Below are 70,723 nucleotides of genomic sequence, written 5' to 3'. Positions count from 1 at the left end.
CAAAAAGACTCTTCGACTGGGTTTACAGCCTGGCATGTGCCTTCAAAAGTCAAATTTTAGTCTCCTCAATGAAAAATTTTATCTTCCGAACAAATTATGACTGTGGGATCCATTTGGAAAATGGCAAGATTTTCAGCAGAACCTCCCCTTAAAGCCTGCCTGTTTTTGCCCTTTTGGGAGAAAGATTTCGGATTTTCCAGGGATTTCCATGGTTCCAGGGACACAGGATTCCTTGAGTGGTTGGTAATAGTAGGGTATTATCGAATCGTCAATTTTCGTCGGAGAGTTCCCAAATTCAGCCCTCTTTAAGATAAGATGAGAATTTCCATGATCCGAGCACTTTTAAAATTCACTAAAAGTAGGTTAGAAATACGGGTCGCGGCAGACGACAACATGGCTCTGACTGGGGGGGGGGGGGGGGGGGGGGCGGTGGTGCCATCTCTCGGCACCCACCGGTACTACGTCAACTGCGACCGGTGTACCGCGGGAGCCGGCTAGAACAGGTTGAATGGGCCAGATCGGGGAAGACACCAGAGAAACATGTTGCTTACTGAAATTCAGTCGATAAAAGACATCTATGCCATTTTTGCTCAGGGTGAGAAGGAGGTAGTGCTGGTCCTTCAGGCTGAGGCCTCTTACAAGCACTCAAGACATGTAAAGTTTGAACTTGCAAAAGGAAACAGGAGCTGATACGCAATAGCAGATACAAGGGGCATTATGCTGCATATTGTCCTTAGTGCAAGAAATATTCCAGCCTTACCACCGGGACTTTCTTTTAAGGTACCCATCTTTCATTTGATGATACTTTTGTGTGTGTGTGTGTGCTTCTGGGTATGCCACGTTTCTTCAAACGATACTCACAAGGTAGCTGGAGTTACGAGGGAGGCGGTTGTCCGTCCAGTACCACCGTTACTTCAGGTACATTCCTAAGCATTTTAATTAAAATGTCGTTATTATGACTGCTGTTACTATTACTTCTACCACTGTACAGGGACATAGCGTAGTGGAAAATTTTGGAAATGCCCAATGCTGAGTTAGGAGGCGAAGGGACAATAGTGCAAATCGATGAGAGTGTCATAACAAAGCGGAAATATAACAGAGGAAGAGGAGTCCGGAAGACTAGGAAAGAGAAGTGTGTTCTGGGAATGTACGACTCTCAAGAAAAAGTTGGTGTGGTGCTGCACGTAAAAAAAGAATTTGTTGTGACAACGAAAATGTATGTTGATTTTGGGATAGCAAAAAAAAAGTTGTTAGACGTACTATAAATTTGTTGTGAGAACGAACACTTTGCTCTCACGACAAATTATTCGTCAGGAGTACAAACATTCATTTTTATTGTGTTTAGTACTCCTGACGATATAGTTCGTTGTCAGAACGAAATGTTCGTTCTGACAACAAATTGGTAGTACGCCCAACAACTTTTTTTAGCTATCCCAAAATCAACATACATTTTCGTTGTCACAACAAATTCTTTTTATCCGCGTGTGTGTAGTTAAACGTGACGAAGCTATCCTTCTTCCCCACTGTGGCAAAAAGCTACGGAAAATTCTGTAAACGGCTTGTGGTAATTCTCCGTAGGCCCCTTATCAATATTCTCCGTAGGCTCTTACAGTATTTTCTGTAGGACCGCACAGTATTCTCCGTAGGACCGCACAGTGATCTCCGTAGGACTGTACAGTCTTCGAGGTCCTACGGAGAAGACTGTGCGGATTTACAGAGAATACTGTGCGGTCCTACGGAGAATACTGTAAGAGCCTACGGAGAATATTGATAAGAGGGCTACGGAGAATCCTGGCAAAAAAATTAACAGGATTTCCCGTACCTTTTTGCCACAGGGCCCTGATACGCCAATATGTGCGACCTGGTAGTATAATATGGACCGACGGATGGGCAGCCTACAAAGCGCTTGACAAGTTTAACTACACCCATAACATTGTCAATCATTCCAAGGAGTTCAAGAGCGCTGATGGAACATGTACGAATGGGGCAGAAGGCTACTGGCAGAGGTTGAAACAATTCTGTTGACATACCGAGGTCCTTAGGAGTAATTTATTGGCAGAACGTGTGGACAAGTTCATGTATCGGCAATAGAGGCCGTACACAAACCACGTTGACCGTTTTGGGGGAGGGGGGGGGGGGTTGTCCAAAAAATCCACGGAAATCCACGGTGGGGGAGGGGGGTGTTCATGTCCGATCCACGTTGACACTTCCGAGCACTAAAAACTGCCGCGCGGTATATTTTCGGCCGCGTCGTTTGTCACTACTCCACGCGCTGGCGGGCGGCCGCCCGCGTTCCCGCGTCCGTCCGTCTGCCGCCTTGCCATGCCGTGGCTGGCTGGCTGAAGCCATGCCATGGACGGAGCGGGAATGAGACTGTTTTTAATTCATTGTTAATTATTTTTTATTAAATTGACGTTTAAATCACCATTCCTTGCGTTTTTCTGATTTTCCTATTTTTTTCAGAAATGCACGTGGACAGAGGGAGGGGGGGGGAGTCAAAAATCGGCCAAAATCGGTCAACGTGGATTGTGTACGGCCCCATACTTGAGAGGGACTCCTGCTTATAGATTCCAAGCGTTTCTCGGCCATGTCAAGGTGAGGTACACTGTTTAATTTCCCTCTAGGCAGCTAGAAGGGTGATTCTGTGAATGAATCGCACTGTCAGAAATTTTGTCGTAAATTAGCGACAAAAACGTCGCTAATTTTGATAGCGACAAGAATCGTTCTGAAACTACTTAGTCGCAACTGAACGACAAAATAATCATTTCTCTACGACAATGTCGTAATCGCGATTACATATTTTGAAATCTGAAATCCCCGAAAAGTTGATGAAAAGTTGCAATTTCGCTCGCTTATTTACGATTTGTGTCGTTCATTTACGATTCTTTACACAAATTTACGACAAGATTCGTAAATGTACGACTGAAGTCATAACTGCACGACATACTCAATAGATAAATTACGATCGTTCGTAAACTAACGATTAAGTTGTAAATTTACGACGTAATTCGTTTCAAAACGGAACGTCTCGCTATCAAAATTAGCGACAAATATGTCGTAAATTTACGACTCAAGTAGTATATTTACGACTTGAGTCGTAAAAAAATATGTCGTTTTAAAACGACATAATTGTTCTGCAAAATGTCGTAAATTTACGACTATTTTTAACAGTGCGAATCAGTTTGTTTTTGTTTTTTAAAGTCTTTTTACAAAGTTTGTTTTTATACAGAGAGATATAAGCAATACCCAACAAAGTCTACCTTTAATACCGCTAAAAATCTTCCTTCTATTTAATGCACAACATACTGCGCTTGTCCTTGTCTTGGCTGTCTATTCAAATCAGCAAAACATCCTTGAAACATGTCCGTACATGTCCCAGCTCCAGTAACGGCTACGACGGTGAAAGCCATTCTCTTCATCGTTTCAGTACTGGAATAGATCCTTCATCTTGGTTATTTTCGCTTCGTCGCAGTTTAATCGCCTCAGAAACTCAATAGTGCTGTACATATTGTCTCCATTCTGGTAGCAGAAAGACGCAATTACCACTCGACTGTTGTATCTCAAATGGGGGTCCCAGAATGACCTTCGGTAGTGTTTTTTCATTGGTCCCCATTGTTCAGGTGGCCCCAAACTATCGAGGACGTTAAGCCACGCTAAATATACAGGGCACTTCATAATTCTAACGTTCTAGTTCACGGTCTAAACTACTAGTTCACGTGTTGACACTCACAGGTCGTAGTTGACGTAGCACCGATGGGTGCCGAGAGATGGCGCCACCGTCACCACACCACCCTCGCTAGTCGGAGCCATGTTGTCGTCCGTCGCGACCCGTATTTCTGACCTATTTTTAGTGAATTTTAAAAGTGCTCGGATCGCGGAAATTCTCACCTTATCTCAAAGAGCATCGAAAATGGTGCGTGCGCGCCGAATTTGGGAACTCTACGACGAAAATTGACGATTCGATAATACACTGAAAAAAAAGTCTAGTAACGATAACCAGAATTCTGGTACCAAATACCAGACTGTCTGATAGAATATAACTCAACTAGAATTCTGGTAAAAAATACCAAACTGTCTACTTAGCCTCAGTCTGGTAAACCGTACCAGATTTATAGTTACCCTTACAATGCCGCAGGGTCCCCTTCTGGCAGTTTTTACCAAACATCCTGGTTAGTTCATGTGCTTGCAAAGCTGAAGGAAGAAGTCCAAAATTTTAAAAAAAAATATTTTTGTAGCATTGAAACCTGATGTGATTACGACTTCCTTCACGAATCGCCTCTAAATCAATTCTCCCCTCCTTCTCTCCTCCGGATTCGAACCGGGATCTCACACTTGTGAGCTGAGCACGTTACCACTGTGCCACCACGTCACCTGCGGGTCGAGGGGATCCGCACCTGGTGACTCTCTTCGTGTCTGGCTCAGGGAAATACTCCCAGTGTTTCTTCCGGATTTAAGACTCCGAAAATAAACGAAACCGGTTGCAGTTAACTTTTTGACACGCTAACATTTCAATTGAACCAAATGTTTCGAAGTTTTACGTATGGCGCCAATTACTGAACAGTCTAGTAAAATTTACTAGGATTATTAACCAGACACCTGGTAAATGTCACAACACCCGATCTGGTTACTTCAACTGATCATCTGGTAAGAGTTACTAGGATTCTCGTATGCGTAACTAATACTCGTTTAACTAGGATTGGTCTAGTACTTATAACCAGACTTTTTTTTCAGTGTACCCTACTATTACCGAGTGGGGCCCCCCTCGCTTCGTAAGGTTTTGAGGGTGCGTGACTCATATGCTACACATGTACTACCGTATGTGTGTACTTGGCCACACTGCAAAAAAAAGTCCTGTCAATGCCGTTAATTTATTTCCAGTTTCCACTGTAGGTCAATTTACAGCGTTTATTGGGATCTGCTCACGCGATTCACTGTGATCTAGTTCGCGGTGTTTACTGCGATCTGCACGGTAAAAACGGATCCTGGTTTTCCCAGGAGCTCCCTGGAAATCGCCTATGTCTCCACCATAGGCTTCCTGAGAAAACCAGGTTCCGTTTTTACCGTGTGGTCCACAGTAAACACTGTGAGTTTGACGCCGCTGAGCACCGAAGTACTGCAAATCAGGCTCCAAATCACGGTGTTTACTGTGGCCAGATCACAGTGAACGCCGTGAACTAGTTCACAGCAAACGCCGTGAATTGCATAACAGCAAACATTGGTTAACGGCATTGACAGGACATTCGGTGCAAGTACGCGTCAGTAAGAGTGTACTTGTAGGCATGCGTATGTAAACGTGTACTTGTTAGAATGCTAGGTTTGTAGTGAGGCCACTCTGGTTGGCTGCGTTATAAAGCCTTGACGGGGGACCTGCTCCCGCGTAGCTCCGAACGAACTTCAAGTTGTGTTACAGGTCTAGGACGAAAGACGTCCCTTGCCACTTCTTCTTCGTTGGGATCACCCTCACTTTGGTCAGCATTGGTATTTCAGTGGTAAGGAACAGGTTTCAGCCAACTCCACGGTCAAAAATACTTAGTGAGTCCTACAAAAACTTTGTTAGCCCGACCGAATTGTCGGTTGGTTTAGGTTCAACTGAGTATGTTTCGTACCAGTACCGACAATGTCGTCAGAAGAGCAGTTTGTTGCCTCAATGAATCCATCTTTGCTGCAGCAAATTAGATCCTTATAGTAGCGAACTATAAATTCGGCTGTGCTATCGAACCAGTCCGTTGAAAAAACGATCGAATTCACTGCTGCAACGAACTTCCCGCTCTGCTAACAAAATTTTCGCTCTCCGAACGCAATGTTCGTTACTCGAACAGGACATCTTAGTGTAACCGTTGGACGGTTCCACATTGTAAGCGGGCCTGCGACCTACTCGGTGAAGGCGAGAGTGCGGTCTCGTACGGGTTGCACTGCGTTGCACTTACACTGAGAATGAAAAAGTCATGATCAATACCCAATTTTGGGCGAGGTAAGGGAAGGTGTGGTACCATGTGACGGTTTTTGTTCAAGTGCCCGTCAACCCAAAAATATCAATAACGTTACATCCATAAGTAGTCATGTGAACAAAATGATTCCTCACCTTAAAATTAATTACTGTTGAGATTTCTTATTTATCTGTTTTGGTTGCTGAGTTACCCCGAGTTGAATGGATGCATTCTTTCTGAAACCAAATCAACTTTCCGGGTCAATGTGGAGTTTTGGCCTACCAATTTTTTTTATCAAGAGGCCCTCACTAGGAGAGACTCCCTGTAAAATATTTTTGCAATCAGACCAATAGTTTGGGAGAAAATGTCAAAAAACCATTTTCACCTATTTTAGCTCAATTTAAGGTTGAAAAATTTCAAAGTGCCAAAATGTTGCTAAATTAAGGTCCCACTTCCCCAATGCTTTTCTTATATGAAAGAGCATATTTAAAAGTAATTTTGAGCCACTTTGGAGTCAGCTGACTTTACGCGTTACCCCAATCGTGTAACATCATAGGAAATTTACGCAATTTTCATTTCTCAAATATTCCGACTCAGAACTGGACCGAATCAGGCCCAAAGCATCCTTATATAGCCCTAACTAATAACCCAAGTAGTCATCAAAAATATATTTCATTTGTGGATTCTGGAGCCAACTTTATAATCTTAAGTCTTTGTAACTCGATGAATGACCTGTTTTGAACTCGGATGCATATTTTCTCCATCCGAACAACACAGATGGAGCTCAAAACAGATTCTTAACTTAAAGTAACTTTCTCTCTTGTAAATGAGCCCAAACCACCTGGAGGAAGGGGTCAAAATTGCCTCACAACAAATTCCACTGCTTTCCGGCAAAATTCCTATAATGTTACTCGATTAGGGTAACGCTTAAAGTCAGCTGCCTCTAATGTGGCTTTGACATAGCAAAATATGCATCAAAAACCTGTCTTTCGACAAAATCAATGAAATGACCACCAGAAAAACTAATGTTTATCTGACGAGACAGGCCCTTCACCTTATGCTGTTGTTTTCTTGAAATGAAATGACCACCAGAAGAAAACAACAGCATAAGGTAAAGGGTCTGTCTCATCAGATAAACATTATTTTTTCTGGTGGTCATTTCATTGCTTTTGTCTAAAGACAGGTTTTTGATGCTTTAGGAATTTTGCCGGAAAGCAGTGGAATTTGATGTGAGGCAATTTTGACCCCTTCCTCCAGGTGGTTTGGGCTCATTTACAAGAGAGAAAGTTACTTTAAGCTAAAAATCTGTTTTGAGCTCCATCTGAGTTGTTCGGATGGAGAAAATATGCATCCGAGTCCAAAACAGGTCATTCATCGAGTTACAAAGACTTAAGATTATAAAGTTGGCTCCAGAATCCACAAATGAAATATATTTTTGATGACTACTTGGGTTATTAGTTCACTGAGAATCCAAACGCTATGAGTATAGCGTCAATTGGTGCAATGCAAAAGCATTGCACATGAAGTGCAATGCCTCCCATTTCCCATGCATTAGCATGGGGCCTTTTCGGGAAGCATTGCACCAAAGGTGCAATATGGCTGTGGCATTGCACGTATGGTGCGATATCACAGCGCATTGCACCATACGTGCTATACTCATAGTGTTTGGAATCTCAGTGTTAGGGCTATAAGGATGCTTTGGGCCTGATTCGGTCCAGTTCTGAATCGGAGTATTTGAGAAATGAAAATTGCGTAAATTTCCTATAATGTTACACGATTGGGGTAACGCGTAAAGTCAGCTGACTCCAAAGTGGCTCAAAATTACTTTTAAATATGCTCTATCATATAAGAAAAGCATTGGGGAAGTGGGACCTTAAGGGGGGACATCACTCCAAAAACAGTGCTTTTGTAAAAACGTCATAAAAACCAAACGGAAAGAGAAAAATTGTTCATATTTTAACAGTTAAAGAATAAAACAACACCAAGTCAATCCGCCAGGGAAGTACAGCGCTTTCGTTAAAAACACATTTTTGAGTGTCAGGTTAGACCATTTCGCACTGTTGCAGCGCTGGACGCCAAACGGTTTGACCTAGAACATTGAAATTTGGTAACAGTCTTCCTGATATGTCTGGCTATGGTGGGTACCTCAATCACATTTAAAAATTCATTTTAAGTTGTATTTGTTACATACCAAAAAAATTGTTCAATTTTTTTGGTCAAAATTGTTCAATTTTAAACGTTAGAAATATAATAAAAATTAACAAATGCTAATTATTTTGCTTCCAACCATAGCGGCATGTCGTAGGAGATTCCATGCTAAATCTCCCCGTTGTAGCTCAAAAACTGCGCCCTAGAGGCCTGCAACCGTTTTCAATTTCATGTTCCGAGAAAAACGCAATCAAAGTTGGGGAAACTAGGCTTTTCCCCTATGCATGTTTGCGGCCCACAATCTACTAAAACTGCAATTTTTCGAATTCCGGAATGCGGTTTTCACCATTCGACGCAGAAAGGAATGGTCTATAATATAATTTAATTTAAAAAAGTTGCAATTTTTGATCATTTTGGAGTGATGTCCCCCCTTAATTTAGCTACATTTTGGCACTTTGAAATTTTTCAACCTTAAATTGCGCTAAAATGGGTGAAAATGGTTTTTTGACATTTTCTCCCAAACTATTGGTCTGATTGCAAAAATATTTTACAGGGAGTCTCTCCTAGTGAGGGCCTCTTGATAAAAAAATTGGTAGGCCAAAACTTCACATTGACCCGGAAAGTTGATTTGGTTTCAGAAAGAATGCATCAATGGGCCTAAGTCAAAGTGTCACCTCGTACCCCACGCAGTACACCATGTGACAGCCTTAGTACATCATGTGACAGTGGCCTTTTGTCAGGGTTTAAATCCTATTCAGCGCACCTACACGCAAAGAATGAATGATGGAGTCTTCCAGCTTTTCATTTTCGTTGAGTTTATCAATTTACAAGGTAGGTTTACGCCATACCGCGTCTTGTCGTAACAGGCTTCGCGATGTCTCGCTGCCTGTTCCTCCAATCCACGTCTGGCATACCTACCTTGGCCTGCGGCGCTAGCCTGCCTTCGGCAGGCAATGGCTTGTCCGCCCCCCAGGCCCCCCTTCATTGGCTGAGCGATAGCGAAGCCTGTTACTCAGGTGGGGTTGAAAAATTTTTCCTGTCTGCGTGCGTGTGTGTCCGCACTACTCCTCTTGAGCGGCTCGGCCGATCTCGGTGAGATTTTGCACACTTTTTGGGTATGTCCTTGGCTCGGCACACGCGATCTTGACCCTTGTGACTTTTTGACTTGTCTGAGCTGGGGGGGGCCTCCGCCCCCCATACCCTCCTTTTTTCAAGACAGAATCGATCTGCCTGCGGAAAACTCGTTTTTTCGCCGTTTTTTAGGTGTTTTTCGGCTATAAAAACTGAACCAGTTGAGCTAGGATGGTGAAATTTCGCCAAGGACATGCCAAAAAAGTGTGCAAAATCTCACCGAGATCGGCCGAGCCGTTCAGGAGGAGTAGTGCGGACACGCACGCACGCAGACAGGGAAAACTTTTCAACCCCGTCTGAGTAACTGGCTTCGCTATCGCTCAGCCAATAAGAAGCGCACTTCCAACACTCACAGTCAAGGGCCAGTGACAGAACCTCAGGTGTCAGTACATTATCCTCTGCAAACAAAATTAATTTCGTATTTCAAAATCATAGGCGTAATTTGAATGTAATGGTTTCTCAATCTCCATCTTCTTTGGTGGGCGCACATTGAAATACTGCGCCCACTTGAGATGGAATTTTTGATTGTAACTTGTAATTTCTATACAAGGTAGGTTTACGCCAGACCGCGTCTTGTCGTAGCAGGCTTCGCGATGTCTCGCGGCCTGTTCCTCCAATCCGCGCCCGGCGTACCTACCTTGGCCTGCGGCGCCAGCCTGCCTTCGGCAGGCATTGGCTTGTCCATCGTCTACTTGTTGCATGCTGGCCCCCCCAGACCCCCCTTCATTCTAGATAGAGTTGCTTCATCTACAGATAACACGATCTTGACCTTTGTAACTTTTAAAGTTGTCGGGGCTGGGGGGCTCCGCCCCCCAGACCCCCCTTTCTTCAAGACAGTGGTGATCTGCCTGCAGAAAACTCGACTTTTCGCCGTTTTTTAGGTGTTTTTCGGCTATGAAAACTGAACCAGTTGAGCTAGAATAGTGATATTTCGCGTGTGCCGAGCCAAGAACATACCTAATAAGCCTGCAAAATCTCAGCCAGATCGGCCGAGACGTTAAGGAGGAGTAGTGCACACACACACACACACACACACACATAGACAGACAAAACTTTTCAACCGCACTGGAGTAACGGGCTTCGCTATCGCTCAGCCAATAAGTGACGGCAAGTGTGTGCCTGAGGCATGCACCAGGAAGTGTGTGCCTGCCAGGCATGCAGAAAAGAAGTGTGTGCCTGCAGGCATGCACCAAGAAGTGCATGCCTGGCACACACTTGAATTTGCAGAGCGTGTACAAACATAACATTAGATGGGCCAAAACCGACCGAATCGGTTAGACCAACTAATAGGGTACTTTCGTAGATCCTGAACCGGAAGCAAGCAGACCAGCAGACGCCAAATTGGCCGGAAACTAACCTCTCTTCGGATCTAAAACTATAGCCGAGCTGTACAAATATTGCTCGCGAAACACATATATGCGCTGCAAACAAGTATCAAACGACTGTTTATGTTCAAGTGTGGCCGATACGTTTGACTAACGTCTCTTTCCCATGTCAAGTTTGGATCTACTTCCGCCAACATGGCGTCTGTGTGCTTCCGGTTCAGGGATCTACGAAAGTACCCTATTACAGGGCGAGTTTTCTCGATGTGTCAATAATTTGTAGGAAGCTTAGGCACTCCTAGTGGATCATTTTTGACCAATGAACTAGTGGGCGCAAACGTCTAGTTACTGAGATGGTAAGTGTTTTGTAATTTAACTTGGCGCCTACGAGGTAGGCACCCGCTGCCTCTGGGGATGGCGGGAACTCTCGAGTGGGTGTCAAGGGACTTGCAGAACTCGCGGCTCGCGGGCGTGCCACTGGCTTCGCAGAAGTATCCGTGGAGTCCTGCCACCCTTTCGAAGACAGCCGCGAGGTCCACTGTTACGCAGGCAACTACGACAGCCACTTGAGACCCTCGGCAAACTCTCAGAAAAGACAATTAAGAGATCCACCGCACCCACGCGAGTCCCGAAGCATCCCCGCTTGACCCGCGACACCCGCTCGTGAGGTCCTGAGACCCTCAGTGGCAGCGCGTGCGTATCACGCACTTAAGGGGAGGTTCTGATGAAAATCTTGCAATTTTCCAAATGGATCCCACAGTCACAATTTGTTCGGAATATAAAATTTTTCATAGAGGAGACTAAAATTTGACTTTTGAAGGCACATGCCAGGCTGTAAACCCAGTCGAAGAGTCTTTTTGAGCCTATTTCAGCTGTATCTTAAAAAATCTCCTTGCGCATACTATTTTGTCGCAAAAGGTTGACCTTGACATTTTTCACTTCTGCGATTCATTTTCAAAAGATTCCGGCATGCATAGCTCAAAACTTCCATTATGTTATTAATTATTAGCTTTTTAAGCTGAAAAGTCCCTAAAATTTGTCTATTTTGCACATTTTTGATCAATTAGAGCGAAATGCTTGGTTAGAAAGCTTGCGAATAAAAATGCAATTGACATTTTGAGATGTGCATGCCGGCATTTTTAAAAAATGAATCGAAGAAGTCAAAAATGTCTAAGCCAACCTTTTACGACAAAATAGTATGCGCAAGAAGATTTTCAAAGTTATAGCCTAAATGGGAGAAAAAGGCTCTGCGACTGGGTTCAGGGCATAGAATGTGCCTCCCCAATGAAAAATTTTAATAAATACCTGATGAGACATCAAATTTTTAACTAATTTTCACAGTGGGACCTATTTAGGAGAAAATAGCATTTTCACCAGAACCTCCCCTTAAGAGCGCCCATTACTGAACACCAATTTTCTCCGTACCTAGACGTTTGTGCCCACTAGTTCACTGGTGAAAAATGACCCCCTCGGGATGCCCAAGCTATCTTCAATTTATTGACACATCGAGAAAACTCACCCTGTATTTGATCCAGGAAGCGGAAGAAGGGAATAACTTGACTTATCCCCAAATTGAGTTTTTATTTTATTATTGTGCCTTAGAATGGTTTACATCATTACTCCAAATTATTTGACTGAATTCCAAGCAGTTTAGGAGAAAATTCACATGGAAAAAGGGTATAACTCAACTTAACCCCTTTTACAGTCTAAATTTCATTGGAAAATGGAGATAACTCAACCTTAGTCTACATGAGTCCGTTTGACAAATTGGCAAAAGGATATAACTCAACTTGTGTTTTTATGGATCTAGTGTAAAAAGAATCAACTCAACTTAACCCCCCCTTAATTTTAAATTTCAATTTGGAAAAAAGAGCTAAGTCCAAAAAATACACCAGAGTAACATACACTTTATGCAGACTATTGTTCCACTTGACTTGTCTCCAAATTCCTCTTTGTTTAGGAAATATAAGGTGAGCTGACTCTGTTTTCCATTTCAGCGGAAAGTGATAAGTCGCAGAAATCCTCTACGGGGTGACCTTACACTTTTGATTTTTTTTTTCAAAATTTTACTAATGCTTTTTGAAATTATTAACATATGCAACATTCATTTGTTTTGTTTTAGTTTTCCCTGCTAACAGTTTTTTGTTTCTCCTGAAAAATGCCCAAAATTTAGTTATCCCCTTCTTCCGCTTCCTGGATCATTTTTCCGTGTGCACTGCAAATCCAAGTTTGCTACAGACTTGCGCTGGAAAGCTAGGGGACAACCCTACTTGCCCTACACTCATATTATCAGTTTAAGTAGAGGCTTCGTACTTACATAAATTTTTTGTTCTTTTTTCAGGCCATCTTGTTACTAACACACTTTGCGTTCGTTATTGTTTCGGTTGGTAAGTAAAGACGAGTGATCCATGCCGCACACTAAATATTTTGTACAAATTTTGTACGAGACATCACAGTTTTTTTGTGCACACGAACTTTTCGTACCAATTTGTACGAAATCTTGAACAATTTTGTCCAAAAATGACGAAAAATGTGCAGATTTTCGTACGAAAGTTGCACGAAAATTTCGTGTTCAAAAAAACTTTGATATCTCGTACAAAATTGTACATAACATTTAGTGTGCGTTGAACGGGTAGTGAAGCATGACGTCGGCCTGGTGCAGCTTTTTTTAAAATAAGGATTCTTTCTGCAGGCTTATTTTGTGTCGGCCTCCGCTATTTAATTGTGGCTATCAGAATGAGCTGTGTGCCCAAGAGCGACTTCTACATCGAAGAGTCTCGTGATGTCCTAGCTTAAGTGCGCCCGCCCACCCTGAAAACCTTGCAAACTATTTTAGACCCTACAAAGAAATGTAGAGCTACATTTCTTTGTAGGGTCTAAAATAGTTTTTTTTGGAGTATTTTCAGCATAGGGCCTACATAAGCTTGTGAAGAAAATACTTCGTAATTAACGAACTATTTCTCCGTACAGCAAACTTAATAGTTTATGCTCATAAAATATTTTGTTCTCAAAATACTTAAGCGTTTAAGGTTTTAAGCGTGCTAATAAATGCAATAGTATGGTCACGTGTCTCATCATTTTTTGCCAATTGCACCAATTTGCCAATTTAAAGTGCGCTTTGTCTCGATTTTCCTTCATGTCTCATATTACCCCGTTCTACGGTACTCTGAACTACAGTGACAGCTGTACTACTGTTCCTACAGTGAAGACCGCTGCCCTCAAAGGCCGGGACCATAACATTGCAAGATATTTGGAGTGTACATGAAATTTGCATTGGACTCGAGACTTGATGCGTGTGAAGTTCATCATCAAACCAACTCGACAGGTGCACCCCAGAGTGATTTCTATGTATTCAGTACAACGGTTCAACGAACGATGAGCTGAATCCACTAAAATTCTTCAGCTGAAGGACGCAAAATATATATTTCAGTGGGTGGCGGATTTTAAGTTAAGCATGGCGTGTCCGCAGGAATAGGGAAGTTTTTTTCTCTGGGAACGGAAGATTCTTCGTGGATTTACGGAGATACCTCGCGTACTTTGCCAATGAACTAACGAGAACTTTCGTGAATTTACAAAAGCCCTTTTCCGTAAACTTCCAAGACTAACTTTTGCAGTTGAGTGGCTACTACGTAGTACTAGCAGGTGAGCAGCTTCGGGCATACAGGACATGAGCCCAGTCCCGTTTGAGCCCCGATGGTCTGAGCCCTAACATGAGCCCGGGTTGAGCCCCGACTTGAGCCCCGACCCAAGCCCCAATTTTCAGAGCCCGGATTTAGCCCCATTTGAGCCCCGCGACCTGAAATCAAGCATTTTTGCATGATTTATTGCCAAGGGGCTCAAATGGGGCTAAATCGGGGCTCAATCCGGGCTCAGACCATCGGAAAGGGGCTCAAACGGGACGGGGCTCATGTCCTGTATGCCGCGGCAGTCGGCGGCAGCATCGACCTCGTCTCAGTCGAGCTGAGTAGTTCTCGCAGCGGAATGTGGTCGAGGCGCAAGACGAGTGTTAAGCTGCGAAAGAGCGCGCGACAGCACGGTGAACGAGTAAGTGCAACGACACCTTGAGTCGGTGGCGGACATATTTTGATCAGTGTTATATGGGCAACGTATCATTCGGGTACTTTTACGGAGCCACTGGACGGTACCAGAATGGCGGGCGACCAGCAGCGCCACCGTGCCGGTGTAAGCGGCGAAGTGTAACCCCCGGCCCAGGGAGCCCTCGGGTACAACTCGCCTAGGACTAAGGTAACCGGGGGTACACAACGCCTAGGCTCAATGTACCCCGGGTACCTCAGGCCTGGGGGGTACACTGAGCCTAGGCGAGTTGTACCCCAGGGTACAAAAAGCCTAGGCGAGTTGTACCCGGGGTACAAAAAGCCTAGGTGAATTTTATCCTCCCTCATCCGAGGGGAGGATACAACTAGCCTAGGCGAATTGTACCCCGGGGTACAAAAATCCTAGGCGAATTGTATCCTCTCTCGCCCGAGGGAAGGATACGACTGGACGAGGGGAACTATATTCTTCCCCGGCAGGGCGTCAATGGTTGGTTTTTAATTGAACCGACGGAAGGCTTCTAAAACTGAATTGTCCAACCAATCCTAACCAAACCTAACGGGCTCGTGACAGATCTTACTCTACTCGCGACAGATCTGATTCTCAAAATAAATCGTACAACCTTTCCTAACCAAACCTAACGGGCTCCTCTCAGATGAAGGAGGATACAATTCGCCTAGGCTTTTGACTAATATTATATACACGCAGCGTTTAAATAATAAAATTGGACTTTATGTACACGCAGCGTGCATATAACAGAAAAAAAATTATTGACACGCAGGATTTTTCCCCTCAGACGTCCACCGACGGTGGCCATGTGGGACAAAATGTTCCTGCGTGCAAATAATATTTTGGCTTTTATTTAAACGCTGCGTGTCTCCAAGGCATCAAAAAATTATTGGCACGCAGGATTGTAAAAAGTCTTCCGACCGGCGACTGAGTCCGGCATGGCGGCTTGGTGAGTGAGTGGGTCCGTGCTTGCACGGGAATTTTTTGGCCCGGGTTCGAGACTCGCCTTCTTCTCAAAAAATTTCTGCGTGTCAATAATGAAAACCGGTGTTGTTTCAACGCTGCGTGTTTATAATAAATTCACATGTTATTTACACGCAGCGTGTCTGCAATTCCAGTTTTATTATTTACACGCAGGAGAAGTTTTGCTGCGTGCAAATAATATTTTGGCTTTTATTTAAACGCTGCGTGTCTCCAAGGCATCAAAAAATTATTGGCACGCAGGATTGTAAAAAGTCTTCCGACCGGCGACTGAGTCCGGCATGGCGGCTTGGTGGATGAGTGGGTCCGTGCTTGTACGGGAATTTTTTGGCCCCGGTTCGAGACTTCGCCTTTTTCTCAAAAATTTCTGCGTGTAAATAATAAAACTGGGTCTTGCAGACACGCTGCGTGTAAATAACATGTGAATTTATTATAAACACGCAGCGTTGAAACAACACCGGTTTTCATTATTGACACGCAGAATTTTTTTGAGAAAAAGACGAAGTCTCGAACCCAGGCCAAAAAATTCCCGTACAAGCACGGACCCACTCATCCACCAAGCCGCCATGCCGGACTCAGTCGCCGGTCGGAAGACTTTTTACAATCCTGCGTGCCAATAATTTTTTGGTGTCTTGGAGACACGCAGCGTTTAAATAAAAGCCAAAATATTATTTGCACGCAGCAAAACTTTTCCTGCGTGTAAATAATAAAACTGGGTCTTGCAGACACGCTGCGTGTAAATAACATGTGAATTTATTATAAACACGCAGCGTTGAAACAACACCGGTTTTCATTATTGACACGCAGAAATTTTTTGAGAAGAGGGCAAGTCTCGAACCCGGGCCAAAAAATTCCCGTGCAAGCACGGACCCACTCACCCACCAAGCCGCCATGCCGGACTCAGTCGCCGGTCGGAAGACTTTTTAGAATCCTGCGTGCCAATAATTTTTTAGTGCCTTGGAGACACGCAGCGTTTAAATAAAAGCCAAAATATTATTTGCACGCAGCAAAACTTTTCCTGCGTGTAAATAATAAAACTGGGCCTTGGAGACACGCTGCGTGAAAATAAGATGTATATATATTATATACACGCTGCGTGTATATAAGACCCATTTTTATTATTTAAACGCTGCGTGTCTATAATGACTCCGTAGGCTTTTTGTACCCCGGGGTACAATTCGCCTAGGCTAGTTGTATCCTCCCCTCGGATGAGGGAGGATACAATTCACCTAGGCTTTTTGTACCCCGGGTACAACTCGCCTAGGCTTTTTGTACCCGGGGTACAACTCGCCTAGGGTCAGTGTACCCCCCAGACCTGAGGTACCCGGGGTACATTGAGCCTAGGCGTTGTGTACCCCGGGTACCTTGGTCCTAGGCGAGATGTACCTGAGGGCTCCCTGGGCCGGGGGGTACTCTACAAACTCAAGTGTGTACATGGTACACTCCACCTGGAGTGTACATGCATGTACACTTCACCCTGGAGTGTACTTGGCATGTACACTTCACCCTGGAGTGTACTTGGCATGTACACTTCACCCTGAAGTGTACTTGGCATGTACACTCCAGGTTGGCGTGTACTTGCCAAGTCCATGCCAGGTGGCTCATACCTGCAGCAGGGAGCCAGCAACAGTGTACCTGAAGGTACACGCCACCGTGGAGTGTACATGCCAAGTACACTTCAGGTTGAAGTGTACATGCATGTACACTCCAGGTGGAGTGTACCATGTACACAGTTGAGTTTGTAGAGTACACTTGTCCGCCGACACCGGGCACACCGCCGTCACGCGCAACGGAGTCAGCATCGGGACGAGGAAGCTTGAGGATTTCGGATTAATGCATCTGCAACACTTCACCAGAGCACTGACTTTCGGAGTCAAAGTGCATGATTTGAACAAAATTACACTTTGAGAAAAAATGACGGTAAATCCTGGATAATTTTTTTGCCAAACTTTACCGTACTTCAAAAACCAGTATCCTCCGTACAGTCTACAGTATTTACCGTACTTGTTTTACAAAATATTCCGTAGTCTCTTAACAGTAGTTACTGTTCTTCCGTACAGTCCATGCCGTAGGAAATTCCAGATCTGGTCCCAACAAAGGCCGCTTCCAAGAAGTGTCCACATCAGGATCTTGAAAAAAGGGGGTCGACCGACTGAAAAATTTTATTGCACCTTTCAATAGGTCTCGTCAAGACCTTTCCAACGAGTGGTCGGAAGAGGGGTCCAGGAGTCCGACTTCAGCAGTTGCGTACATCAGGAACTTGGAAAAAGAGGGTCAACCGACTGAACAAAATTATAGCAGTTTTTGATAGGTATTAAAAGTACGGGATTGCCGGGGAAAAATGTACGGGATTCCCTGTAAAAAAAAAGTACGGCGTTTCCTGTAAAAACAAGTACGGTATAAGCGTTCTAACGTTCAAGACCGCACCGTGTCGATTTGAATATTTGCAGTCCTGTAGTCACACCGTCGGTTGGCAATTGTTCTGCAACTTCTGCATTGGAGGGGACACTTTTGTATGGGGACATAAGAATTTGGCTCAAATTAACAGGGGACGAATTGCCTTGGGGACGATGTTCATGGGGACATCCACTCTACAAATCTTAAAGCGTGCATTGTATGCTCTTTCTGGACCATGCCTGCAAGCAAGCACGCTCTAGCTAGAGCATGCTTGCCACTCTAAAAACTGAAGAGAGTGCATGGCATGCTTCTCCAAGGAGTCAACCACAAAGCACGCCCTTCCCAAGAGCATGCTTTCAAGCACACTCTTTCCAGGAGCATGCTTGGCAAGCACGCTCTTCCTAGGAGCATGCTTGCAAGCACTCTCTAAGATGAAAGCGTGCCTCTTCGTTAGTCCATATCCCAGAGAGTGCTTGCAAGCATGCTCCTGGGAAGAGTGTGCTTGGAAGCATGCTCTTGGGAAGAGCGTGCTTTGTGGTTGACTCCTAGGAGAAGCATGCCATGCACTCTCTTCAGTTTCTAGAGCAAGCGTGCACTAAAAGCGCATACATGCTATGAACACGCTTCCTGATACAGACAACTTTTGCACTATGAGTTTTGGTTAGGGTGTACATGCCACGTATGCACTTCTTAGTGCATGCTTGGCAGGCATGCGCTAGGTAGAGCGAGCTTGCAGGCATGCTCCAGTTAGAGCATACAATGTACGCTCTTCGATTTGTAGAGTAAAACAGAACCACGAGTAAATGCGTCGAGTTTTCACAGAAACGCCAAATCAATTTCAGACCTTTATTACAGAGATCCTCATGAACAACAAAAAGGATATTTAAAAAAAAAAAGAATATTAATACAAACGCAATGGCCGTCATAAAAAGAAGGCATACGAGCCAACAGTGAAAAGAAAATAGAAATCAAGGCGCACGATCTCATGAATATTTCACACTTAGGGAAACAAACTTAGAGACAGCTAAACGGTCAACTAGAAAACTATCAGGCCACACATCGCCTAATGAAAGTTAAAATTCAGTTCCACGGTAGGGCGCTTCGTTTTGAAGTCCTTTACCAACTTCTTGCAACGAAGTTCTTCATTCTTCAGTTCGTGCCATCGCGCCTCGACTAGGAAGCCTGCAACAAAAAATGAAAGCACTCAACTTCGCGTCGTACGAGGGCTGATAGTCCGCTGAGCGATTCACACGTTGCGGGGTAGTTTTGACGTCTCTGATTTGCCGAAAGTGAGAAATATCCAAATCAGGTTTCGTGACAACTCCAGTCCTGAATTTGCTGTCAGAAATTTTCGAGAAAAATTGAAAAATTGCGGAGTGTTACTGAAACTTCTGCATGGAGCTCACCACAACAACAAGCTTTGTCCCAAAAGTCTCGGCATTTTGAACAAAAATGCATGCTTCACTATCAGGAAATGACGACAAAAAGGTTTGTAACCAGTTAAAAAATAAGGGAAAGGTAACCCCTTCCGTTTTTAGCTCAGATTTCATAATATTAGGGGAAACGTACAGGATTTAGGGCAAATGAGCTCCAAGGAGATTGTCCCTTCTTTTGCCATTTCAGACTTAAGAATGCCTCGGCGAAGCCCTCTTTAACACAACTGAGAAATGACGTGCATTTTAACTCCCATCAGGACCCACTCCGAAGAACATTTTTTTAAGCCCTGAGAGAAACTCCCCGAAAAAAGGTGGAAACTGAACGGAGTCTCCATGAACGTGATTATAGGGTTTTTCTCCATAACATTTCGGAGCTAATTTCTATCAGTGTATATAGATGCATACTTGGGTAAGTTAGGTATGCATGTGTTATGTGTATTAGCTAAGTACGCATCTGTAGATGTGTAATGAGCTTTGTATGTATGTGTAGATGTGAACTTATCCAAGTATGCATCTGTACACTGTCATTTAAACTGCGATAACCACGTTCTATTTTTAAAATAAAAATCTTATCACATTTGTGGAAACAGCCTAGTGCGCGCGTGAAGCTATGCGCGCCGCTCGGGCCGGCAAGGAGCGGCCGGGCGGCTGGGCCGCGCGGCCGAACCAAATTAAACAGAACTTTGTCAAAACTGCATCGAACTGAGTAAACGAGGTCATTTTTAGATTCTACGCAAAATTTCCTATCCGTGAGTGACAATGGAATGGACTTTTGGATATGTGAAACAGTTCTAAAATCAATTTGAAAACCAAATTTACGGCACCAGACAGCCGACTTGAAGTTTCCCTTTCACTAAAAAAGCTATTTCCGTTCGTTTTAGGTCCATACATACAGCGAGCCGATTGTTGGCCACTATTTTCCGGGTTGCGTGGTACACTTGGAACGCCGATACGACTTCTGTAGCAGAAATGCCAATCCAAAAACTAATTTCCATTTTTGGTCCAAAATTGTATTTTGCAACTTTGGAGGTTAAAAGCACAGTTTGAAATAGGTTTCTTAGCATTGTCAACCTCACTAAGCAACCCAGAATTCAATTCTCTATCGCCCTGCTGTGTTAGATTTGCAAAAGGAGGTCAAACTTCTAATTGAAACGAAAAGGCCCGAAGCGCTGCAAAACCGCCAAAACAGTTCAAGTATTTTGAGGAGCTTAATGTGTAAAAACTAGTTCTCAGATTGTAAATCCAACCACACCGCCTTGTAGGCCAGTCAATTCTACAGCTCCATTGTAAGTTTCATCGCAATCGGAGACCAAGAGTAAAGACAGCAATAATAATTGTAAATCCCATCAGTTTGGTTGATTGGTCGAGCGGGCGCAAGTATGAGAAATCGCTGCGGCAGATTTTTGCAGCTTACTTTAAAATATATTCTGCCGCCTTCACTTTTGGTCTCCGATTGCGATGAAACTTACAATGGAGCTGTAGGATTGGCTGGCCTACAAGGTGGTGTGGTTGGATTTACAATCTGAGAAATAGTTTTCACACATTAAGCTCCACAAAATACTTGAACTGTTTTGGCGGTTTTGCAGCGCTTCGGGCCTTTTCGTTTCAATTAGAAGTTTGACCTCCTTTAGCAAGTCCAACACAGCAGGGCGATAGAGAATTGAATTCTGGGTTGCTTAGTGAGGTTGACAATGCTGAGAAACCTACTATAAACTGTGCTTTTAACCTCCAAAGTTGCAAAATACAATTTTGGACCAAAAATGGAAATTAGTGTTTGGATCGGCATTTCTGCTACAGAAGTCGTATTGGCGTTCCAAGTGTACCACGCAACCCGGAAAATAGTGGCCAACAATCGGCTCGCTGTATGTATGGACCTAAAACGAACGGAAATAGCTTTTTTAGTGAAAGGGAAACTTCAAGTCGGCTGTCTGGTGCCGTAAATTTGGTTTTCAAATTGATTTTAGAACTGTTTCACATATCCAAAAGTCCATTCCATTGTCACTCACGGATAGGAAATTTTGCGTAGAATCTAAAAATGACCTCGTTTACTCAGTTCGATGCAGTTTTGACAAAGTTCTGTTTAATTTGGTTCGGCCGCGCGGCCCAGCCGCTCCTTGCCGGCCCGAGCGGCGCGCATAGCTTCACGCGCGCACTAGGCTGTTTCCACCCCCTGGATTTTCTTTGGCCATAATGGCTACTGTAAATCTGCAATAAAAATTTCGTGGCAAAATTTTGCAATAACGTGTTACTTTCATGAGATAATGACAACAAACGTTACCGCAAAAAAATGTGATAAAGAGTACTACAAAAGTTGCGCACTTTTATTGCAAAAATGAGGAGTAGATATTGCAAAAAGAAACATGCAAAAATTTAATCATTGCACTCCAGGGGGCGATAATTCGTGGGAATCGCAAACTCGGCTCCATCGCAGAAAAATTGTAGTAAACGTATTGCAAAATGGATGACAGTGTATACGCATACTGAGAACACACTACGGTTTGTAGAGTTCTAACGAATAGTTTATCACATCAGTTGCCTAAAAGTCAACTTACACTCTTCGTCGTTGTCCCTGTTGACCCACAGCTCCAGGAAGGTGAGCTTGGCGACGCGCTCGCAGGCGTCGAACACGCGCTTGATTGCCTCCTCGGCGCGCTGCCGCTCCGGGTACAGGTGCAGGACGAGCTCGGCGAGGGCCGGCATGCTGGGCAGGTGCGGGGCGAGGGCCGCGGGGCCCTCCAGGAACGAGAGGCGCTTGCAGCCCGCCACACTGGCCATCAGCGCCGGCGTCACGGCGGCGCGGTAGTCCGGGATCCTGAGGGCGAGCCAACGGAGTCAGGCTAACTGCTTACTGCTTCAGGAACCTGCACTCTAAATGTTAATGTACAATATCGTACGTGGTGATGCATGATTTTAAACCCGTGTACCGTCGTGCATAATTAAGGGGGCACACCAGTGAAAATGCAGAGGTTTCGAAAAACGATCATTCTGAGAAAAGTAACCGTTGTATTCGATTGATATTTTATTCTTGGCTCAAAATTATGTCAAAGAAAAGGAAAATCAGTACGGGAGAGCGAGGTGGCGATGGCAAGATGAAGCGCTAGTGCACTTCGTTTTTCTGTGACCTTGCCTCACTCCTGCCACGATTCCGCCTCTCTGGATTGAGTTTCGCGCACGGGATTTGAAAATTTCTCAACAGGACACATGTGGCTATGGTCTGAACCACGGGCATGCAAAAAGAATGATTTCGAATTTGTTTTTCAGAAGGCAAAAATAGAAACAAATTTTTTAACCAATTTTTTCACACTTTCATGGCTGCAGCTCACGTCCTATTTATGGGATGGCCATTTCCGAGGTTCAGACCATAAACGCAAGTGTAACGAACATTTTGCCGCAAACCGCATTAAATTATCTTAATTTTTGCGCCCGTGAGAGTGGCACAAAGGTTCAAAAAAGGTGTTTTGAGAAAAAGCCCTATAATTGAAAACATAGATTTGACGTGTTTTTTTCGGATTATAAATGCGTCTTTTGACGTATTTTAGTTCAGTTTGCGCCAAAATGTTCCTCTTTTCAACTGCGTTTGGGTGCTTCAAGGGTTTTGTAATTGAAGGTCAATTGAAAAACCTGAACGTTGACAATTGGTCAAAAATATGCAAAAATAATTACCTTTTTAGCAACTTCAAAAATGTGCACAAGCCAAAGTGATCGGAATTTCGGGGTGGGGTTTGCGGCATTCGACTCGGGATGAATAGCAGAAAATTAAGATAAAATAAAAGAGAAGGCAAAAATTTGACGATTTTCACTGGTGTGCCCCCTTAAGCGTGAATGTGAACAAATGTATGCATCTTTACGCACGATATTACGCAAATTCAACGTATGCACAAAATCGAGCAAAGTTGCACGTACAAATTTCTACCTTAACATTTAGTGTGTGGTAGTTCGCGCGCCACACTCCGAATATGTGACGAAGAAATTTCCTATAATACGAAGGAAACGTCGCAAGCATTATATGAAGGGAGTTTTTGTTCGTACCTTTCAACACACTTATTCTTGTGGACTTTTTGGACTTTTCCACACATTATTCAGCACTTTTCATGCACATACTCTTAAGATGGGAAATACCCATTGAAGCCCCTTTTTTTAAAGTGCCTCGTTTTCATTGAAAACTCTTTCCTACCTTAAGGAGTTTAATTTTGTCTTGTAATGTGTTCCTTATAGATTCCAAATTCAGCCAGACATTTAACCCAAGTACCCTATGAGTGTAGAAAACTTCGGCCAAAAAACAACGCTGCCAACCTGCGGTGCGCACGTTTTCTCGAAAAGTACACTGTTAAAAAAAATTACTGAAAATTCATAATTTTTTGTAAGAAGTCGATTTACTTACATTCAGTCTGAATTTTCATACCAAAACTTTCATACTTCGCGGTCTGAAAGTTTCAGACGACGTTAGTCTGAATTTTCAAATCAACATGTTGTATGAAAAATGATACCAGTCGGTCTATTTTATCAGACTAAGTTGTACGAAGACATTGAACAGTCGCACTAAACAATGCCACTCTGTAGAGTAGAGCACAAATCGGCGAACTTTTGCCATCGGTTTATCGCAGACGCTCAGCGGATCGTCTCGGCTCAAAAATTAAGTACACGGCAGCAGGCTCCTTCTTGCAAAGGGAGTGAAGAGGCTAGAGGTGACTGCTGAATTGCGAGGGAGAGCGGCCTTAGCCCAACCACGCGCCGACCCGTGGCCATGCGCGAGAGTGAAATTGTATTCTTTGTTATTTAGCTTATACTGCACTTATTAACCTGAATCTTGCTTTGGTGCGCTCATGCCCTTTCAGACAATCACTTGGAATAAGTTTGTAACAAAATATTCGCAATTTCGCCTTCAAGTGGCAATTTTAGCTCCAAAAGATCATCCATGCGACACTAGTGCCACCTAGCGGATAGAGCAACAAGTGTCCATTTCGGAGCTCTGAAACATTCTCTATGCTTTTACGACACTAAACGTAAATATTATTTGAAATACAACAGTAGTGTTGATAAAAGTTCTGAGAAAATCGAAAAATGTACAAAGGGGACGGGGTTTTTTCACTCGTTTTCCGATTTCACTAGTATGAATTTAGTTTTCGGACGACAATGTACAAAACTTGATAGCCATCGCTCTAAATATTCTGACTTGCTAGTCTAAATTCAAATTTCAGACAACAGGTCAAACTTTTCAGACAGTTGGTCTTAATATTCGTACCATTTTATGAATTTACGATTCAGACCACCAAGTAAGACGAAATCAGTCTGAATTTTCATATTTTTTTTAACAGTGTAATTGATCTCCAGGTCCAGGTATTCTGTACAGGATACTTGACACATATATCTAGTTCACACCGTCGCCCTTTTTGGAAAGTGAGTTCCAGTTTTTTTGTAAATAAGGCTGAAAAGTGAAAATAGAGAGTCAATACGTCATTTTTTTCACTCTTCTGCCGTGTTTCGGCGACGCTGTCATGTCAGAGCAAAATTTGACGAGACTACATGTCTCACCATGCTGTGACGCGAAGTCTTCCCGTTCAACTAGCAGTGTCAGACTTACCTGGGGTGCCTCAGAATGGAGTCCTGCGGCCGGCCGTAGTCCCTGTTGAGGTCCAGCCCGGCCAGTGTGGCAGCAGCGCCGTCAATGAGGTCGCACACGAGGCGCTCCCCGCAGATGCCGCCGTCGCCGCGGTTCATGAACAGCTTGCGGAGCCGGGGCAGCTTGCCTCTCAGCTCGCCAGCGTACGGGTAGTCCCTGCCGGACAAAGCCGAGTTCAATGTGCACACTGACATTCTCGAGGGGCCCACCACTCAGCTCAGGGTTGTGCCTGATCACGTAGAGAGAATAATAAAAAAAACTGAATTATATTGGCCAGCTCAGAGCATTTTGGCCCATTTTCACAAGAAAACCCCCAAAATCTGGTAAAAACAGCGAAAATAGCCACTTTTGACGTGAGATTACCAACGATTACTGGACGAAGTCTACACACACACACACACACACACGAGTACCAGAGTGGTGGACTTCTCGGATATTCCAAACGCTACGAGTTCTGCTGCTTACAAAGTTATTAAACCAGACATAAACTGTACTAATGTCTTTTTTACTATGCACAATTTCGATCGTTTCTTTATAAAATTTTGAACAGATTAAATATAAATTATAAACTATAATTAAAAGTTAATGGTAGGGTAATGAACGAAATACCCAATAATGAACAAATCGTACGAAGTGAAAAAGTGAAAAGTACGAATTCCGTTTTCACCAAAAACTTTTTGGCTAGAGATGAACGGTCCATACGAGGCTGAAAATGTGCACTCACCAGGAGGCGTCCAGTGACAGGCACTCCAGGGTGGGCATCTGGGCCAGCACGTCCAGCACGGTGCGGCCCTGACTGTCACGCAGGGGGCCTCGCTTGGAGGCGGGCACGTCGTCAGAGATATCCTCCTGAAATAAAAAGACAACACAAAAGAATAAGAAATTGGAATCGAGCACGCCTGCGGAGAGTCGATGCCTTGTTTAGGTGCAAGAGTACAGATTCTGGTGGGGAAACTTCACAAATACGTGGTCATAATGGTCTGACAGTTAGGTTTGCAGTGTAGGTGACATCACGTTGAAACGAACGTGACAATATGTCACATTCGTTCGAGCATTGTGTCACATTCGTTTGAATGTGAACAAGCTGATTTTTGGCCGATTCACATCCAAATGAACGTGACACTTTGTCGGAGTGTACTTGCGAGTACACGCTGAACAGAGTGTGCTGAGCACACTGTTGAGTTTGCAACCCACTCAAACGCATGGTCAAGTCATTCAAACACACGTGACACAAATTTCGAAATTTCTTGTGACATTCTGGTGCACCTACCTGTCTGCTGAGCTGCACCGTGGCCCCAACTAAGTGGTTGCGGCTGCGCCACATCATGTCCAGCAGGGCCGAGCGGCCACGCAGCGTCATGTGCCAGGAGGTCATCTCGTGGACCTGCAAGCACAACCCCAAAGGCCTGTCACATCTCACCCAACGTAAACTGTTACCGAAGTCTGCTCAAGACTCACATATAAAAGGAAGAAACCTTCACAGTCCAAAAGAAATAAGAAGACGAATTTGAGAGAGAACTGACTAGTTCCAGGGTTATTTAAAAAAGACACTCTCAGCACGCACGCTTAAAACCTTACGAAATATTTTGAGCATACATTGGCCAAACTCATTTACTTTGATCTACGAAGAAATAGTTCGTGAATCACGAGGTATTTTCTTACCTTACACAGGGGGTGGCAACGCCCTGCATCTTTCTTGACGCCATGTTCGGCCGCCCCTTGCACATTAGTTTACTTCGACGAGATCCAAAGAACTAAGTACATTAGAGCCAAGCTGTTTTTTCATTACGATAACATATGAACTGAGGAAGTGTTTAGGCCAGGTTTCAACTCAAAAACTCAAAAACTTTCCAAGATTAACGTTTTGTTAATATAAGTAGACACTTTTCTTGTAGCGATTTTAACAAAACCCTATTTTTCTCTTGTTTTCGCGATGCGGTTTCAAGGAGTGAATTGATCGTAAGTGTGCTCTCGTTTAATTATTACTTCAATATGACCTTTTAACTTGATGCCGCACTCAAGTTTCATTCGATTCCTTTGCTGGGTTCAGAGAGTATCTCCTTGAAAAGAACCATGATTTAAGGGGGGGTCGAACATGGCGTCAGCATACGTGTACAGCGTTGCCACCCCCTGCCTTACATTTGCTCAAAATAATTTGTTATGACAAGCTACTTTTGTTTGTGAGGCCTTAAATGATCCAGGAAGCGGAAGAAGGGAATAACTTGACTTATCCCAAAATTGAGTTTTTATTATATTATTGTGCCTTAGAAGGGTTTACATCATTACACCAAATTATTTGACTTAATTGCAAGCAGTTTAGGAGAAAATCCATACGGAAAAAGGGTTAACTCACCTTAACCCCTTTTACGGTCTAAATTTCATTGGAAAATGGAGATAACTCAACCGAAGTCGACATGAGTCCGTTTACAAATTGGCAAAAGGATATAACTCAACTTGTATTTTTATAAATCTAGTGTAAACAGAATCTTCAATTTGGAAAAAAGAGCTGAGTCCAAAAAATACACCAGAGTAACATACACTTTATGCATACTATTGTTCCACTTGACTTGTCTCCAAATTCCTCTTTGTTTAGGAAATATAAGGTGAGCTGACTCTGTTTTCCATTTCAAGGGAAAGTGATAAGTCGCAGAAATCCTCTACTAAGTGACCTTACACTTTTGATTTTTTCTTTCAAAATTTTACTAATGCTTTTTGAAATTATTAACATCTACAACATTCATTTGTTTTGTTTTAATTTTCTCTGCTAACAGTTTTTGGTTTCTCCTGGAAAATGGCCAAAATTGAGTTATCCCCTTCTTCCGCTTCCTGGATCAAGGATCAAATAGTTGGCAAGTTTTTCAGAGAGCGTTACTGCTACGGTTGAGTTGTCTTTATATTCCGATAAAATTGAGACTCTACAAGGGGCTTAGGTTGAGTTCTGACCTGTTTCCATGTGGATTTTCTCTTTAACTGCAAGTAATTGAGTTTAACAATTGGGCTAATGATGCAAACCTGAGGCAAAATAATACCACTCTGGAGTTTACAAGATATTCCTTTCTTCCTGGCTCAATTAAGAGCAAATGGGTAGTTCTTTCTCAAATCGCACGACCCCCGAAATCGATGTCTGGGATTCGGACCAAACTTGGTGGACTCTTGCTTGGGTCCCCAAAAACCAATTTTCTGACCCCAAAATTTTTTTTTTTGCTCTAAAAATTTTTTTTTTCCCCTAAAAGTGTTAAAAAATGGACCAAAAATCAAATTTTTCGTCCAATTGACCCTACATTGTGCAAAGTTGTTTTTTCAACGTTTTTTGATTTTATTTATCCTATTTTATTTCCCATCAGAAATGATTTTTAAACCACAAAAAACCATGAAAAACGAAAATTTTTTTAACTTTTTCTTGAATACCCAAAAAATGCATCCGAATTTTTTCATGAAAATTTGTTTTTAAATTCATCTTTTGGTCCTCTAACATGTGTCAAAAAATTGGGAGATTTAAATTTGAATTGCCTTCAAAAAAATTTTTTTTCCCATTTTTTTCAAAGAAAATTTTCACTGAAATGACTCAATTTATCAAGTTTTTAGAAAGACTATTCAAGTCTCATGGCCCCTGGGTCCTCCGGGGTGGGCGGGGATGTTGGAAATGTTTACTGAGTAATAGTAGTTTAAAGATGTTTTTTTTAATTATTTTAAATGGTTGACAGGCAATACCGGTAAGTTCCCCTAGACTCCAACGAAGTCCCGGCCCTTAGGCCCCGATCCGACCCCGACCCGGTCCCGACTTGGGCCCAGACCCAACCCCGCCCCGGGCCGACCCCCGGCAAAGACCCGCTCAGACTCGGCCAAGGGGCCGGGCCGGCCGACACCCGGCGCCCTTAGGAATCCAGCAAACCCTTTGGCTAAGCCCCGGCAGAGTCCGACCGACCGGCCAAGTCCGGCCACGGTGTAAGAGTGCACCACCCGAAGAGTGGTCTACCTACACTGTGCCCGGCGGAACCCGCCCCAGTCCGGACTTACGGTGTAGGGAGACCACTCTTTGGGTGGTGCACTCTTACACCGTGGCCGGATTTGGGCCCGGCCCCGGTCGGACTCTGCCGGGGCTTAGCCAAGGTTTTGCCGGATTCCTATGGGCGCCGGGTGTCGGCCGGGTCTTTGAGGGTCTCGGCCGGGTCTTTCCCGGGTCTGGGCCCGGTCTGGGCCGGGTCTGGGCCGGGTCGGGGCCAAGTCGGGACCGGGTCGGGGTCGGATCGGGGCCTATGGGCCGGAGTCTGGGGCAACTTACCGGTATTGCCTTCAACCATCTAAAAAAATTTAAAAAATAAAATCTTGAAGCTACTTCTACTCAGTAATACATTTCCAACATCCCTGCCCATCCAGGAGGACCCAGGAGCCATGAGACTTAAATAGTCTTGCTAAAAACTTGAAAAATTGAGTCATTTCAGTAAAAATTTTCTTTGAAAAAAGTGGAAAAAAATTATTTTGAAGGAAATTCAAATTTAACTCCCCCAAATTTTTTTGACACATGTTAGAGGCCCAAAAAGATAAATTTTAAAAACAAATTTTCATGAAAAATTCGGATGCATTTTTTGAGTATTCAAGAAAACTTAAAATTTTGTCTTTTTTCATGTTTTTAGTGGTGTTAAAAATCATTTCTGAGTGGGATAGGAAAAAATGGGATAAAATAAGATAAAAAGACGTTGAAAAAACAACTTTGCACAATGTAGGGTCAATTGGACGAAAATTCGTTTTTTGGTCCTTTTTTTAAACACTTTTGGGGGAAAAAATTTTTTTAGAGCAAAAAAAATTTTTGGGGGTCAGAAATTTGGGTTTTTGGTGACCCAAGCAATGAGTCCCCCAAGTTTGGTCCGAATCCGAGACATCGATTTCGGGGTCGTGCGATTTGAGAAAAAACTACCCAAATGTAGATTTTACCCCTTGAAGGTAAGATCCTATTTAGCAAAACAAAACTATGTGGAAGAAAGTGACAAGAGAGGGAGATTTCCACCAGAACCTCCCCTTCGGGAAATGGAGGAGGAGACACTAACCGTGAAGTACTGCGTCACGACAGTCCTGCTGCGGCGCAGCGCGTTCACCAGCCGCTTCATGCCCTTCTCCGGCATGTCCGCGCAGAAGTTGATGCAGTTCAGTGCGGGGGCGTGGAGCAGAATGCGCGCCGCGTCAGCCGTCGACACGCGGAGGCTGTCCTCCTTCAACTTCTCCCACGCCGCGGACACTGATGAGAACAGAAAAAAATAATTTTTTGATCCCAGTAACCTTAGTTTGAACATTTATACACTAATAATGGGAAATATACTCTGCAAACTTAAGTGTGTACATAGCACACTCTTATTTTCAGCATACTTGCTAGGTCAGGGGTTCCCACCCCCGGGGTCGCGACCCCATTTGGGGTCGCGGAAAATTTTTGTAGGGTCGCGGCATGCTATCTGGTCGCGTGGGGTCGCGAGTTGGCTTATTACAAATTTTGGCCCTCTATTTTAAATACACTCAAACCCTCTAAATTCGGTCAAAATTCAAAATGTGACAGTTCATTTTCGAAAAAAATCCCCCTCCCCCCGAAAAAAAGATGGGGTCGCTTAATTTTGTTCCTGGGGTCGCGAAAATTTTGGAAGGATTTTGGGGGGTCGGGGGCTAAAAAAGGGTTTGGGAACCGCCGCGCTAGGTACACGCTAAAATAGAGTGTACATTGCATGTACACTGCAAACCTAACTGTCTACTGAGTACACACTTACAAATGCGTGCTTGCAAGTACACACTTACAAACGCATGCTTGACGCATGGAGTTTTACGGCGTCAAGCATGCGTTTGTAAGTGTGTACTTCCAAGCATGCATTTGTAAGTGTGTACTTTGCCACGCATGCGTTTGTAAGTGTGTACTTGCAAGCACGCTTTTGTAAGTGTGTACTCAGTAGACAGTTAGGTTTGAAGTGTACACGCCAAATAAAGTGTACCTGGCAAGTACACTTAAACTGGCCCATGCTTTTAGATGGGACTAATCGAGTGTATTTTAGTGTGTACTTGCCAGGCACACTCTATTTTAGCGTGTGCCTAGCAAGTCTGCTGTAAGTAAGAGTGTACTTGTAAGTATGCTCTAATAAGAGTGTACTATGTACACACTTCAGTTTGCTGAGTGGCACTCAACAGAGCAAATTTGAGTACGTGGTAAGATGTGCTCCAAGCCACAATGAAAATCAACTAAACGGACGCAAAAACATCACGGTGAAAACTGTTCCTGGCTTTCCCAGGAACTCCCTGGAAATGACCTATGTCTTCACCACTGGCCTCCTGCGAAAACCAGGTTCCGTTTTTCCCGCGTACACTCGGTTGGCTGAGGAGAGCGTCCCTTACCGTCATCGTCTTCATCGCCGCTGGAGTCGGCGAGACGCATGCTGCCGAAGCGCAGCCCGGAAGCCTTGCGGGCCTTGGGGTCCGTGCCGTCCCAGGCAAGCTCGGCACTGGCCCAGGCCAGGGGATCCTTTGAGAGGTTGCGCCACTGCTTGCAGACCAGAGGCACCACGTCCAACAGCGTCAGCGGGCAGCGCAGCTTCCCGAAGATGCACACCACCAGTTCTGGAGGCAGCGTGTCCATGGCGTTGAGCCACCAGGAGCTCGCTGGAGAACAAAGATTTGAAATATTTAGCAGAATTCGGCCAACCCAACAGTGTCGTCCTCAGAACTAGGCTCTGTAGAACGCGTTCTCATTTGAGCGCACCTCTAGGGCACTGTCATTATAACAGTTTACGCCTCGGAGAGGGTACCCAGTTGAGAACACACCCAAGCACTCTTCAAAGCGAAGAGCGTACATTGTATGCTCTAACTGGACACTGTAAGAAAAAGTGTAGATAGTACAACAAAAGTACCACAGAAACTGTACAAAAAAAAGTACAACAGGGATTGTAGAAAGTACAACGAGAATTGTACAAACTACAGCGAGCCCTGGACTGCACAGCATTCCTCATGCCGGTTCCATTGTACTTTGTACAACAATTGTTGTACTTGATAAGTGCACTAAGTACCTGATAAAAAATTTGCCAGAAATTTGTTTACTTTTGTTGTGGTTATTTCCTGCAGTGGAGCATGCCTGGAAGCACGCTCTAGCTAGCGCATGCCTGCCAAGCATGCACTTACTAGTGCATACATGCCAGGTACACGCTTCCTGATGCAGGCAACTCCCAACACTCTTAAAACCTTACGAAGTATTTTGAGCATACGTATAACAAACTAAAATACTTTGTTAAACGAAGAAATAGTTCGTAAATTACGAAGTATTTTCTTTTTAAGCTTACGTATGCTCAAAATACTTTGTTATACAAACTACTTTTCTTTGTAAGGCCCAAAATAGTTTGTAAGGTTTTCTCAGTGTATCCCTTAGGCACTAGATGCATGCTTCAGTTGCCGTGTACTTGGCATGTATGCACAAGTAAGTGCATGCCTGGCAGGCATGCGCTAGGTAGAGCGTGCTTGCAGGCATGCTCCATTTGGGAGCATACAATGTACGCTCTTCGATTTGTAGAGCATGCCTTGCAATTAATGCAGCTGAAAAGAAGTCACCTGAGTACACTGTTGCGTTTCCTGACAACTTTCAGTGAAAAACGTAGATCTCCGTGAAAGCTTACACACTCTACAAAAAATGTCCTGCCAACGCCTTTAATTTATTACCAATGTTTGCTGTTATGCAATTCACGGCGTTTGCTGTGAACTAGTTCACGGCGTTCACTGTGATCTGGGTTTTACAGTGTTCACTGTGATCTGGCCACAGAAAACCCCGTGAATTGGAGCCTGTTTTGCAGTACTTCGGTGCTTAGCGGCGTCAAACTCACAGTGTTTACGGGGAACCAGATCACAGTGAACACCGCGAACAAGATCACAGTGAATCCCGTGAGCAGATCACAGTAAACGCTGTGAATTGACCTACAGTGAAAACTGGTAATAAATTAACGGCATTTACAGGACATTTTTGGTAGAGTGCACTGTAATTGCAAGTACGAGACAGTCTCAGTGCAAAGCACGATGTCTCACGCTTGCAAGTGTGAGACACGGTTTGTCCCACACTTGCTGCCGGTTCAATGACACGCTTACAGGAGTAAGACAAACCGTGTCACAGTTGCAAGGACTTGGGACAAACGTGGCTCACACTGGTAACGTGAGACACAGTGGTACGCACTAAATAAGTGAGATTGTCACAAAATTGGAATAGCCAGATAGGGTTTGGGGTTTTTCGATATCAGTGATTTCTTGGGCTTTAAGGGCACCTCGTAGTTTATGACCCACTAAACGTTTCAGAAACCAAAACTGGCGAGTAGATCCTATTTTTCGGCATACGTAATAATAGCTACCGAATTGAGCACTCTGGCCGTCGCCGATCAAAGAACAAGGGTCATTCTTTGTCAGATCACCACAAGCCCCAAATTTGAGGGTCTCAGATCGGCCTGGAAACCTCAAAAACTCATTAAGGGTGTTCCCCTGACCCACCCTGCAAAAGGATTTGACTGGGAAAAATTTTGCCTAATTTTAATCACATTTCTTGTTTTTAGTCTTTCGCTAAATTTGAATTTGTCGCAGAATTTCCCCAGAGTGAACCGTTACTCGTATTCACTCCCCGTAAAGTTTTTTTTGGGCGACTAGTGATACAGAAAAAGGAAAAAATTGCCGGCAGGTGGTCATAAAAATTTCCCAAAAAATTTTTAAGAAAAACTACTAAAAAATTTGTAAAAAATTGAGTTTGGCAAAATACATCGTATTAGTATGGTGATGATATTTGGTGAAAAAGTACCTCTTTACTAGTCGATCAACCCTGAAAAAGTCCCCTGTCTGGCCCGGGGCTCCCTTTCCCTGATCGGGGCCCGAAATAGATTTCTGATGGCTCGTAAAGCTCATAGAATGGTATCGTAACCAGCCATATCATTCAGAAAGCCATTTCCAGTGTGCAATACAAATCACTTTCACTTCAAAATGATGTTTTGGTATCAAGGCAACAGTATTTGGGGTGAGGCTTGCCAAAAAGTGCATTGAACGGTATTCAAATGTAACAAATAGCAGTGGTTTCAGCATGTTCTTGTAAATCATTTAACGCCTACACTAGTTTGGGTTCAAAAACTCAACTTTTATTCCTTAAAATTTTTTTTTGATGTTTTTTTTTGATTTTTGCTTCTTTCCCGAAAAGAAAACAAAATTAAAATTGATTAAAAAATTACATTACATACCATGAATTTGGCTAATCCAATATTATTTTCCCATTACCTTGTGGATTGTTGGCTGGCTCTTTGTGAGGGGTGTATTCCTTTCTTTTCTTCCTTCCTGTAGCAGAAGTTGAAACTGCACAAAAAAAAAAAAATTAAGTCTCAAAAAATTTAAATGGTATAGCAATTATTGTTGGAACAATTGTATCACCTTCACTAGCACCTCTATCCTGATTTTCTGCTGTCACTTCAGTTTGTTGAGTAATAACATTGGTTGCAGTGACTGGGCTTCTATGCAAGGCTGCAAAACATAAAACAGAAACAGAGTTTTTGTTATAAGGACTAAAAAATACATACACTTTGATTCATAGTTTAAAGAAAAATTTAAAGGATTGTTTCCTTAATTTTTCATTACCTTGCGATGATTTTAGCTGCCATTTGATTTTTGCAATGTCATTACTTGACAATAAGAACCCAGCACCCGCTGGCTCTGGCTGTACTGCTGTCAGGATTTCAGTAAGAGGCACTGAAATTTCTTCATTAGCATGAACAAAATTATTTCCTCTTGTAGCTTCTAAGAGGGACATCAAAATTTCCTCTGATTCATGGTCCACTAAAATAACTTCCCCTATTTTCCATTTCTCATTATAGAGAAAAGAAGCAAGTTGTCCAGGATTCAAGTCAGTTAGAGATGGTTGTTTCCGGATCAACATGGTGGGTGCAAACTGACCACTTTTAGCGTAAGAAAAGATTTTGGTTTCCACCTCTCCAGGTCCCAGGGGTAATACTGAATGCTGACTTCTCATTTTGAAGATCTTCAATGCTTCAATAAATCTTTTCTTTAATAGCTCTTCAGTGTGCTGAACTTCTTCAGATGAAACAAACTGTACATGAATGTTCTTGATTTCTTTCTTGGCCCATTCAAAAAACTCTCGTGGATTTCTAATTAGTGTTTGTCTGATGCTGGCCAAGTAGGCACTTCTTTTTAAAGCTCCAGCTTGACCATCACATGGTCCTTTGCCATGTGAGGTGCCAAAGAAATTCCATTCAGCATCCACTCCAAAGTCTTGTAAATGAAAGCTAATATTCAATACATTAAATCTATTTTTGTATTGTTGGGCTGCACCATCAGAAAAATATATAACTTTATGGAACGGTGAAATGTGCTCTTTCAAGAATTCGATATGCTTCTTTTGAAAAGCAAACACAGCACTTATGTCATGTTTCATGTGATCAGAAATTACTGCAGAGCTGATAGATTTCAGCTCCCCATTCTCTTTGTAATATGAGACAAAGGGATGAATAGTCACCTGATCATTTTGCCAATAATAATTCTGAATTGAGTCTTGAACAATGCACGTGTAATTTTCAGCAAAATCACACATAGTGAGAACTTCACCCTCCTTTAGATCTTCTTTCCGTTTCTTGAAATATTTTGACTGCTCTTTAGAAATAAAGTGATGAGGCAACAATTTCTCAAGCTGGTCAATAAACATATCCAGAAATTCTTCATAATCTTTTGTCTTTGTATCCAGACTACATCTGTCAGTATCAGTCCACTGATTAAATGTTACTGTATCAATAAAGTTGTCAGTCAAAATCCCTCTTAATTTTGACTTCAAGGCTTCTGTTCCTGGACATTTTGGACAGCAACTATTTATGTAGCAGTCTGGTGTGGGTGGGTCACAAATAACAGCATTTATATAATCATAGTATGTACTCAGTGAACTGTCAAATTGTTTGAAGTTAGCAGCCTCCAGGAGTAACTTAAAGTTTTGATGATGTTTGCAGACACAAACGCTGTGAGTTCCTGATGCACTTGCAAGCACACAGTGTTTGGGGCGAAGACTGGCAAATTTAGAAAATGACACCTTGATTGATGGATATTTTTCTTTGAAGGCACGGTGGAGTTCTTTCAAGTTACAGAGCACTAGCCTTTTTTGCATGTGTACTCGAGTGTTTCCCACCTTCACACTCACATAGTCCTTTTTCCCTGGCATTTGTCGGCTGCTAATATCATCTTCTTCATAAAAGTCTTGAATAAGTTTCACAGTTTCAGCTAAAAATAAAAAGGAACAATTATTTAATAATAATAAAAATGTTTAAAAAGATTTCTATTTCTAATACCAACCTGGAAGTGAATGTCCTTTTCTAGGTTGAGGATTGGGAAGGATTCCCTGCTCAGTCACCAGAGTAGAAGTTTTTCTGATCATGTACTCTGTGGCACCTAATGGTGAAAATTCTGACAGAGTATCTCTAATAGTCATTGAGCAAAGAGCAATTGATAGCACACCCAGTTTGTCCTTCAAATTATCACAGACACTAAACTTTCTTTTAAGTGCTTCTAGTACCTTTTCATACTTGAATTTGTATGAGTCAATGTTTGGCACAATGAAGCCTGCATTGTGAAATAAAGTCAAATACCTCTCATTTATTTCTTTAATCTTTGCAGCACATTGGGCTGATGACAACTGATTTTTCTCAATCTGAGGTATTCCAAGGGGTGCTAGAGACTTGTTGATTGTATCTCGTGCCTTGATTTGTGGATTTGGCACATAAGAAGGATCGGACTTGGTTGAACCTAAGTCTGAGAGGGTCTTGGAGAGGTCCACATCCTCATCAGCAGAAGCGGCTTGTGAATGGGTTTGAGGCAAGCAGCCACCACCGCCACCTTCAGGAACTTGACCAACTATAATATTGTTAACATCTTCAGGAGAATAATGGGTACGATCAGCCAAACTTTGTTCACTCTCCTTAGAAGTTGATGGAATTTCTGGCCCCATGATGACATTCCTCACACTCCCAGCTTCTTCTATCATTTTGCTGACATAATCAACATCCTGTGAAGATGATGGTGTACTTTCTGTTGATGTCTGTTCTTTGACTTATCTTCTTCAATGACAACATTTTCTAACAATTTCCTCACATCAGTAGAGCACCTTTTGCAAAGCATTAGACCAGGAATCAATGGACGACCAAAATCAGGGCAGTATTCACTTTTATAATGCATCTGAAGGGTAATAATCTTCACTCCATTGGGAAAGCCCGATGGACCAGGTCCAGTACTCTTAGGGTTGTGAAAACCTAACGGGTTACAGCACTTAGGGTGGCGTGCAGTGAAAAAGTCCAAATATTTTTTCTTGTGATTGGTGCAAACGAAGGTGAGCACCTCACATGCACTCCGAATCTTTAGGAGCTGCCAGTCATCCTTCCCTAAATCTTTCTGTGACAGGCGATCATCAGAGCAGACAAGCTCATCCCCAAATCCAACCGAACAAGGCATTCTGTAAAGGAAAATAAAAACGTAAATAACCAAATCATAAATAAATTTAAAGCTGTAATGAAATTAAAATACCACACATCTCACCTTAATTGGAGGAGGGGACTTCAAATCATTGTCTGTGTGAAAACAGACCTCAGTGAGGTTATAACCTCCAAATCGCTAAACAAAAAATGTAAACAAATAAGTTTGGTTGTTTCTATAAAAAATTGAACACATAAGTTCAAAATGAGCCTCACCAGGTTTTTTTAGACAGATTCAGAAGAAACTCTTTGCATAAATGATAAAAATGAAACAGTTCCTGGGCGATTGAAATGCAGCACCAAAGAAATGTAAACAACACAAACTTGCACTGCACCAGGCTACTTGTGGCTGTGGCGTTTGGTGGCATTCCCCCTCACAGCCTTGTCACAAAAGCCGGAGTCAATCGTCAGAAACGGGTTTTCTGATTGGCTGGCGGCTGTCGTCTGCTAAAAATGTTTGTTTACCAAGGAAGGGTACGTTGTTGTGAAAAGAGAAAGAAAAGGAATAGACATAAATGCTTTCCAATATTGAGGTTTAAAGATTCTCAGTGTCATGGACACTCAACCATGTTCACTTGACCGTGCTGAAATAGATAGGTTAACTAAGGGGTTAATATGATTGGTCTATTCCAAGCCATTCTGTAGGTTATTGGTGGCTTCTGTTGATTTCAAAGTTCCTGATAACCCCAGTAAGCCTGTCAAGTGCCAAATCTTTTTTGCTGTGCTCTTTTTGTGTGTTTTTTTTTGTGATATGCGCTTATTGGCAAGCCTCACCCCAAATACTGTTGCCTTGATACCAAAACATCATTTTGAAGTGAAAGTGATTTGTATTGCACACTGGAAATGGCTTTCTGAATGATATGGCTGGTTACGATACCATTCTATGAGCTTTACGAGCCATCAGAAATCTATTTCAGGCCCCGATCAGGGTAAGGAGCTCCGGGCCAGACATGGGACTTTTTCAGGGTTGATCGACTAGTAAAGAGGTACTTTTTCACCAAATATCATCACCATACTAATACGATGTATTTTGCCAAACTCAATTTTTTACTAATTTTTAGTAGTTTTTCTTAACAATTTTTGGGAATTTTTCATGACCACCTGCCGGCAATTTTTTTCCTTTTTCTGTATCACTAGTCGACCACAAAAAACTTTACGGGGAGTGAATACGAGTAACGGTTCACTCTGGGGAAATTCTGCGACAAATTCAGAATTTAGCGAAAGACTAAAAACAAGAAATGTGATTAAAATTAGGCAAAATTTTTCCCAGTCAAATCCTTTTGCAGGGTGGGTCAGGGGAACACCCTTAATGAGTTTTTGAGGTTTCCAGGCCGATCTGAGACCCTCAAATTTGGGGCTTGTGGTGATCTGACAAAGAATGACCCACAAGACAGCAAGAGCAAAAAACGGAACTGGCGACGGCAACATAACCCCGCACACATATTGGCTGAGCGAGCCTGTTCCTCCAGTGGGGTTGGAAAGTTTATGCTGTCTGTCTGTTCGCACTACTACTCCTGAACGGCTCGGCCGATTCGGCTGCGATTTGGCAGGGTCCTTAGGTGTATGCTTGGCTCACCAATAGCTCCATCTCAATGCATGTGGTCGTTTTAGCCAAAAAAACCTTCAAAACAGCAAAACAATAACTCTGTACTGACAAATGTTGTCATGATAAGTATCACACCGTTTCGTAAGTTTTAGAGGGTGCTGAAACTGAAAATGGAATCCGTTTCAACCTCCGACCCAGGTTCGAGTCCTTAACAAAAATTTCTGAGACAGCTTGTCGGAGGCAAGCAGTAAGCGCCGCAGGCGCAGGTAGGTGTTAACGCCAGGGGTGGATTGTCGTGACTGCACACTTAATGTGCATGTAGAATTTTGTACGTGCCACTCGCCACTCGCACGATTTTGAGCAAGCGGGGAATTTGCATAATTGGCTGAGCGATAGCGAAGCCCGCTACTCCAGTGGAGTTAAAAAGCTTTTACTGTCTGCGTGTGTGCGTATGTGTCTGTGCGCACTACTCCTTCTGAACAGCTCGGCCGATCTGCCTGAGATTTTGCAGGGTCATTTGTTCTTGACTCGCCACACACCAAAATTCAGCTTTCTATCTATCTCAATCCATTCGGACATATTAGCCAGAAAACACGTAAAGCGGCAGAAAAAAGTCAACTTTTTAAGCACTATCGACATTTTGTCAAGTTTCATGTCGTTTTCTATGTTTTTGAGGCGCTGATGGCGAAAATAGAACCCATTTGGACGCCCGACCCAAAGTAAAATCCCATTTTAATGACCAAATGCCAATTTTTGAGGGGATCACGCCCATTTCTGGTGTCTAGCAAAGCAGCCTGCCGAAGGCAGGCTATCGCCGCAGGCCAAGGTAGGTACCGTAGAACGGGGTAATATGAGACATGAAGGAAAATCGAGACAAAGCGCACTTTTTTAGGTTTGTGACGTGTTGCTCTCTAGCGGTTGTTCAGAAGACCACCGTGAATTTTTTTTCGTGATCTAGGAGGCCGTGGCAGCTCACAAGAAACGCACACAGGCTATCAGAGACTCACCAGGATTATTTAGAACCAAAAGAAAAACCTCTTAATTCTAACAAGCTTTTTAAAGTTAGTAAAAACCTCCCCACAAACCTCGCACTGATAGAAAAAAGTACAGAAATTACACGGAACATGTCTGGTCAATTTTTTACCTGGACCGTCCGTACCGTGCCAACCACGGAGGTTCTGTACATGTTTTCAGTACCCGTTTACATGAAATCCTTATGGGGACCACAGAGAACCAGTACAGAAGGTCCGTACCCGTCTGTACCCCACTTTTCCGTACATTTTCCGTGCCAAACCACATATTTTTTGGCAGTGCGGTTAGAACTTGGGTTCTCGTCCGAACGAGGTTTTAATCAGTAGGCAATTATGTCAACATAATCAGGACAAAATTTGGTTCTGTTATGTTTACTCCCGGGCTGCCTGTTCCCGATGGAATAAAATTTTGTTACCTTGCAGGGAAAATAGAGACACCTCTTTTCGCTTGAAACATGAGACCAAACATACTACACTGTTAATTATTTCAAGTATTAATGATTTTAACACTAATTTTTTTTTACTATCTGACCGGCATCTATGCTCTTCGTTTAGTATTTTCATGTGACAGGCACAACTCATGACTTCTTATACATTTTTCAGCTCTCTTTAGTGGCGCCTATTTTTCTCCCCACCAGATTTGATATCGTCTGCATATAGTTTCCAATCATCTTTAAACTGAATGTAAAGAACTTAAATAGCTCCAAACCCGCCTAACTGCACTGTGGCAAAAAGCTACGGAAAATTCCGTTAACAGCTTGTGGTAATTCTCCGTAGCCCCCTTGTCAGTATTCTCCGTAGGCTCTTACAGTATTTTCCGTAGGACCGCACAGTATTTCCCGAAGGACCTTACAGTGATCTCCGTAGGACTATACAGTCTTCCAGGCCCTGCGGAGAAGACTGTGCGGTCCTACGGAGAATACTGTACGGCCCTCCGGAAAATACTGTAAGAGCCTACGGAGAATATTAATAAGAGGGCTACGGAGAATCCTGGCAAAAAAATAACAGAATTTTCCGTACCTTTTTGCCACAGTGTAATTTAATTCTACATACTTCTTTAACATTTCTTTCTTTTGTCTCATATTACCCCACATTGCAGGGAAATATGAGACCGCATTCCAAGGGTTATTAAAAGGTCCCTACTGCACCTAAAAATCTGAAATTTGGTAGCAGTGTAGCCAAATGGTCAATTAACAAGGGATGAACACCTCAGTACCTCAAATTGAAATTGAAAGGGGGAAATTCACAAAGAATCTCGAAATTTGTCTCATATTACCCCGTTCTACGGTATATACGCCAGGCGTGGATTGTCGAAACTGGCGCAGCATAGCGGAACCTGTTACGTCAAGACACGGTCTGGCGTACACCAACCTTGTATGGTGCGTCAAAATGCATAAATATGTGAGAATTCCTGCACAATTTTACGCAAAACGTCACGCAAGTTTAAAATCGTGAATCACGACGTCAAAATTTTACATAAACATTTAGTGTGTGGCGCAGCATCGCGAAGCCTGTCACGACACGACACGGTCTGGCGTACACCTACCTTGTATGAGTTGAAAGGATTAAGAGTTTTCAGCAGTATATCACCGCCTAAAGCACTATTGTCTTTCAAATACTACTTGACAAACGAAACGGAAGTACTAGTCAACGGTTCTTCCTTAAAGCAGTCTCGCTCCCTACTTCCGGTTTTGATCGTCCTCTTGTCTTTCAAGCGGCAACGGCCAGAATGATCCTTTACTAAAGGCGTCGGGAACAGTTTTCAAAACTAGTGCGACATGAGCAGTTAAACATACATCACGTGGTGTACATTGCTTGCAAGCACATACCACAAAGTACTATGATGACATGAGATAAATTAAATCCGAAAGTCTACATCGCCAGGAAATTTCGGCAAATATCGTACAGGGTATTCGGTTGGCAGAAGTACACTGGGCATGTAAAGAGGACTTAACCGAACACAACACGTGACGGAACGTAACGAGTAACGTAAAAAGGCCATACCGGGGAAAGCTTCTCATAACATAACCTAGTCTTTGCGCATCCAGACTGAAAGAGCCTACTCACATGCAGTTATAAGAACTCGGAGTCGCTCTTTCTGCAATCACTCAATTCAATCCGGTTTCACAAATAGGCTGGAACCCGAAGTTTGGCGGCGCGAAGGTTACGGTATCGCACGAGGAGCCTACACTCATCCCACGAGGTCTGTGTCGCCGACGGCCACAGAATGCAATCCAGCACAAAATCGGTTGCTCGGGAAAATAGTAGCACGGCGAGGGTCGACACCGGAAGTCACGAGAGATAGAGTACTCCAAAGAAGCTCTGGCCCGGAAGAAGAAGAACAAAAACGGAAGTAAGAAATTGCAGTTTCTATGAGAAATATACGCTGCGCATGAGGGTCCGCAGCGTACATTTCTCATAGAAACTGCAATTTCTTACTTCCGTTTTTGTTCTTCTTCTTCCGGGCCAGAGCTTCTTTGGAGTACTCTATTGAGAGAGCATCACACGAATATCACACAGTGCGGACAGGCGGGCGGGCCTCATCAACTCGAACCGTCCATACCGATGATCATCCACTTCCGGGCAGATCTCCGAAGTGCCGATTTAGGCAGTCTCAACAAATGTTACCCCTCAAAGAATGTCATGTACAGTGAGGAGCTTCCCCAGGAGTGGTCGTCGCGCGCCGTGCACAGACCACGTAAAGCGTCAAGAAAGTAACCCTCGTAGCAGAAGAGCTGCAACGGAAGTTGACAAGAAGTCAAGAAGAACGAGGGCCGTTGTCTTGCCATCTGCTTAATGCCTTTTCCGGCCTTTTCAACTTCACACTAAAATGTTTATGTACAATTTTGTACGTGGTGATGCATAATTTTAAACTTATGTGCCGTCGTGCATAAAATTGTGCGTGAATTTGTAACAATTTATGCATTTTCGCTCATAATATTATGCATATTCCCCGCATACACTAAATCGTGCAAGTGGCACGTACAAAATTTAACAGTGTGTTTCGTTCCGGCTCTTCTTCAAAGCACCTAGTAGCTAGCTACAAAGCCCCTCTTACCTTCAAGAAGCTACAATACTAGTTAAGATCGGATTGACTACTCACGCAAAGATTTTGACAAGATGCGGGCGATGGTGCCGGGAGGTCGCGACAATCAGGCGAGGAACGGCTGCTCCACGCCAAATGCGACGCAACGTTGAGGTTCAGTGAACGAAGAGCCTAATCAACTTTGCACCCTGGAACGGTAGTTCCGCCTCCAGACTGCACATGGATCACTGTCGTAACATCGATTCTTCGGAAGGCCACAAGGAACAGGCTGCTCCGGAGGGAACCAAGACCGGAAGGCAGCCACTGAACGGGAGAAACAAACGGGCATCGCGCGGCCGCTACCCCCACTCCGACCATTTGGGACCCCACCACGGTCGCGCGACGCTCTCCTATTTCTCCCGGTAAGTCGCCAACTTCCGCTCTGCATTTCCTCCGAGGTACCCTATCCCCGGGCCGGAAGATGAAGCTCAGAGATAGTGCGACAATAGAGTACTTTAAAGAAGCTCTGGCCCGGAAGAAGAGCAAAAACGGAAGTAAGAAATTGCAGTATCTATGAGAAATATACGTGGCACATGAGAGTCCACAGCGTATATTTCTCAAAGAAACTGCAATTTCTTACTTCCGTTTTTGTTCTTTTTCTTCCGGGCCAGAGCTTCTTCGGAGTACTCCATCGACAATAGGGTAAGGTAAAAAATCAATTGTGGGTCACGAATCAATTGTGGGTCATTTTTTTCGACGGGTCACCGCAGACTCGACGGAGATTGAATCGATTTGAATTTCGTGGTAGACCTTCCTTCAACCTTTCTTTGTCTTCACAAATAGCGTGTATGTCCGAGCGACGACTGTAACGGCTCCTATCAGGCTTCAAAGGAAGGCCCTTCAAAATGTCGTGAAAATGGCGCCCATCCAACGAGGCGAAAAATCGTATGTTTTTCAAATTGCCACCGTGAAGCTATAGAGTAGTTGAGCTAACGCCGGACAAGAAGAAGAAAGGAAGAAATGCTTCAAGAACATGGCCGCCGGAGGCTCCTGATTGGGCCTAGCAGCCGACAGAGCCCCTGGCGGCCATGTTCTTGAAGCATTGTTCTTCCTTTCTTCTTCTTGTCCGGCGTTAGCTCAACTACTCTATTACGAGATAAAACGGGACGCCCTTGCTGATTTTGGTTCATAGTAGGTCCGGGAACATAAATTTACCATAGTACAGCCGCAATCATTCGATGCCATGGTGCGCGGGTGATGGCAAAGTAGCGTTCGCTTCCATGTCAGACCCATTATTTTAAACGAATTTTCCGGTAGTTTTTCTGCTATTTTTTTGTTTTCTGCGCTTCTGAATGACTGATGTATCCCAGTAAATTCCATTTTTCTGCTCTGTCACATTTAGTATTACGATACGAAGGTTATGTTAAGCTACAGCCCCGAATGACAACGCTAGCTCACTTCCAGTCTGCCATCAGGCTTTTTTGTTGGGGAGGGGGGGGGGCGCATTTCGGGGCTTACATAGCTCCCGGAAGGGAACCGCTCTCCAACTGCGGGCTAGGCACCCGAGGCCAGTCCGGCCCTGTTATAAGGAGTCAAATCAATCCCTACAGACTTTATATTCTGACTGAAATAGATAATAAACTGTAGCAATACCTCATGAGGGTGTGATGTTGGATTGTCTACCACACCGGCGGCCCTACAATATGCACTATAAAAGTTTCGTCTCTAATCCAGGACGTTTAACTCACATCTGTCTCACAGTGAAATTAGCCTGTTTAAGGGAAGGTGGGGTACCATGTGACACTTTTAGGCGGATGCCCGCCAACACGAAACTAACAATTGTACGGATCCATACTGCTCGTGCCGACAAAGAGGGGTCCCTTAGCTTCAAAGTCCCGTGGAGCTTTTCATTTTACCTCGATTGGTTGCGAAGGTATCCCAGTTTGATTGGGTGCATGTAAAATGTCACATGGTGTACCACTGAGTTCACCATGTGACAGCCCCTGGGCACCATGTGACACCTCAGACTAATGTGTAAAAATTGCTGTTTTTCAATGGAAATATTCGTAGATGTATTTCAAAAATGGTTAAGAAAGCAAGGAAACACATCTATGTTAATCAAAATACAATTTATTTTAAAAAATCAACTTAATTTTTGTCGCACGCATCGTCGCCCAAATTTGGGTGACGAGCCAGCGGTGACCAAATTTTGGGCAGTCATAAAATCGTCACCCCAATTTGGGTAACGCCGTCGACGATGCCGTGACGTCCCCGATGACGTTCTTCCGAGGCCACCACGATGATCCAATGTGGCGTTGAGGCCTCCGGTCATCGTGCTGGCCCCGGAAGGACGTCATCGGGGACCTCACGGCGTCGTCGACGGCGTTACCCAAATTTGGGCGACCGAACGCCTGTTACCAAATTTCGGGTGATGATTTTTTCGTCACCTAAAATTGGGCAACGAAGTTGCATCACCCATTTAATGGGAAATGGTGGTGACCCATTCATTCTCAGTGTAACGTCTGCAGGTCGGCCCGCGCCCGGCCATGGGTGTCGTCTGCAGAGGCCAACTCCTTTGTAGTTCCAAACCTGGCCACCAGGCGGCGCTAGGCTTTGCCTTCGAGCCCCCAGAGACGCCCAGCCACCCCTAACCTCTCTCAAACACATTCACACAAGGGTTAGTGTAATATCCCACGCCTACAACACACAAAAGCAGGACTTATTGGGGAAAACAGGAAAATCGCGGATTAGAGAAGGTGTCACATCGTGCCCCACATCGAGTGTCACATCGTGACCGAAGGGGTGGCTTTCGAGGAATTGACAACTGCGCCCTTATCCCTTGCGATAGAGAAGCGAGCCCAAGCTTATTTTACGCTTAAAACATCAAAGGAGAACATCCTGCAAGGCATAGGCCGTTTAAGTGTGTTTAAAAGGTGAAAAGCGGACGCGGCGTGAAAAAGAAAAAAATTCCAATTACCTGTTTTGGGGGGGGTAAAAATTTCTCGTGTCTCTACATTCCGCCCTGTTCGACGCACAGTCACGGCCTGTCGAGGGGGGACCCACTGGGCACATTCGTTGTACAACCTGAGACCCAACTCCCGAAAAACTCACTCACATTCAAGACACATTCCTCACATTCTCATAGAATCAAAACAATCAGCCACAATCCACCACATTCTTTCACATTCGCAAACATTCCCTACATTCTCACACAATCGCTGTACATTCTCTGACATTCTCATACATTCTGTCACATTCAGTGCACATTCTTTACACATTCTCTGCACATTCCTTACACATTCTCAATGACAGTCCCCTAAAAATATTTATTTTAGTCTAATAACTTCGATTTAGATTTACGTTCCTTTCAGCTCTAGCAGTACTTCCCTCCCTCCAGTGCGGTAGTTCGTGTTCGTCCCATAGCCGAACGGAGCCGCTGGCCCGTGCTCGCTTCGGGATCGTCCCTGAAAGCGCGCGAAACGCTGTCGAAGTCGAGTCAGCCAGTATCAGCCAGTATAGTACCAGCCCAGGGTCGCGAGGCAGGTCGAGGAAAGGATCAGGATATAGTTAGCTGGTCATAGATAAGGTTTGTCACTTGAAAGTGTTAATTTACATGCTTACAGCTTTATCCTCCATTGCCCTTTGCTTAAGTTCAGTTTTCTTTTCATTCAAATTTGAATCCTTTCATAACGTAAGCCAGAGCACGACGAGTGTCGTTTAAAACTACCCACAAAAAACCGTTTGGAACTGGCAGTTTGAGATAATGCATATAAACTGTGCGTCACTTGAACACTAGCCGCTCTGCGTGTTTGTGACTGAATCTTTATGCGTTGGGCTTCTGTGTCCTCTTTAACGTGGTCAACCATAACCTCTAGTGCATTTGTTTGACCACTTTGAGCCAATGTTTCATTAGTTCATTCAATGCCTTTGAGATTCATTAACTATTCACCCTTTGAATTGAATTTTGCTGGTGCTTCTTAATTTATTATTGGTGTAATTAGTGCTTGTTAATATTGTCTGGCTTTGTTGACACTCCGGTCTGGGCCAGGCTGCAATGAAAGTCTCTCTGACATGGAGTATTGTCAAACCAGTCCTTTCTCCACAATCAGTTTTCTGAGTGTCAATATTTTTTTCACAGTGCAAATTTCATCAACCCACTGAAGTTACAATGAATGGTGCCTCTAAGTCTGACGACAATGCAGCAGAGAGGGGTGGGACTGCAGATAAAACATTGCCAGTTGAAACACCGCCAGAAAAAACGGTAAGATCAGGAACCTGCCTTCGAGCTTCTACACTTTGACTTTTTAGTACTTTTGTATGAGCGTTATCAAGGAATAAAATAGCTGTCTTCAATCTGCTAAGCCCATGCAGCACACCAAGATTTTCAGAAGCAAAGAAATATTGCTATGTGCCTATAACTTCAACAGTATAGCGTCTTTGCTTCTTCAAATCTTGCTGTGCTGCATGAGATCACTAGATTTAGATGAGTATTTTCATAAACGCCCATCCAAAAGTTCTTGAAAGTCAAAGTGAAAAATGATGAGAGATGAGTTTGATAGTAGCACATTTAGCTGCTAACAACTACTTTGACTTACACATTTTCTTTCTTTCCAGTTTCAAGGCAAAGATCTGTGGGAAATGCTGCAGAAACCACCGTACTCTATTCAGCTTAATCCCTGCATGCAGGAAGTATTTGAAACTATGGGGTATGACAATGTTCATGCACTTGCACGCTTTGGAGAAGAGGACTTCAAAAAAATAGAAGAGTTCATGAAGAACTGTATGCACCGAATTATTAAAGCCAGAGCTGCTGAAGAGGGGAAAGATGTGAAAGAGGAAATGAAGGCACATTATGGTGTTTATTCTCCTATTCCAGAGGAGTATACCATTCTTGGTGGTTTCAAGCACACTATAGAAGCATGCATTCAAGCCGCTGCTAAGTTGAACAAACCAGAGCCTGTGCCCCGAAGAAAGTCAGGATCGATGACAGACCATCAGTCTTCAACTCACTCATCGCTCACTGAGGATGAGATAAATAAAATTATTTCAAAAGAAACTAAGCAGCTAAAAGAAAATACTCTAAAATGGGTGCAGGCAAAGGCACCACATATTTTAAATGAAACAGAAGAGGGAGAAGAGACCGAAATAGAAATTAAAGTTTACTACAATGAGTATAAAAAATTAATGGCTAAAGTGAAGTGCCCAGCCACTGACTGTACGACTCTAGTTGCGCTCAATAAACATCCCACAACAAAGTGTTGGAATACTGGCAACTTTTATCGCCATGTTACTGCAATTCACTTTGTGAGGGCTGCTCTAGAGAAAGGCAAAAGTGTTTCTGACTTCTTTTCACCGAAGAAACGCAAGTCAGATGAAACCATTGTGATTGATGATTTGGAGACTGGAAATAAGTCATCTGGAGGTGAAGGCGATTCGGAGACTGGAAATAAGTCATCTGGAGGTGAAGGCAGCCCACCTAAGAAGTCAAAGAATGCATCTGGAAGCACTGGGGTAAATTCATTTGACTCTTCCTGTTCTGATAGTTGCAATAACATAACTCAAGAAAATTCAAATTTTCAGGAAATGGGGGAGAACCAGCAGTGACCAGCCTCCTCCAAAGACCACCTGTGAAGAAGAAGAAAGACTGGTCGCAGTATAGTAGAAGGAATAGAAATGCAAGAAAATTAGAACAAGCTGCAGAGGGTTGTTCAAGAATTGATGAGTATTTTCCTATTCTAAACAAAATGGAAATATTAATGAAAGAAAATGAATGGCTTCGAAAGCAATTTGTCACAGCAATGAAACCAGTTTTCAAAAGTAGTACAGAAACTTCTGCTCTCAGCACTTTGCTTCAAGAACTCCTTACAGCTGCTCAAGAAAATGCCAACAAGAAACCTCAAGGCAGGACCTACAGTGCTGTGATAAAGGAATTCAGCCAATTGATTTACATTCTTGGGGGACTCAAGCTATATGAAATCTTCGCTGCCAATCTACCTCTGCCCTCAGTTTCAACAGTTAGAAGAGACTTGCATTCAAAAGAAAAAGTTAGTGAAGGGGAATTTAGATTTGAGCCTCTTAAGTCATTTTTACTGAGCAGAGGCTACCCTTTAAAAATTTGGGTGAGTGAAGATGGGACTGTTGTAAATGGAAAAGTCCAGTACGATTTAAAAACGAATCAAATTGTTGGCCTCGTTCCCCCACTGCTAGATTGGGGTATTCCACAACTTATGGCATTTCCAGCTACTTCAGCATCAACCATACGCCAATATTTTGAAAGATTCAAGGTTAGTTCTAATTCTTATGTTTTCATGGCCCAGCCCCTTGTGCCCAAATCTCCAGGATTCTGCCTTGCTCTTTTTGGCACCGACAATAAATTTCACTCAGACCATGTGGCTCGAAGATTTGAATGGCTGCATGAAGAAGCCAAGAAACATGATATAGAGATTTTAGGCTTTTCTGCTGATGGTGATCCAAAAGTCTTGAAAGCAATGGTACTGAAAAGCTTATCTTCAAATTCTACCCAATGGCCTTGGTACAGTGCTTCACTCAGCTCCAAGTTTGTTTGCATTCAAGACATGATTCATCTCATTGTTAAGTTGAAAACAAGGTTGCTCAAAGCATCTGGAATTTTTCCATTTGGTAAGAATTTTGTTGCTTCTAGTGGTCACATTGTGGAATTGATTAATCAGTGTTCGAAAGATTTACATGAGTTGACAATTTCCTCCTTAAATGCAAAGGACAAGATGAATTTTAAGGCGGCACAGAAATTGTGTGACAGTAAAGTGACGTCTCTCTTACCAAGTGTAGTCACCAGCAGTGATGCTACTGTTTGTTATTTGACAATGATGCGAGAAATAATGAACTCGTTTCTGGATCCAACACTTTCTCCCTTGGAACGGATTGAACTCATTTGGAAATGGGTTTTTTTTCTGCGTGATTGGAGAAATTGGATTCAAACCACTGATGGCTACAACCTGAAGAACAATTTCATAACATCTAATACCTACTCCTGCATTGAAGTGAATGCCCATGGTCTGATTCAAATAGTTCAAAAACTAAGAGATTGTGAATGTCATGAGCTTTTCTTGACGTGGAAGTACAGCAGTCAAACATGTGAAGGATTCTTCAAAGAAGCTCGTGCCATGACACCAACAGAGTTGACTCAAACCACCTTCAGTCAACTGGAGCTTCAAAATAGAGTACGCAGAATTGACATGTTGTCTGAATCGTACTGCAGCCTTCAAAATTCTATTATCTTTCCCCGAGCAAAAAAAGCAGCTAAAGCAATTGAAGAGCAGACTTGCTCTTTTTTTATGCCTGAAGATTATGAGATAGAAGCTGCAGTAAGAAGAGCTTATATCAGTGCACTGGAATTGACTCGCAAGTTCAAAATTTGTGTTAGACAGAATGCAACAAATCCACCTCTGCTTTCCATTCCTAATTTGAATTCCGAAGAAGACATTGATGAAGATGATTATGAAATAGATTCTAGTTTAGTCCAAGAGACTCATGAACAACTCGTCGAGAACCAGGAGGAAATTGCAGAGTTCATCAACTCTAGGAGAGAAGAAGCAGAAGATGTCATAGAAGATATATGTGTTGTGTCGAGTCGTCCCCTGGGTGTGAAGACTTTTGCTGATGCTACGGTGACACCAGAAAGCCCATTTCTCAAAGTGGTTGCTGCTGATAAAGTGAACATTATCAGGAAATCGACTTTTGTGTGGCTCTTGGCATCTGGAGATACTCGGATAAGCTCGGACAGGCTTCAAAGAGTTCGAACAAGTGAGGTGCAGCATCTTTTTTCTCTGCCTTCTTCCAGGGCAAGTACACCAGCTAGAGAAGAGACAGTAGCAGTAGGAGATTGGTGTGCATTTAATGATGAAAAAACAGTTTTCATTGGACAAATTTTATCATTTAGCTATATGAGTGGGGCAACCATGTCAAACCAGCAATATTCTTGTTTAAGTGCACCAACCTCCCCACCTGCTCAGAATGCAAGAGGGATTGGCTGTTTGTGCTCATGGTTTGCAGTAACCAATGCCAAGTGCTTGAAGCCAGTGAACATGGACGTTCATGGTTATTTTAATTTATCAAATTACATTTGCACTGTGCCCCGTCCCAAAGATGAAAACGGTAAACTGTATATGCAATGCTCAATGAATGACATACAGAAATGTAAGAAGAAACTGAAACATTAATTTATGTTTTGGTGTGTTTGAATTATTTTGTTTGAGTAAACAACTGTGATTTTAGCTGAACTGTAAATACTTTTGAGCATGTCCCAAATTTCCTTATTGTTTAGATTAGGTTTACTTCTCATGTTTAATGACTGAATATTCTTAAGCGTTGTTTCACAAAGACTGCATAGCCTTTAGTGTTGATTCTTAATGACTGATTATTCTATAATATAGCTTAAAATAATTGTACTGTGCCATTCCAATGTACATGGTAAGCTGTTACTGCAAATACTGGCAAATGCCCAATTAACATATAATAGTGTAAGCATTGTCTTGTTTTTGTGTGTTCTGCTCTTTTAGTAGAGCTTCAAAATTTGTTATTTTGTGTTCGTGTCTCAACTTTTTTTATTATTTGGATTAGGTTTACTTCTAATGTTTAATGACTGAATATTCTTATGTGTTGTTTCACAAAGACTGCATAGCCTTTAGTGTCGATTCTTAATGACTGATTATTCTATAATTTAACATATTATATGCCATTCCAAAGAGATGTACATGGTAAGCTGTTACTGCAAATACGGGTAAATGTCCAATTAACATTCTCTAGTGTAAGCAGACGTCAATGGTCATGTTATTGTGTGTTCTGCTCTTAAGGTAGAGCTTAATTTTTTATTTTTGTTCATGTCTCAAATTTTCTTATTGTTTCCAGTGCCTCTTATTTATTTTATATTTTAATGACTGAATTTTCTTATATGTTGTGTCATAATAGTCGTTGATTGAATGATTATTCTGAAAGCTTTGTTAAATACAAGTGATTACCAAATGAAAAATATACTTTAAGATGAAAGTAAATATGCAATATTCTTTTTCTTGCCCTCATATTTTTATCTCTTTGTGCTCTAACCAACACATTTAGGAATAACTGTGAGAAGCTTTTAATAGGGAAAAGAAGTATCCATTAGCTGTGTCTTTCTATCATAGGAGCTATTTATTTTGAATTGACTCTGGGTCTTTGAAGAATTTTGGCCACTACAAACAATACACGGTTTTCTAATTTAAATTTGTTTCGTTTAATTTTCGGGCTTAAGACATCTACTTTTGAATTCAGCATAATGCTGGTCATTTGACAAAGTGGCGTAAGTCCACCTGAAGTCAGATTCTTTCTTTGTAAAAATGTTTCGGGCAGCTACTTATCAGAAACGCGTTCTGAATAATTGCAGAGTTTGTTCTAAATGTACATCTAGTCACTGTGCTTGCTATAGGTAGGGTCCCAATGATAAGCCATCAAATTTACCTTTAAACAAATGCCTTTGAAAGAAAATTTAGTTTCACTGTAATTGTCTAAAAGGCATTTGTCATGAGGTAAATTTGATGACTTATCATTGGGACCCTACCCATAGCAAGCACAGTGACTAGATGTACATTTAGAACAAACTCTGCAATGATTCTGAACGCGTTTCTGATAAGTAGCTGCCCGAAACATTTTTACAAAGAAAGAATCTGACTTCAGGTGGACTTACGCCACTTTGTCAAATGACCAATAAGGTGCTACCACAACCAACTCATCATCGATCATAATATTATTTCACACCCACTTCCAAACACCCTGGATGAGCACGACTTAGGAATGAAAGAAGTTGTCCAAAATCTGGCAACCTCATGCGACAAAGCAAGATTAATAGAAGCAAAGAAACACCACTATGATGAACGGTTGACAACCTCAGGCGTGAAATGGGTTGCCTACCTTCACGGCGCTATGTGGAGACGTCGGCCGCACGCCCATTCAGCTTACAATCTTCACACATTCTCACACATTCTCACACATTCTCACACATTCTCACTTTTTTTTTTACATTCTCACACATTCTCATACAATCTCTAACATTCCTGACACATTCTCTCACATTCTCACTACAATCTTAAACACTCACACACATTCTAGACAATCTTTTACAATCAGTACATTCCACTACAATCTTTACATTCTCACACATTCAACACATTCTACACATTCTAAACTCAGTTGTACACTTTTTGGGGCAGTGGGTCCCCCCTCGCGGCCTGTTCGACGTCGATGCCCCTTCTTGATACCTTCCTTTGAGTCTTCTTACCGCTGTTGGATAGCGAGCCGTTTGGGAGAAAAAGCCAATGTCACATGGTGGCCGTGTCACATGGTACCCCACCTTCCCTTATGTATTTTTCCTTTTTGAGTGAAAAACGTGTCTGCTTCGTTTATCGAGAACCAGGGACCTTTAACTAATGAAAATAAGAAAATATCTTGCAAAAGTGGTCAATTTACAAGCAAAAAGACGAAATGGCCCACAATTGATGTGACCCACAATTGATTCATTGTGCTACAGATCCTGCAGTTTTCACGATTCCGAAAAATAAATTCAGAAGTGAATTCCTCTCGTATTTAAGCAAATCATATCCAAATTTGAGCTTCCTACAATGCTGACCCACAACTGGTTCCAAAAATCAATTGTGGGCCAAAACAGACTATTTTAAAAACAGCCACAGCTTAGTAAATAAGGATGATAGACAGTAGGGTGTTTCAAAAAAATTTGATTTTTGAAAGGAGTTGGTTTTTAGGTTCATCTAGGTCCCAAATGACCTCACACCAAGTTTGAACGAAATCGGTTGACATTTACCCGGTGCACAGCGCGAGAAAACTATAGGTCTCGCTTGGGAGGTCCCACCTCCCCGCGTCTTTCCGCCGCGACTGTGGCGCCATCTGAGATCCGAACTCTCTGAAATTTGGTGGCGATGTTCCTTGGGGCTTCCCCTATCGGCCTGCGTGGTTCGGGCTCAGACCCTGCCTCACGTGACTAAGCGACAGGGCCTAAAGTGCATCAAATTGTTTTTTGAGGGGGACGGGGGAAGGAGGTGGGTGGTGTGCAATTGGCATGTGGGTCCCTTCAACCGGTGCGCCAGCTAGAGATATGCCTAGTCTGAACACTAAGCGGTTCACAAATTCACAGGAAAAACAAGGGAAATATGGAAAACACGCGGGGACGCGCCTGGAAGTAGGCAAACCACGGTGCTTGTCACCGACATTGCGTACCTCCCAGGCGCGTCCCAGCATGTTTTCCATATTTTCCTTGTTTTTACTGTGAATTTGTGAACCGCTTAGTGTTCAGACTAGGCATATCTCTAGCTGGCGCACCGGTTGAAGGGACCCACATGCCAATTTCACACCACCCACCTCCTTCCCCCGTCCCCCTCAAAAAACAATTTGATGCACTTTAGGTCCTGTCGCTTAGTCACGTGACGCAGGGTCTGAGCCCGAACCACGCAGGCCGTTAATGGAAGCCCCAAGGAACATCGCCACCAAATTTCAGAGAGTTCGGATCTCAGATGGCGCCACAGTCGCGGCGGAAAGACGCGGGGAGGTGGGGGACCTCCCAAGCGAGACCTATAGTTTTCTCGCGCTGTGCACCGGGTAAATGATAACCGATTTCGTTCAAACTTGGTGTGAGGTCATTTGGGACCTAGATGAACCTAAAAACCGACTCCTTTCAAAAATCAATTTTTTTTGAAACACCCTAAGGTGCACCCTAACGCAGTGTTTAAGTCAAAAGTCCCGGACACCCAAGTGGAACGCAGCCAGAGGCCGAAGCGGCCGTTAGAACACACTAACGGCCGACTAAGCACGTGGTGGCGTCGATGTACACGTCGGCGGCGTCGGTGCCAACGGCGTCGGCCTCCGTCGTCCAAGCTCGCGGTTGGTGCGGAGGACCCGGCGGCAGCGGCCGCGGCGGCAGCGGCCGCGGCGGTGGCGACGATCGTTTAGGCACCCGGCACGCCACGGCGCTGCGGCGTGCCTCACGTTCGTCGGCATCCTGGGCGCACCGTTGGTCCGACGGCGACCCCTGACGGGTTTCTGGTAGTCTAGCACTACCTTAACACGATGCTGAAGTCAAAAGTCCCGGACACCCAAGTGGAACGCAGCCAGAGGCCGATGATGATTTTGGCCTCCAACTAAAAAGTTGCTTTGACGGACTCCTTGTGGTACGTCCTCGTATCTCCGGAACCGCTTGTCCTAGAGCGTCGGCGACCTCGGCGTTGGACTCCCCGTGTCCCGGGGACCTCGAGGACACCATCGGGGACCACCTGGGTGGTGGCGACAACGGTGTTGAACCGTGTGGCGGCACAGCAGCCACGTTCGTCGGCATCCTGGGCGCACCGGTGGTCCGACGGCGACCTCCGACGGGTTCCTGGTAGTCTAGCACTACCTTAACACGATGCTGAAGTCAAAAGTCCCGGACACCCAAGTGGAACGCAGCCAGAGGCCGATGATGATTTTGGCCTCCAACTAAAAAGTTGCTTTGACGGACTCCTTGTGGTACGTCCTCGTATCTCCGGAACCGCTTGTCCTAGAGCGTCGGCGACCTCGGCGTTGGACTCCTCGTGTCCTGGGGACCTCGAGGACACCATCGGGGACCCCCAGGTCGCAAATCCGTGGACCTCGGCGTCAAGGCCTTTGTTTCCAGACATTATCTGGGAAATTTCCAGATATTATCTGGAAAATTTTATTTCCAGATATTATCTGGAAATGACGTTTTTTTCAGATATATATCTGGGATTTGACCATTTCCAGATATTATCTGGAAAAAGTAGACATTTCCAGACAATATCTGGAAAAAAACGGCCATTTCCAGACAATGTCTGGAAATGGCAAAAAATATCTGGAAATTTCCAGACATCGGTTTCACCGTGTTATGAAAATTAACAAATTTTCAATTTTTATGGGAGAACTTTTTAAAAAAATATTCACAAAAAATTAGCAAAACAAAAGTTCTTTTTTTTCTGACATAAAGTTTCTCAAATATTACTTTTTTTTCTGTCAATAAAACAATTTTGTTGTTGTTGTGATTCAGTTAGCACTAGGACCACTTCGCTCCACCTCGCGACTTGCAGTGCTCATGTTCCTCGAACAAGACTCACCCGCGTTTTGAAACCAACCCCCTCGAGTTTATGAAGTTTGTCAAACCAACACTGAGAATCCAAACGCTATGAGTATAGCGTCAATTGGTGCAATGCAAAAGCATTGCACATGAAGTGCAATGCCTCCCATTTCCCATGCATTAGCATAGGGCCTTTTCGGGAAGCATTGCACCAGAGGTGCAATATGGCTGTGGCATTGCACGTATGGTGCGATATCACAGCGCATTGCACCATACGTGCTATACTCATAGCGTTTGGAATCTCAGTGAACCGTCGTGGTGTTGATACGTTGTGAGGGAGAACTATTACACAGAATTGAAGAAAACATGACTAGAGAACCATAGCCTTTTGAAACAAGCCAAACAATTCAACGTCAGCAACAATGGAGGGGCAGTTTTAATGCGCGACTGCTGGTGCTTTCAGCTTCGCGATTTTCGCAAGGGCGCAGACGCCGAGAAACTAGTTGCCAACCCGTGAAAATTAATTTACTGCCTTCTTTCTCCTAAGAACATGTAAAAGATGTTTTAAAGATGTTCCATTGTCAGAACACTGCGGAATATATTAGCATTAGAATTTTTTGAATTTACCAGCATTTTGATTTCTATTTATTGTCAAGTTTAAATTTCGACGGGTGGCACATCGACCACATTGCTACCACTGCCATTGGTAGTCCCCTGAGCCACAACTTCACAACACCACTTCTTTTCTTTCTCCACACTCTTACACAATAATCAAATTGACTTCGTGACTCCTAGGATTTCTTGAAATCGTATTTTTTATTTGGAAGTTCTTTAAGAATAATCTTGATTTATTTTTCTTATACTAGTTGGAAAAGTATAGGTAATTTTGTTACGAATACTGTGCCTGTGATAGTAACTTCAGGAAAACTTTTTTTTTTGTTATTTAAAATACAGCATGCGTTCTGCCTTGTGCTTGTTACTAAATAAATGGCTGATGTGAAAAATTGTTTCAAATGACGCAATTAATGTTTCTTATGACTTTCATGCTTGACATATGGAGGTCAGCAGGTACAGCAGCAAAGACGTTCTGTGGACGGGACATAGGACGTCAGCAGTGACACTCTTTGGACGCCAGGGACATCCCGTGGACGTCCTGGATGGCAGCGGGGACGTGACGCGCTGGGTGACACGACGGAGACACGCTTTGGACGTCAGCTTTGACACTCTTTAGACGCCAGGGACATCCCATGGACGTCCTGGAAGGCAGCGCGGACGTTCTGTGGACGCGCTGGGTGACACCACGGGGACGCGCTTTGGACGCCAGGGACATCCTGCGGACGTCCTGTGGACGCGCTGGGTGACACCACGGGGACACGCTTTGGACGCCAGGGACATCCTGCGGACGTCCTGTGGACGCGCTGGGTGGCACCACGAGGACACGCTTTGGACGTAGCAGTGACACTCCTTGGACGCCAGGGACATCCCGTGGACGTCCTGGATGGCAGCGAGGACGTCCTGTGGACGCGCTGGGTGGCACCACGGGGACACGCTTTGGACGTAGCAGTGACACTCCTTGGACGCCAGGGACATCCCGTGGACGTCCTGGATGGCAACGAGGACGTCCTGTGGACGCGCTGGGTGACACCACGGGGACACGCTTTGGATGTCGGACGGCCTAGCCTTGGATGCCTCGGACGAATCATGGATGTCCGCTATGTCCATATTTGAAACAAATGGATGATATTTAGATAGCCATCGCTTGTCCTCATCGCCCTGTCCATCCGGCGTCCGCTGTTTTCCACGAGGGGCGTTGAAACATTTTCACAAAGAAAGACTCGGACTCCTGGTGGACTTATACCACTTTGTCAAATGACCAGTGAAATACTTTAAATGAAAAGAAACACCCACCTTTGCTGGGATGCAATAACTTTAGGTTGAGAAAGCAAAACAGTATCATGTATGACCTCGATTCTAACATTGTTAGCCGAAGACAGCCCGCCATCATTTGACTTGCGCGCCACTTGATCTGCATCTGCATGCTCCACTTGCAGACTTAAATTTGGTTCTTTATCACAATTTTTCTTTACCATATCACATTTGGGCACATTTGTATTACTAACTTCTGTTCTTTTGACTTATGTCAATGATTGCTTCTTAATTTGAGTTTCAATGTTTTCATTTCCAGGCACAGGTTTTCTTTGAGAAAGAACAATATGTTTACTTGTCCTAAATAGAAGAAATGCAAAAAGTAAATGGAAATAACTGCACGAGTAACTGGAAAATTTAACATCGGGTTGTAGTACTGAACTTACCTCGTGTTAGTCACATCTGTGAACAGACACCTTCGGGTGACATTTTTACCAGTCTGTGATGAAGAATACCTGTCCACAGTTGGATGTGGAGTTATTTTCTTCCGTCTCTTCACTAACTCCTTAGGAGGTTTTGAATCATTTTCAGAGGAAGATGAGTGCTCTGAATATGATGGAGGAATGACTTTGTCCGATATATACTTTCTCTGTGGCGCTCCTTCATCTGGGTCTGAATCACTATCCCCATCATCGGAAAAATGTGGATTTGAAGGAAAACAGATTCGCACATCCTTGTCTTTCTTGGAATAAAAGGCTGATGCTTTTATTCCAGAAGCCATGTTGATGCTGCAAAAGAAGAAGAACAGTTACTTCTATCGAATGGTTTTGCAAACAAACATCAAACCATGACTCGGGAAATAAAACAACTACATGAGTTTTCCCATGAATGTTTTTCAAAACCTGATTATTTACAAAAAAGCCAAACAACCTTTTTAATTTCAATAAATTTTGAAGAAGCTTGAGTGTATGACATGGAATGATCAGTTCAAATAAAACTCAACATCGGAGTGAGACAAACTTATCATTTACTGAAGGTGCTAGTACTACCAACGGACAACCATCATCGATAATTTCATTTTGCCTTTGGAGTAATGTTTGATGAGCATTTACCATGGAATGAAAGTAGGTGCATAAAATCTGAGGACTTCATTTGGCACAGCGAGATTTATAGAAGCAAAGGAACATCACTACAAGTCTATAGGTCAAGCAGTATGGCTTGGAAAAGTACCAGCGAATAACACAAATAAGTGGTCCGCACTGTTACAATTACAAGCCATACTGCTTGACCTATAGACTTGTAATGATGTCTCTTTGCTTCTTTTAATCTTTCTGTGCCAAATGAAGTTCTCAGATTTTATACACTCACTTTAATCCCATGGTAAATGCTCATCAAACATTACTCAAGGGCAAAATGAAAAATTATCGATGATGGTTCATGCGATGGTTGTGCTAGCACCTTGAACTTTCCAAACAGCAAACTATGGAATGGTCTCGCTGGAGTTCAAATGAGACATAATGAAAACAATATGTATTATTTATGGAATAGGATACAGAACATAGAAGGTTGTTTTGATCACAACCAAAACAGAAAACAGCGGAATCTGTCACATTGGGGACTGACTAAAATACTAAAGGAAACAGTAAACTAGCAGCCCAAGGAGAAAATATGATTGGTCAACTAGAATAAGCCCCATTCTCGTGCACACTGGGAGAAATAATGAAGATTGTGGCTGTTAAACCTAATGCCACTCTCCACTGTTTACCGAAAGAAGGTGTTTACCGTACCCTGGGATACAGAAGACACCGTACCTGAAAGAACGGCGTTCACTGTATCCAGGGAACCTGCATCCACTGTACCTTGGAAACTTTTCAGACACGGCATTCAGTATAACTGTAAGATAAAGGCGAAATTCCAAAATCACGATAGGAACGTTTCGATGACGGAAATGAATTTATCTCAACAAGACGAACAAAAAATGATAAGCATGTTATGGTCTCAGACTCGTAATTCAGTGGAAATCGGGATCAGAAGTCTAAAAAAGTAGGATTTTTGGACCCCTAACATAGGACTCATCAAATTACGTTCCAAAATTCTACTTTTTTAGACTTTTGATGCCGATATCTGTTGAATTTCGAGTCTGAGCCCATAACATGCCTATCATTTTTTGTTCGTCTTGTTGAAATGAATTCTTTTCCGTCATCGAAACGTTCCTACACTGAGAGAAATAATGAAGATTGTGGCTGTTAAACCTAATGCCACTCTCCACTGTTTACCGAAAGAAGGTGTTTACCGTACCCTGAGGCACAGTAGACACTGTGCCTCCAGGAACGGCGTTCACTGTATCCCGGGAACCCGCATCCGCTGTACCTTGGAAACTGTTCAGACACTGCATTCAGTATAACCGTAACATAAAGGCGAAATTCCAAAATTACGATAGGAACGATTGGATGACGGAAATGAATTCATCTTAACAATTCGAACAAAAAATGATGGGCATATTATGGTCTCAGACTCGTAATTCAGCGGGAATCGTGATCAGAAGTCAAAAATAGTTGGATTTTGGACTCCAAAACATCGGACTGATCAAATTACGGTCCTAAATCCCACTTTTTTGACTTTTGATGCCGATATCTCTTGAATTTCGAGTCTGAGCCCATAACATGCTTATCATTTTTTGTTCGTCTTGTTGAGATGAATTCATTTCCGTCATTTAAACGTTCCTACAGTGACTTTGGAATTTCGCCTTTATCTTACGGTTATACTGAATGCCGTGTCTGAACAGTTTCCAAGGTACAGTGGATGCAGGTTTCCGGGATACAGCGAACGCCGTTCCATCAGGCACAGTGTCTACTGTATCCCAGGGTACGGTAAACACCTTCTTTCGGTAAACAGTGAAAAGTGGCATTAGGTTTAACAGCCACAATCTTCATTATTTCTCTCAGTGTATCGCGATTTTGGAATTTCGCCTTTATCTTACAGTTATACTGAATGCCGTGTCTGAAAAGTTTCCAAGTACAGTGGATGCAGGTTCCCTGGATACAGTGAACGCCGTTCTTTCAGGTACGGTGTCTACTGTATCCCAGGGTACGGTAAACACTTTCTTTCGGTAAACAGTGGAGAGTGGCATTAGGTTTAACAGCCACAATCTTCATTATTTCTCCCAGTGCATGGTACGGCAAAATAAGTGAAAACAAACAAAACAAAGCAATGTTCGGAAACTTTTTGAGGTTATAGGTTAGGAGCCAGACTTCTCTGCATACGCAGTAAAGAAAACACATTATTACGAACTTAAATGAGAACACCAAATGAAATGGGAAGGAAACGAAACCAATTCATAAAAATAAAAACCCATGCGAAGCGAGTTTGTCAAACTGCAATAACGGCGAGTCGAGTCACAATGTCCTTCAGGAAGGACTATCGTATTCTCGGCACTCTAGCTTCACCCAGGCAAAGTTTATCATAAGTCTACGTTATGCATTCCAAAGTACAGTCCTTGATCAGCAACTTTGAGTAAAGCGAGTGGGTAATAATACGAACCGGCATTAAATCCGAGCTGAGGAAAACCAACGCCTCTCACTCCTATCACTGGCGCGCAGCGCATACAATTTCTGGACGGGACGGCCCCCTGTAGCCTCGCGCAGTGTTGCATTTCCGCGGGAAGTTTGAAACTCACTCCGAGTGGCGTCTTCTTTGATTTCCAACGCACGGCGACCGTTTAAACCTCGTTTTACCGAAAATAGAGCGGAAAAAAGGGAACGTCTTTTAAAAAGGACGCCGTGACGTAAAGGGTTAAAAAAAATTGGTTTCTGCAGGTCCCAAAGTCATGCCTTTGCGTAACTAAGTCACATCTTTGAAAGCCAATATCTCCCGAACCGAGGTGGTTAAAGCTCAACTTGAGTTCGGAAAATGTAGATATTGACAAGGAGAACAAGAAACAGAACACACAAGGTCGCTCCGATGCAAGAAAGTTTGAAGTTTGGTGTCCCAAAGTCATAAGAATGCGTTACGAAGTCGTATCTTTGAAAGCCAATATCTCCTGAACCGAGGTGGTTTAAGTTCAACTTGAGTTCGGAAAATGTAGATATTGACGAGGAGAACAAGAAACAGCACACGCAAAGTCGCTCTGCATGGTCTTTACCGTTTTACGGTAAGTATAGTCCGTTTGCATACGGTATGCCTATTGGGTCATTCCATGGGGGTTCGACATACTTTTGCAAGTGATGTCTCCGATTTCGATGAAACTTTGCAAGCTTGTTGGCTATGGTCTGAATACCCCCAATACCAATTTTGAGCAAAAAATACCGATTTTTGAAAAAGTTATGGCCTGCGTTAGAAATTTTGAATTTTGTTGCAGACCTTTTTTAAAAACGCTGTAGTTTCTTCAAAAATGAAGCTACAGAGCTCATTCTGGGCTCATTAAAAAGGTCTTGAATTGGACTTGAAGCCTATTGCAACATTTTGACAAAAATTTTCAAATTTGAAAAAAATTGATCAAAGTCAAAATTTTGAACGCAATTTTCTAAAAAGTAGTATTTTTGATTTTTTTTCTTTTTTGATATGTTATAGTCCATACTTTAGTCTAGCAACCCTCAAATTTTGGTTGGAAAAAATTCATAAACAAGGGAGAAAATCGATTTTTAGTGTTACAATGCACATCAATTTTGGTGTCCCAGACTCATTGGCTGAGCGATAGCGAAGCCTGTTACTCCAGTGCGGTTGAAAAGTTTTGTCTGTCTGTCTGTGTGTCTGTCTGTCTGTCTGTCTGTCTGTGTGTGTGTGTGTACACTACTCCTCCTGAACGGCTCGGCCGATCTGGCTGAGATTTTGCAGGGTTATTAGGTATGTTCTTGGCTCGGCACACGCGAAATTTCACAATCCTAGCTCAAGTGGTTCAGTTTTTATAGCCGAAAAACACCTAAAAAACGGCGAAAAATCGAGTTTTCTGTCGGTAGACCTCTCCTGTCTGGATGAAAGGGGGGTCTGGGGGGCGGAGCCCCCCAGCCACGGCAAGTTGAAAAATTACAAGGGTCAAGATCGTGTAATTTGTAGATGAAGCACCTCTATCTAGAATGAAGGGGGGTCTGGGGGCCCCCAGCATGCAGCAGTTCTGAAGTAACTGATGATGGACAAGCATTGTCTGCCGAAGGCAGCCTAGCGCCGCAGGCCAAGGTAGGTACGCCAGGCGCGGATTGGAGAAACAGGCAGCGACACATCGCGAAGCCTGTTACGACAAGACGCGGTCTGGCGTAAACCTACCTTGTTCAGTGTGGCGCTGGCTGCGTTGCCTGCATGCTACTGCACTCCTACCCTCTGGGCGTCGAATTCACCTGCCCAGGGACATCCCCATCGACTCGTCGTATGCTGCGACCCCCCCACCCCCCCATCCCCCTCCAGGTCTTATGGAAAAACCACGTGAATAAATATGTCAATTAAAAACACTCTTTTATTCTATCATTCGAAACAAATTAATGTCACTTTTTTCTTCCTTGCCTGCTTGATGGGGCCGGTGCTGGTGGCTGGACAGCCACGGGGGCAGCGCGGCGCGTTGATGATCTGTTGGGAAATAATTTGTTGTCAATGTATGGTGGATTTCTACTGATGCGGTAACTTCGCTGCAAAGGCTACTCTGCAAACTGAAGTGTGTACATAGTACACTCTTATCAGAGCATGCTTCCAAGTACACTCTTATTTACAGCATACTTGCTAGGTACACACTTACATAGAGTGTACATTGCATGTACACGCTAAATAAGAGTGTACCTGGCAAGTACACTTAAACTGGCCCATGCTTTTAGATAGGACTTATCAAGTGTATTTTAGTGTGTACATGGAAGGTACACACTTATTTAGCGTGTACTTGCCAGGCACACTCTATTTTAGCGTGTGCCTAGCAAGTATGCTGTAAATAAGAGTGTACTTGGAAGCATGCTCTAATAAGAGTGTACTATGTGCACACTTCAGTTTGCAGAGTAATTTTTCACTCACCGTGTTGCACGCCTCGTTTCAGTCTCGGCCTGCTGAAGTGGTACTGGCTGCACTGCTTCCTCCAGTGTTGGCTGTTCTTGTCTCTCCTGAGGTGGTTGAGTTCCAGTAGTCAGCTGCACCTCTAGGGCGTGTTCTGCGGCGGTGGCTTGAGTCCGCTTCGTGGTCGAGCTGCAGAAAAATGAAAACAAAATTATTTTACAGCTCTCATCTTTTTGCGATTGTCTTTATTTCATAGGAACCTACCGTGTCAGCACTGCATCTGGATCGTCCTCGTCTTCCACTGGGGTGTCCACAGCCGATTTTAGCCTGAAGCTAATTTTGTCGCTTGACTTTGAGGTGGTCTTGCGAAAAAATTAGCTTCAGGCTAAAATCGGCTGTGGACACCCCAGTGGAAGACGAGGACGATCCAGGTGCAGTGCTGGCACGGTAGGTACCTATGAAATAAAGACAATCGCAAAAAGATGAGAGCTGTAAAATAATTTTGTTTTCATTTTTCTGCAGCTCGACCACGAAGCGAACTCAAGCCACCGCCACAGAACACGCCCTAGAGGTGCAGCTGACTACTGGAACTCAACCACCTCAGGAGAGACAAGAACAGCCAACACTGAAGGAAGCAGTGCAGCCAGTACCACTTCAGCAGGCCGAGACTGAAACGAGGCGTGCAACACGGTGAGTGAAAAATAAGCCTTTGCAGCGAAGTTACCGCATCAGTAGAAATCCACCATACATTGACAACAAATTATTTCCCAACAGATCATCAACGCGCCGCGCTGCCCCCGTGGCTGTCCAGCCACCAGCACCGGCCCCATCAAGCAGGCGAGGAAGAAAAAAGTGACATTAATTTGTTTCGAATGATAGAATAAAAGAGTGTTTTTAGTTGACATATTTATTCACGTGGTTTTTCCATAAGACCTGGAGGGGGGTGGGGGGGGGGGTCGCAGCATACGACGAGTCGATGGGGATGTCCCTGGGCAGGTGAATTCGACGCCCAGAGGGTAGGAGTGCAGTAGCATGCAGGCAACGCAGCCAGCGCCACACTGAATGAGTCTGGGACACCAAAATTGATGTGCATTGTAACACTAAAAATCGATTTTCTCCCTTGTTTATGAATTTTTTCCAACCAAAATTTGAGGGTTGCTAGACTAAAGTATGGACTATAACATATCAAAAAAGAAAAAAAATCAAAAATACTACTTTTTAGAAAATTGCGTTCAAAATTTTGACTTTGATCAATTTTTTTCAAATTTGAAAATTTTTGTCAAAATGTTGCAATAGGCTTAAAGTCCAATTCAAGACCTTTTAAATGAGCCCAGAATGAGCTCTGTAGCTTCATGTTTGAAGAAACTACAGCGTTTTCAAAAAAGGTCTGCAACAAAATTCAAAATTTCTAACGCAGGCCATAACTTTTTCAAAAATCGGTATTTTTTGCTCAAAATTGGTATTGGGGGTATTCAGACCATAGCCAACAAGCTTGCAAAGTTTCATCGAAATCGGAGACATCACTTGCAAAAGTATGTCGAACCCCCATGGAATGACCCTATTGGGGATTTTTGTGGCCACAATTTTGTGCCACAATCACGCTCGTCTCGAATTGGAAGTTACTCAACCTCATGGAGATGTTATTTCCTCGTGACAGTCCTCAATTAGTTATTGATGGTAATGTGTATTCGCAATGAGAAGATTAATGTAACATGATGGTGTATTGCCATTAAAAATAATGAATGGCATTGCTTTCTTTTTGGCTGAGCGATAGCGAAGCCTGTTACTTCAGTGGGGTTGAAAAGTTTTGTCTGTCTGTCTGTCTGTCTGTGTGTGTGTCCGCACTACTCCTCCTGAACGGCTCGGCCGATCTCGGTGAGACTTTGCACACTTCTTGGGTATGTCCTTGGCTCGGCACACGCGGAATTTCACCATCCTAGCTCAACTGGTTCAGTTTTTTTAGCCGAAAAACACCTAAAAAACGGCGAAAAATATAGCTTTTTGCAGATGGATCACTTCTGGCTTGGAGAAAGGGGGGTCTGGGGGGCGGAGCCCCCCAGCTTCGTCAAGTTAAAAAGTGACAAGGGTCAAGATCGTGTTATCTGTAGATAAAACAACTCTATTTAGAATGTAGGGGGAGCATTCAACAAGTTAAAAAATAACCGACAATGGACAAGCCATTGCCTGCCGCAGGCAGGCTAGCGCCGCAGGCCAAGGTAGGTACGCCAGGCGTGGATTGTAGGAACAGGCAGCGAGACATCGCGAAGCCTGTTACGACAAGACGCGGTCTGGCGTAAACCTACCTTGTTACAGATGATTGTGCCAAGGGATTGGAGCATTTTGACTCAATGCAAGCGGTGACAGGTGTGGTGTCTGATGAAGAGGCAGTGAATGGTAAATTATTAATCTTTGGGTTTTTTCCTGTTAATCTTCTTAAGACAAGGTCGGTTTACGCCAGATCGCGTCTTGTAACAGGCTTCGCGATGTCTCGCTGCCTGTTCCTCCAATCCGCGCCTGGCGTACCTACGTTGGCCTGCGGCGCTACCCTGCCTTCGGCAGGCGATGGCTTGTCCATCGTCGGTTACTTCTAACTTGGTGCATGCTGGGGGCCCCCCAGACCCCCTTCATTCTAGGTTCCTTGTAGCTTTTTAGCTTGTCGGGGCTGGGAGGCTCCGCCCCCCAGACCCCCCTTCTTCAAGGCAGAATCTGCCTGCAGAAAACTCGATTTTTCGCCGTTTTTCAGGTGTTTTTCGGCTATAAAAACTGAACCAGTTGAGCTAGGATAGTGAAATTTCGCATGTGCCGAGCCAAGGACATGCCCAAAAAGTGTGCAAAATCTCACAGAGATCGGCCGAGCCGTTCAGGAGGAGTAGTGCGGACACACAGACAGACGGACAGACAGACAGACAGGAAAAACTTTTCAACCCCAATGGAGTAACAGGATATATCGCTCAGCCAACAAACTGCTATAATGTTTTGCATTTGTTTTTATGCTGCAGGTTCAGAAGAATCTATACATCTGCATCTGTCTGCAGGGGCAAACCAGGGCCAATCAGCAGTGCCCAAAATGGACCATCGACGATTTGGCCCATTTTTGGCTCAAATGTTACCTACCCATAGGTAAACATCGGGGTAAAATTTCAGCCACCTAGGTGTCGTTTCATAGGAGTTATGGGCAATCTTAGTTTTTGATTTTTTTTCTTAAGTGGTTTTTGACCAAATTGCTACATTTTCCAAAAATCACTCTCAAGTCTACAGTTTTGCCCCTAGTTGGCTGAAAACTCGTTCCCCAGCGTAAAATTGCACGAGGAATTCGATTTCAGGGCCCAAACGGACCCCTGGGCAGTCTATCATAGAGAAAAATGCCAATTTTGACGAAAAATCACTTTTTTTAAGGTTTTACGTCGGTGCGTTTTAAAGCTACACCCGAATCCAAACTTGGTCAACTCCATGCGGGAAATCGTACCTTTTACTACCACCTAAAATAGCACGGCTCGACATTTGGGTGGTATGGGTATGGTTTGGGCGCTGCAGCCTTGGGAACTTTTAAATTAAGAAAAACTAGGAAATTCCTCCTTACGGCGAGGTCAACCCTCCTGCATTGGCTGTTTCGGGTTCAACTGAGGCCCCGCGGTAAGATTTAAGTTAGAAAGGCCCTTCTTACCCCTCACTACCACCACTGACCCTCTGAGAAGCGCACTGAGGTCACTTTTGGGTCCATGGCTGCAGCCAAAATGACAGAATTGACGAAACATCTGAAGGGTAGGCAACTTTTCCTACGCGCCTGAAGGGGAGGCAAATTATCCTACGCATGAGTGGGGCTGTTCTAGTCTAATAAAACATGTAGTCTAACATCTGCTTCTTTTATTATGAAGAGGATAATGATCACAATTTTGACAAATTTGGCAGTTAGATAAAATACTAAGCTACTCTACAAATCAAAGAGTGTAAATAGTATGCTCTAACTGGAGCATGCCTGTAAGCACGCTCTAGCTCGCGCATGCCTGCCAAGCATGCACCAACTAGTACTTACATGCCATGTACACGCTTCCTGATGCAGAAAACTCCCTATCCCGTATGCAGTAAATGTATGCTTCAGTTCGCGTGTACATGGCATGTAAGCACTAGTTAGTGCATGCTTGGCAGGCATGCGCTAGTTAGAGCGTGCTTGCAGGCATGCTCCAGTTCGAGCGTACCATGTACACTCTTTGATTTGTAGAGTAGGAACAAACCTTGGCTCATTATACATTGAGCGAATATCGTAAATTGCTGATCATTACACTAAACCAAGAACACAACTTTGCTTAACACATATGAAAAAGTCCAGACGACCATCTGGGAACACCGCTCCCGGACAAATCCGATTTTCCGATTTCGCCTCACAGAATTGTCACGATGAGGGTATTTTCGGAATCAGCGGATCGAGTCCAGGCCATTCGCACACGTTTCGACTTGGTTTCAGCTGTCACAACCAACTCGATTTTGAAACGGCCCGATTCTGCTGCACGTCAAGAAGGCCGTGTGGAAAACGGGTAGGTTGTAAAAGCTCAATACAGGTCGAAAAGTGTGCGAATAGCCTGGGGTCCCTCCGCTGATTCCGTAAATAACGTCATTTAGCTTGCTAGGCCGCTTTTACGAACGGGAACGGTGTTCCCGCACTGGACATGTCTCTGACGGCCGTCCGGGAATCACGTTCCTGTACCAAATTCATCGTACGAGGTCCGTTCAAAAAGTGACTTGCGTCTTTCGTTGAGGCGGTTCCGAAAAAATATGTCTCATGATCGTGACAATTCTGTGAGGCGAAATCGGAAAATCGGATTTGTCCGGGAGCGGTGTTCCCAGATGGTCGTCTGGACTTTTTCATATGTGTTAAGCAAAGTTGTGTTCTTGGTTTAGTGTAATGATCAGCAATTTACGATATTCGCTCAATGTATAATGAGCCAAGGTTTGTTCCTAGCTTAGTATTTTATCTAACTGCCAAATTTGTCAAAATTGTGATCATTATCCTCTTCAAAATAAAAGAAGCAGATGTTAGACTACATGTTTTATTAGACTAGAACAGCCCCACTCATGCGTAGGATAATTTGCCTCCCCTTCAGGCGCGTAGGAAAAGTTGCCTACCCTTCAGGTGTTTCGTCAATTCTGTCATTTTGGCTGCAGCCATGGACCCAAAAGTGACCTCAGTGCGCTTCTCAGAGGGTCAGTGGTGGTAGTGAGGGGTAAGAATGGCCTTTCTAACTTAAATCTTACCGCGGGGCCTCAGTTGAACCCGAAACAGCCAATGCAGGAGGGTTGACCTCGCCGTAAGGAGGAATTTCCTAGTTTTTCTTAATTTAAAAGTTCCCAAGGCTGCAGCGCCCAAACCATACCCATACCACCCAAATGTCGAGCCGTGCTATTTTAGGTGGTAGTAAGAGGTACGATTTCCCGCATGGAGTTGACCAGGTTTGGATTCGGGTGTAGCTTTAAAACGCACCGACGTAAAACCTTAAAAAAAGTGATTTTTCGTCAAAATTGGCATTTTTCTCTATGATAGACTGCCCAGGGGTCCGTTTGGGCCCTGAAATCGAATTCCTCATGCAATTTTACGCTGGGGAACGAGGTTTCAGCCAACTAGGGGCAAAACTGTAGACTTGAGAGTGATTTTTGGAAAATGTAGCAATTTGGTCAAAAACCACTTAAGAAAAAAAGTCAAAAACTTAGATTGCCCATAACTCCTATGAAACGACACCTAGGTGACTGAAATTTTACCCCGATGTTAACCTATGGCTAGGTAACATTTGAGCCAAAAATGGGCCAAATCGTCGATGGTCCACTTTGGGCACTGCTGATTGGCCCTGGTTTGCCCCTGCATCTGTATGTAGCCGGAGGTCAGCAGCAGATTAAACAGCCTGGCTTCATTCGCAACACCGTACTTTTGTAGGGGCTAGTGGAAATGAACGTGTCCGTCCTTTGTCTCAAAGTCCACCCTATGAAATGTTTTAATTGCATTCCAATTATTCACATTTATTAAAAATTAACTATGTTTTGTTTTCTACAGATGTACAGAAGGGTGAAATTCTAGGTATCGAGGAATTTCAAGAGCCTTCAGAAATTCTATGCATTCAGGACTCAACAACAGGCAACTCTCCCTGGCATACACATGTGGACACTGCCAAAGGTACTTCTTTACATGTGTCTCGAGCGCGGTCTCGAGGTACACCTCCATTTGTGTTCCTTTCACATGCAAGCATTTAAACTATTTATTGGGGGGATATTACAGGTTTGCAGGAGACCAACATACCAATGAATATCTCTAATTTAAGCTTCTCACTGGAAAAATCAGTGCAGATTAATGCATCTGATACTGCTGACCGATCAGCTACTTCACATGAAAGAACATTTGATCAAGGTGCACTGCAGTAACGGTTTTAGTTTTTTTGATTTTTCATTCTTTTATGGGTCCCTTTTGCTAATACAATTTCTTTATGCAGATTCTGTTCAAATCCTTGCCATTCGCAATATGCCAATGAACTTCATTAAATCGGAAAGCAGCTTGGAAAATGGTGAAGAAGGTTTCCCACGTGACACTTATTCATTTGGAGGGGAAGCTGTCCATTCTCAAGGCACGCATGAATGTTTTTTTCTTTTGTTGCTCTTTTTTTCATGACTTTACTAATTAACTGATTTGGTGCTATATT

General features: G+C 43.5%; 5 protein-coding genes across 7 annotated transcripts in view; 2 read left to right on the top strand and 3 right to left on the bottom strand.

Annotated features, from left to right (window-relative positions):
- LOC117647217 overlaps window positions 1-13,593 on the top strand; it is a 19,867-nt gene extending 6,274 nt beyond the window's left edge. The window contains exons 4-7 of one of the 2 annotated variants that reach the window (XM_034388859.1): window positions 5,411-5,489; window positions 12,870-12,915; window positions 13,221-13,341; window positions 13,407-13,593. In XM_034388859.1, the coding sequence (XP_034244750.1) occupies window positions 5,411-5,489; window positions 12,870-12,915; window positions 13,221-13,324 (229 nt within the window). In that variant the 3' untranslated portion in view covers window positions 13,325-13,341; window positions 13,407-13,593. Of the gene's footprint in view, window positions 1-5,410; window positions 5,490-12,869; window positions 12,916-13,220 lie in introns of both variants that reach the window. The other variant, XM_034388858.1, reaches the window with a different exon arrangement.
- A 5,189-nt stretch (window positions 13,594-18,782) lies between these two features.
- LOC117647309 lies at window positions 18,783-41,961 on the bottom strand. The gene is made up of 9 exons (XM_034389016.1): window positions 41,931-41,961; window positions 41,785-41,841; window positions 31,391-31,654; window positions 30,070-30,257; window positions 26,295-26,408; window positions 25,749-25,873; window positions 24,986-25,180; window positions 21,957-22,216; window positions 18,783-19,150 (listed from the first exon to the last, which is right to left on the bottom strand). Exons 3-9 carry the CDS (start codon window positions 31,629-31,631, stop codon window positions 19,032-19,034), a joined length of 1,242 nt encoding a protein of 413 aa, XP_034244907.1. The 5' UTR covers window positions 31,632-31,654; window positions 41,785-41,841; window positions 41,931-41,961; the 3' UTR covers window positions 18,783-19,031.
- Window positions 41,962-46,579: 4,618 nt separating this feature from the next.
- Window positions 46,580-48,862, top strand: LOC117646981. Of its 2 annotated transcripts, XM_034388424.1 has the most exons (4): window positions 46,580-46,712; window positions 47,265-47,387; window positions 47,741-48,637; window positions 48,707-48,860. In XM_034388424.1, the coding sequence occupies exons 2-4, from the start codon at window positions 47,295-47,297 to the stop codon at window positions 48,728-48,730; spliced, it is 1,014 nt and encodes a 337-aa protein (XP_034244315.1). In that variant the 5' UTR covers window positions 46,580-46,712; window positions 47,265-47,294; the 3' UTR covers window positions 48,731-48,860. The 2 variants fall into 2 exon arrangements, with proteins under 2 accessions (XP_034244315.1, XP_034244314.1); XM_034388423.1 differs by having other exon boundaries at window positions 47,741-48,862.
- An 8,352-nt stretch (window positions 48,863-57,214) lies between these two features.
- On the bottom strand, window positions 57,215-58,293 carry LOC117647195. The gene is made up of 2 exons (XM_034388825.1): window positions 58,119-58,293; window positions 57,215-57,922 (listed from the first exon to the last, which is right to left on the bottom strand). Exons 1-2 carry the CDS (start codon window positions 58,246-58,248, stop codon window positions 57,438-57,440), a joined length of 615 nt encoding a protein of 204 aa, XP_034244716.1. The 5' UTR covers window positions 58,249-58,293; the 3' UTR covers window positions 57,215-57,437.
- Window positions 58,294-58,345: 52 nt separating this feature from the next.
- LOC117647753 lies at window positions 58,346-61,698 on the bottom strand. Its single transcript, XM_034389650.1, has 3 exons — window positions 61,617-61,698; window positions 58,523-58,864; window positions 58,346-58,436 (listed from the first exon to the last, which is right to left on the bottom strand). The coding sequence occupies exons 2-3, from the start codon at window positions 58,855-58,857 to the stop codon at window positions 58,346-58,348; spliced, it is 426 nt and encodes a 141-aa protein (XP_034245541.1). The 5' UTR covers window positions 58,858-58,864; window positions 61,617-61,698.
- Window positions 61,699-70,723: the final 9,025 nt, after the last annotated feature.

The sequence above is a fragment of the Thrips palmi genome, unplaced genomic scaffold, assembly GCF_012932325.1.
Source record: "Thrips palmi isolate BJ-2018 unplaced genomic scaffold, TpBJ-2018v1 HiC_scaffold_2, whole genome shotgun sequence".
In the NCBI taxonomy this organism is placed as follows: domain Eukaryota; kingdom Metazoa; phylum Arthropoda; class Insecta; order Thysanoptera; family Thripidae; genus Thrips; species Thrips palmi.
The sequence above is the reverse complement of the archived record's forward strand: the minus strand, read 5'-3'. Positions and strand labels throughout refer to the sequence as shown.

What these genes read in the sequence shown, in the direction of transcription:
- LOC117647309 (XM_034389016.1), bottom strand. Translation starts at nt 31,631, where the DNA reads ATGGACACGCTGCCTCCAGAACTGGTGGTGTGCATCTTCGGGAAGCTG. An exon ending in TCGTGACGCAGTACTTCACG is followed by an intron (nt 26,409 to 30,069) that starts GTTAGTGTCTCC and finishes TTGTGCTTGCAG; the next exon opens with GTCCACGAGATGACCTCCTG. An exon ending in CAGGGACAACGACGAAGAGT is followed by an intron (nt 19,151 to 21,956) that starts GTAAGTTGACTT and finishes TTTTTGTTGCAG; the next exon opens with GCTTCCTAGTCGAGGCGCGA.
- LOC117646981 (XM_034388423.1), top strand. Translation starts at nt 47,295, where the DNA reads ATGAATGGTGCCTCTAAGTCTGACGACAATGCAGCAGAGAGGGGTGGG. An exon ending in AAACACCGCCAGAAAAAACG is followed by an intron (nt 47,388 to 47,740) that starts GTAAGATCAGGA and finishes CTTTCTTTCCAG; the next exon opens with TTTCAAGGCAAAGATCTGTG.
- LOC117647195 (XM_034388825.1), bottom strand. Translation starts at nt 58,248, where the DNA reads ATGCAGATGCAGATCAAGTGGCGCGCAAGTCAAATGATGGCGGGCTGT. An exon ending in GTTATTGCATCCCAGCAAAG is followed by an intron (nt 57,923 to 58,118) that starts GTGGGTGTTTCT and finishes ATATGGACATAG; the next exon opens with CGGACATCCATGATTCGTCC.
- LOC117647753 (XM_034389650.1), bottom strand. Translation starts at nt 58,857, where the DNA reads ATGGCTTCTGGAATAAAAGCATCAGCCTTTTATTCCAAGAAAGACAAG. An exon ending in ACAGATGTGACTAACACGAG is followed by an intron (nt 58,437 to 58,522) that starts GTAAGTTCAGTA and finishes TCTTCTATTTAG; the next exon opens with GACAAGTAAACATATTGTTC.